Raw genomic sequence first — 67576 nt, 5'->3', positions numbered from 1 at the left:
AGAGAGTGATAGCGAGTGATAGAGAGTGTCAGAGTGTGTCAGAGTGTGTCAGAGAGTGTCAGAGTGTGTCAGAGTGTGTCAGAGTGTGTCAGAGAGTGTCAGAGTGTGTCAGAGAGTGTCAGAGAGTGGTAGAGAGTGTCAGAGAGTGTCAGAGAGTGATACGGAGTGATAGAGAGTGTCTGAGAGTGTCTGAGAGTGACAGAGAGTGATAGAGAGTGTCAGAGAGAGTCAGACAGTGTCAGACAGTGTCAGACAGAATCAGAGAGTGATTGAGAGTGTCAGAGAGTGATAGAGAATGATGGAGAGCCTCTGAGAGTGTCAGAGAGTGTCAGAGTGTGATAGAGAGTGTCAGAGAGTGTCAGAGTGTGTCAGAGTGTGTCAGAGAGTGTCAGAGATTGATACAGAGTGATACAGAGTGATTCAGAGTGTGATTGAGCGTGTTAGAGAGTGATAGAGAGTGATAGAGAGTGTCAGAGAGTGTCAGAGAGTGATAGAGTGTGATAGAGAGTGATAGAGAGTGTCAGAGAGTGTCAGAGAGTGGTAGAGAGTGATAGAGAGTGATAGAGAGTGATAGAGAGTGATAGAGAGTGATAGAGAGTGATAGAGAGTTTCAGATTGATAGAGAGTGATAGAGAGTGATAGAGAGTTTCAGATTGATAGAGAGTGATAGAGAGTGTCAGAGAGTGTCAGAGAGTGTCAGAGAGTGATACGGAGTGTGATAGAGAGTGTCAGAGAGTGTCATAGAGTGTCAGAGAGTGTCAGAGAGTGTCAGAGAGAGTCAGAGAGAGTCAGAGAGAGTCAGACAGTGTCAGACAGTGTCAGACAGAATCAGAGAGTGATTGAGAGTGTCAGAAAGTGATAGAGAGTTTAAGAGAGTTTAAGAGAGTGAAAGAGAGTGATAGAGAGTGATAGAGAGTGATAGAGAGGGTCTGAGAATGCCAGAGAGTGTCAGATTGTGTCAGAGTGTGATAGAGCGTGATAGAGTGTGTCAGAGAGTGTCAAAGAGTGATAGAGAGTGTCAGAGAGTGATAGAGAGTGATTTAGTGTGGCTGAGAGTGCCAGAGAGTGACAGAGAATGTCTGAGAGTGTCAGTGAGTGTCAGAGAGTGATAGAGAGTGTCTGAGCGTCTCAGAGAGTGTCACAGAGTGTCAGAGAGTGTCAGAGAGTGATCGAGAGCCTCTGAGATTGTCAGAGAGTGTCAGAGAGTGATCGAGAGTGATAGAGAGTGTCAGAGAGTGTCAGAGAGTGTCAGAGTGTGCCAGAGTGTGTCAGAGTGTGTCAGAGGGTGTCGGAGGGTGTCAGAGGGTGTCAGAGGGTGTCAGAGAGTGTCAGAGAGTGTCAGAGCGTGATAGAGAGTGTCAGAGAGTGTCAGAGAGTGCCATAGAGGGTCATAGAGTGATAGAGAGTGTCAGAGAGTGATACAGAGTGTCAGAGAGTGATAGAGAGTGTCTGAGAGTGTCAGAGTGTGTCAGAGTGTGCCAGAGAGTTTCAGAGAGCGAAAGAGAGTGTCAGAGAGAGATAGAGAGTGTCAGAGAGTGATAGAGAGTGTCTGAGAGTGACAGACAGCGTCAGAGAGTATCAGAGAGTGTCAGAGTGTGTCAGGGAGTGATAGAGAGTGATAGAGAGTGATAGAGAGTGATAGAGAGTGATAGAGAGTGATAGAGAGTGATAGAGGGTTTCAGAGTGTCTCATTGAGTGATTGAGAGTGTCAGAGAGTGTCAGAGAGTGTCAGAGAGTGTCAGAGTGTGTCAGAGTGTGTCAGAGTGTGTCAGAGTGTGATATAGAGTGATAGAGAGTGATAGAGAGTGATAGAGAGTGTCAGAGAGTGTCAGAGAGTGATAGAGCGCGTCAGAGAGCAATAGAGAGTGATAGAGAGTGTCAGAGAGTGTCAGAGAGTTTCAGAGAGTGATAGAGAGTGATAGAGAGTGATAGAGAGTGATAGAGAGTGATAGAGAGTGTCTGAGAGTGTCAGAGAGTGTCAGAGAGTGATAGAGAGTGTCAGAGAGTGACAGAGCTTGTCAGAGAGTAATAGAGAGTGATAGAGAGTGTCAGAGAGTGTCAGAGAGTGTTAGAGAGTGTTAGAGAGTGATAGCGAGTAACAGAGAGTGAAAGAGAGTGAAAGAGAGTGTCTGAGAGTTTCAGAGAGTGTCAGTGAGTGTCAGAGAGTGATAGAGAGTGTCAGAGAGTGACAGAGCTTGTCAGAGAGTAATAGAGAGTGATAGAGAGTGTCAGAGAGTGTCAGAGAGTGTTAGAGAGTGTTAGAGAGTGTTAGAGAGTGATAGCGAGTAACAGAGAGTGAAAGAGAGTGTCTGAGAATGTCAGTGAGTGTCAGAGAGTGTCATAGAGTGATAGAGAGTGTCAGAGAGTGACTGAGCGTGTCAGAGAGTAATAGAAAGTGATAGAGAGAGTCAGAGAGTGATAGAGAGTGATAGAGAGAGTCAGAGAGTGATAGAGAGTGATAGAGAGCCTCTGAGATTGTCAGAGAGTGTCAGAGAGTGATAGAGAGTGATGGAGAGTGTCAGAGAGTGTCAGAGAGTGATAGAGAGTGTCAGAGAGTGATAGAGATTGTCTGAGAGTTTCAGAGAGTGAGAGAGAGATTCTGAGAGTGTCAGAGAGTGATAGCGAGTGATAGAGAGTGTCTGAGAGTGTCAGAGTGTGTCAGAGTGTGTCAGAGTGTGTCAGAGTGTGTCAGAGAGTTTCAGAGAGCGAAAGAGAGTGTCAGAGAGTGATAGAGAGTGTCAGAGAGTATCAGAGAGTGTCTGAGAGTGTCTGAGAGTGTCAGAGTGTGTCAGAGTGTGTCAGAGAGTGATATAGAGTGATAGAGAGTGTCAGAGAGTGTCATAGAATGATAGAGAGTGTCAGAGAGTGATAGAGCGCGTCAGAGAGCAATAGAGTGTGATAGAGAGTGTCAGAGAGTGTCAGAGAGTGTCAGAGAGTGTCAGAGAGTGTCAGAGAGTGTCAGAGAGTGATAGAGAGTGATAGAGAGTGATAGAGAGTGATAGAGAGTGATAGAGAGTGTCAGAGAGTGTCAGAGAGTGATAGAGAGTGTCAGAGAGTGATAGAGAGTGTCAGAGAGTGATAGAGAGTGTCAGAGAGTGTCAGAGAGTGAAACGGAGTGTGATAGAGTGTGTCTGAGAGAGTCAGAGTGTGTCAGAGAGTTTCAGAGAGTGATAGAGTGTGATAGAGATTGTCAGAGAGTGTCAGAGAGTGTCAGAGTGTGTCAGAGTGTGTCAGAGAGTGATAGAGAGTGATAGAGAGTGATAGAGTGTGATAGAGAGTGTCTGAGAGTGTCTGAGAGTGTCTGAGAGTGTCTGAGAGTAACAGAGAGTAACAGAGAGTGAAAGAGAGTGAAAGAGAGTGTCTGAGAGTGTCAGTGAGTGTCAGAGAGTGATATAGAGTGATAGAGAGTGATAGAGAGTGTCATGGAGTGATAGAGAGTGTCAGAGAGTGACAGAGCTTGTCAGAGAGTAATAGAGAGCGATAGAGAGTGTCAGAGAGTTGTAGAGAGTGATAGAGAGTGTCAGAGAGTGTCAGAGAGTGTCAGAGAGTGTCAGAGAGTGTCAGAGAGTGATAGCGAGTAACAGAGAGTGAAAGAGAGTGTCTGAGAGTGTCAGTGAGTGTCAGAGAGTGTCATAGAGTGATAGAGAGTGTCAGAGAGTGATAGAGCGTGTCAGAGAGTAATAGAGAGTGATAGAGAGTGTCAGAGAGTGTCAGAGAGTGATAGAGAGTGATAGAGAGTGATAGAGAGTGATAGAGAGTGTCTGAGTGTGTCAGAGAGTGTCAGAGAGTGTCAGAGAGTGTCAGAGAGTGTCAGAGAGTGATAGAGAGAGTCAGAGAGTGATAGAGAGTGATAGAGAGCCTCTGAGATTGTCAGAGAGTGTCAGAGAGTGTCAGAGAGTGATGGAGAGTGTCAGAGAGTGTCAGAGAGTGTCAGAGAGTGTCAGAGTGTGTCAGAGGGTGTCAGAGAGTGTCAGAGAGTGTCAGAGAGCGATAGAGAGTGATAGACAGTGATAGAGAGTGTCTGAGAGTGACAGAGAGTGACAGAGAGTGACAGAGAATATCTGAGAGTGTCAGAGAGTGGTAGAGAGTGTCTGAGCGTGTCAGAGAGTGATAGAGAGTGACAGAGAGCCTCTGAGAGTGTCAGAGTGTGTCAGAGTGTGTCAGAGAGTGTCATAGAGTGATCCAGAGTGATAGAGAGTGTCAGAGAGTGATGGAGCGTTTCAGAGAGTAATAGAGAGTGATAGAGAGTGTCAGAGTGTGTCAGAGTGTGTCAGAGTGTGATAGAGCGTGATAGAGTGTGTCAGAGAGTGTCAAAGAGTGATAGAGAGTGTCAGAGAGTGATAGAGAGTGATTTAGTGTGGCTGAGAGTGCCAGAGAGTGACAGAGAATGTCTGAGAGTGTCAGTGAGTGTCAGAGAGTGATAGAGAGTGTCTGAGCGTCTCAGAGAGTGTCACAGAGTGTCAGAGAGTGTCAGAGAGTGATCGAGAGCCTCTGAGATTGTCAGAGAGTGTCAGAGAGTGATCGAGAGTGATAGAGAGTGTCAGAGAGTGTCAGAGAGTGTCAGAGTGTGCCAGAGTGTGTCAGAGGGTGTCAGAGGGTGTCAGAGGGTGTCAGAGGGTGTCAGAGGGTGTCAGAGAGTGTCAGAGCGTGATAGAGAGTGTCAGAGAGTGTCAGAGAGTGCCATAGAGGGTCATAGAGTGATAGAGAGTGTCAGAGAGTGATACAGAGTGTCAGAGAGTGATAGAGAGTGTCTGAGAGTGTCAGAGTGTGTCAGAGTGTGTCAGAGAGTTTCAGAGAGCGAAAGAGAGTGTCAGAGAGAGATAGAGAGTGTCAGAGAGTGATAGAGAGTGTCTGAGAGTGACAGACAGCGTCAGAGAGTATCAGAGAGTGTCAGAGTGTGTCAGGGAGTGATAGAGAGTGATAGAGAGTGATAGAGAGTGATAGAGAGTGATAGAGGGTTTCAGAGTGTCTCATTGAGTGATTGAGAGTGTCAGAGAGTGTCAGAGAGTGTCAGAGTGTGTCAGAGTGTGTCAGAGTGTGTCAGAGTGTGTCAGAGTGTGTCAGAGTGTGTCAGAGTGTGTCAGAGTGTGTCAGAGTGTGATATAGAGTGATAGAGAGTGATAGAGAGTGATAGAGAGTGTCAGAGAGTGATAGAGCGCGTCAGAGAGCAATAGAGAGTGATAGAGAGTGTCAGAGAGTGTCAGAGAGTGTCAGAGAGTGTCAGAGAGTGATAGAGAGTGATAGAGAGTGTCAGAGAGTGAAACGGAGTGTGATAGAGTGTGTCTGAGAGAGTCAGAGTGTGTCAGAGAGTTTCAGAGAGTGATAGAGAGTGATAGAGAGTGATAGAGAGTGATAGAGAGTGATAGAGAGTGATAGAGAGTGATAGAGAGTGTCTGAGAGTGTCAGAGAGTGTCAGAGAGTGATAGAGAGTGTCAGAGAGTGACAGAGCTTGTCAGAGAGTAATAGAGAGTGATAGAGAGTGTCAGAGAGTGTCAGAGAGTGTTAGAGAGTGTTAGAGAGTGATAGCGAGTAACAGAGAGTGAAAGAGAGTGAAAGAGAGTGTCTGAGAGTTTCAGAGAGTGTCAGTGAGTGTCAGAGAGTGATAGAGAGTGTCAGAGAGTGACAGAGAGTGACAGAGCTTGTCAGAGAGTAATAGAGAGTGATAGAGAGTGTCAGAGAGTGTCAGAGAGTGTTAGAGAGTGTTAGAGAGTGTTAGAGAGTGTTAGAGAGTGATAGCGAGTAACAGAGAGTGAAAGAGAGTGTCTGAGAGTGTCAGTGAGTGTCAGAGAGTGTCATAGAGTGATAGAGAGTGTCAGAGAGTGACTGAGCGTGTCAGAGAGTAATAGAGAGTGATAGAGAGAGTCAGAGAGTGATAGAGAGTGATAGAGAGAGTCAGAGAGTGATAGAGAGTGATAGAGAGCCTCTGAGATTGTCAGAGAGTGTCAGAGAGTGATAGAGAGTGATGGAGAGTGTCAGAGAGTGTCAGAGAGTGATAGAGAGTGTCAGAGAGTGATAGAGATTGTCTGAGAGTTTCAGAGAGTGAGAGAGAGATTCTGAGAGTGTCAGAGAGTGATAGCGAGTGATAGAGAGTGTCTGAGAGTGTCTGAGAGTGTCTGAGAGTGTCAGAGTGTGTCAGAGTGTGTCAGAGTGTGTCAGAGTGTGTCAGAGTGTGTCAGAGAGTGATATAGAGTGTCAGAGAGTGTCATAGAATGATAGAGAGTGTCAGAGAGTGATAGAGCGCGTCAGAGAGCAATAGAGTGTGATAGAGAGTGTCAGAGAGTGTCAGAGAGTGTCAGAGAGTGTCAGAGAGTGTCAGAGAGTGTCAGAGAGTGTCAGAGAGTGATAGAGAGTGATAGAGAGTGATAGAGAGTGTCAGAGAGTGATAGAGAGTGTCAGAGAGTGATAGAGAGTGTCAGAGAGTGTCAGAGAGTGAAACGGAGTGTGATAGAGTGTGTCTGAGAGAGTCAGAGTGTGTCAGAGAGTTTCAGAGAGTGATAGAGTGTGATAGAGAGTGTCAGAGAGTGTCAGAGAGTGTCAGAGAGTGTCAGAGTGTGTCAGAGTGTGTCAGAGAGTGATAGAGAGTGATAGAGAGTGTCTGAGAGTGTCTGAGAGTGTCTGAGAGTGTCTGAGAGTGTCTGAGAGTAACAGAGAGTAACAGAGAGTGAAAGAGAGTGAAAGAGAGTGTCTGAGAGTGTCAGTGAGTGTCAGAGAGTGATATAGAGTGATAGAGAGTGATAGAGAGTGTCATGGAGTGATAGAGAGTGTCAGAGAGTGACAGAGCTTGTCAGAGAGTAATAGAGAGCGATAGAGAGTGTCAGAGAGTTGTAGAGAGTGATAGAGAGTGTCAGAGAGTGTCAGAGAGTGTCAGAGAGTGATAGCGAGTAACAGAGAGTGAAAGAGAGTGTCTGAGAGTGTCAGTGAGTGTCAGAGAGTGTCATAGAGTGATAGAGAGTGTCAGAGAGTGATAGAGCGTGTCAGAGAGTGATAGCGAGTAACAGAGAGTGAAAGAGAGTGTCTGAGAGTGTCAGTGAGTGTCAGAGAGTGTCATAGAGTGATAGAGAGTGTCAGAGAGTGATAGAGCGTGTCAGAGAGTAATAGAGAGTGATAGAGAGTGTCAGAGAGTGTCAGAGAGTGATAGAGAGTGATAGAGAGTGATAGAGAGTGATAGAGAGTGATAGAGAGTGTCTGAGTGTGTCAGAGAGTGTCAGAGAGTGATAGAGAGAGTCAGAGAGTGATAGAGAGAGTCAGAGAGTGATAGAGAGCCTCTGAGATTGTCAGAGAGTGTCAGAGAGTGTCAGAGAGTGATAGAGAGTGTCAGAGAGTGTCAGAGAGTGTCAGAGTGTGTCAGAGGGTGTCAGAGAGTGTCAGAGAGTGTCAGAGAGCGATAGAGAGTGATAGAGAGTGTCTGAGAGTGTCTGAGAGTGACAGAGAGTGACAGAGAGTGACAGAGAATATCTGAGAGTGTCAGAGAGTGGTAGAGAGTGTCTGAGCGTGTCAGAGAGTGATAGAGAGTGACAGAGAGTGTCAGAGAGTGTCAGAGAGTGATACGGAGTGTGATAGAGAGTGTCAGAGAGTGTCATAGAGTGTCAGAGAGTGTCAGAGAGTGTCAGAGAGAGTCAGAGAGAGTCAGAGAGAGTCAGAGAGAGTCAGACAGTGTCAGACAGTGTCAGACAGAATCAGAGAGTGATTGAGAGTGTCAGAAAGTGATAGAGAGTTTAAGAGAGTTTAAGAGAGTGAAAGAGAGTGATAGAGAGTGATAGAGAGTGATAGAGAGGGTCTGAGAATGCCAGAGAGTGTCAGATTGTGTCAGAGTGTGATAGAGCGTGATAGAGTGTGTCAGAGAGTGTCAAAGAGTGATAGAGAGTGTCAGAGAGTGATAGAGAGTGATTTAGTGTGGCTGAGAGTGCCAGAGAGTGACAGAGAATGTCTGAGAGTGTCAGTGAGTGTCAGAGAGTGATAGAGAGTGTCTGAGCGTCTCAGAGAGTGTCAGAGAGTGATAGAGAGAGTCAGAGAGTGATAGAGAGTGATAGAGAGTGTCAGAGAGTGTCAGAGAGTGTCAGAGTGTGCCAGAGTGTGTCAGAGTGTGTCAGAGGGTGTCGGAGGGTGTCAGAGGGTGTCAGAGGGTGTCAGAGAGTGTCAGAGAGTGTCAGAGCGTGATAGAGAGTGTCAGAGAGTGTCAGAGAGTGCCATAGAGGGTCATAGAGTGATAGAGAGTGTCAGAGAGTGATACAGAGTGTCAGAGAGTGATAGAGAGTGTCTGAGAGTGTCAGAGTGTGTCAGAGTGTGTCAGAGAGTTTCAGAGAGCGAAAGAGAGTGTCAGAGAGAGATAGAGAGTGTCAGAGAGTGATAGAGAGTGTCTGAGAGTGACAGACAGCGTCAGAGAGTATCAGAGAGTGTCAGAGTGTGTCAGGGAGTGATAGAGAGTGATAGAGAGTGATAGAGAGTGATAGAGAGTGATAGAGAGTGATAGAGAGTGATAGAGGGTTTCAGAGTGTCTCATTGAGTGATTGAGAGTGTCAGAGAGTGTCAGAGAGTGTCAGAGAGTGTCAGAGTGTGTCAGAGTGTGTCAGAGTGTGTCAGAGTGTGATATAGAGTGATAGAGAGTGATAGAGAGTGATAGAGAGTGTCAGAGAGTGTCAGAGAGTGATAGAGCGCGTCAGAGAGCAATAGAGAGTGATAGAGAGTGTCAGAGAGTGTCAGAGAGTGTCAGAGAGTGTCAGAGAGTGATAGAGAGTGATAGAGAGTGTCAGAGAGTGAAACGGAGTGTGATAGAGTGTGTCTGAGAGAGTCAGAGTGTGTCAGAGAGTTTCAGAGAGTGATAGAGAGTGATAGAGAGTGATAGAGAGTGATAGAGAGTGATAGAGAGTGTCTGAGAGTGTCAGAGAGTTTCAGAGAGTGATAGAGAGTGTCAGAGAGTGACAGAGCTTGTCAGAGAGTGACAGAGCTTGTCAGAGAGTAATAGAGAGTGATAGAGAGTGTCAGAGAGTGTCAGAGAGTGTTAGAGAGTGTTAGAGAGTGTTAGAGAGTGATAGCGAGTAACAGAGAGTGAAAGAGAGTGTCTGAGAATGTCAGTGAGTGTCAGAGAGTGTCATAGAGTGATAGAGAGTGTCAGAGAGTGACTGAGCGTGTCAGAGAGTAATAGAAAGTGATAGAGAGAGTCAGAGAGTGATAGAGAGTGATAGAGAGAGTCAGAGAGTGATAGAGAGTGATAGAGAGCCTCTGAGATTGTCAGAGAGTGTCAGAGAGTGATAGAGAGTGATGGAGAGTGTCAGAGAGTGTCAGAGAGTGATAGAGAGTGTCAGAGAGTGATAGAGATTGTCTGAGAGTTTCAGAGAGTGAGAGAGAGATTCTGAGAGTGTCAGAGAGTGATAGCGAGTGATAGAGAGTGTCTGAGAGTGTCAGAGTGTGTCAGAGTGTGTCAGAGTGTGTCAGAGTGTGTCAGAGAGTTTCAGAGAGCGAAAGAGAGTGTCAGAGAGTGATAGAGAGTGTCAGAGAGTATCAGAGAGTGTCTGAGAGTGTCTGAGAGTGTCAGAGTGTGTCAGAGTGTGTCAGAGAGTGATATAGAGTGATAGAGAGTGTCAGAGAGTGTCATAGAATGATAGAGAGTGTCAGAGAGTGATAGAGCGCGTCAGAGAGCAATAGAGTGTGATAGAGAGTGTCAGAGAGTGTCAGAGAGTGTCAGAGAGTGTCAGAGAGTGTCAGAGAGTGATAGAGAGTGATAGAGAGTGTCAGAGAGTGTCAGAGAGTGATAGAGAGTGTCAGAGAGTGATAGAGAGTGTCAGAGAGTGATAGAGAGTGTCAGAGAGTGTCAGAGAGTGAAACGGAGTGTGATAGAGTGTGTCTGAGAGAGTCAGAGTGTGTCAGAGAGTTTCAGAGAGTGATAGAGTGTGATAGAGATTGTCAGAGAGTGTCAGAGAGTGTCAGAGTGTGTCAGAGTGTGTCAGAGAGTGATAGAGAGTGATAGAGAGTGATAGAGAGTGATAGAGAGTGATAGAGAGTGTCTGAGAGTGTCTGAGAGTGTCTGAGAGTGTCTGAGAGTAACAGAGAGTAACAGAGAGTGAAAGAGAGTGAAAGAGAGTGTCTGAGAGTGTCAGTGAGTGTCAGAGAGTGATATAGAGTGATAGAGAGTGATAGAGAGTGTCATGGAGTGATAGAGAGTGTCAGAGAGTGACAGAGCTTGTCAGAGAGTAATAGAGAGCGATAGAGAGTGTCAGAGAGTTGTAGAGAGTGATAGAGAGTGTCAGAGAGTGTCAGAGAGTGTCAGAGAGTGTCAGAGAGTGTCAGAGAGTGATAGCGAGTAACAGAGAGTGAAAGAGAGTGTCTGAGAGTGTCAGTGAGTGTCAGAGAGTGTCATAGAGTGATAGAGAGTGTCAGAGAGTGATAGAGCGTGTCAGAGAGTAATAGAGAGTGATAGAGAGTGTCAGAGAGTGTCAGAGAGTGATAGAGAGTGATAGAGAGTGATAGAGAGTGATAGAGAGTGTCTGAGTGTGTCAGAGAGTGTCAGAGAGTGTCAGAGAGTGTCAGAGAGTGTCAGTGAGTGTCAGAGAGTGATAGAGAGAGTCAGAGAGTGATAGAGAGTGATAGAGAGCCTCTGAGATTGTCAGAGAGTGTCAGAGAGTGTCAGAGAGTGATAGAGAGTGTCAGAGAGTGTCAGAGAGTGTCAGAGTGTGTCAGAGGGTGTCAGAGAGTGTCAGAGAGTGTCAGAGAGCGATAGAGAGTGATAGACAGTGATAGAGAGTGTCTGAGAGTGACAGAGAGTGACAGAGAGTGACAGAGAATATCTGAGAGTGTCAGAGTGTGTCAGAGAGTGTCATAGAGTGATCCAGAGTGATAGAGAGTGTCAGAGAGTGATGGAGCGTTTCAGAGAGTAATAGAGAGTGATAGAGAGTGTCAGAGTGTGTCAGAGTGTGTCAGAGTGTGATAGAGCGTGATAGAGTGTGTCAGAGAGTGTCAAAGAGTGATAGAGAGTGTCAGAGAGTGATAGAGAGTGATTTAGTGTGGCTGAGAGTGCCAGAGAGTGTCAGAGAGTGTCAGAGTGTGCCAGAGTGTGTCAGAGGGTGTCAGAGGGTGTCAGAGGGTGTCAGAGGGTGTCAGAGAGTGTCAGAGAGTGTCAGAGCGTGATAGAGAGTGTCAGAGAGTGTCAGAGAGTGCCATAGAGGGTCATAGAGTGATAGAGAGTGTCAGAGAGTGATACAGAGTGTCAGAGAGTGATAGAGAGTGTCTGAGAGTGTCAGAGTGTGTCAGAGTGTGTCAGAGAGTTTCAGAGAGCGAAAGAGAGTGTCAGAGAGAGATAGAGAGTGTCAGAGAGTGATAGAGAGTGTCTGAGAGTGACAGACAGCGTCAGAGAGTATCAGAGAGTGTCAGAGTGTGTCAGGGAGTGATAGAGAGTGATAGAGAGTGATAGAGAGTGATAGAGAGTGATAGAGGGTTTCAGAGTGTCTCATTGAGTGATTGAGAGTGTCAGAGAGTGTCAGAGTGTGTCAGAGTGTGTCAGAGTGTGTCAGAGTGTGTCAGAGTGTGATATAGAGTGATAGAGAGTGATAGAGAGTGATAGAGAGTGTCAGAGAGTGATAGAGCGCGTCAGAGAGCAATAGAGAGTGATAGAGAGTGTCAGAGAGTGTCAGAGAGTGTCAGAGAGTGATAGAGAGTGATAGAGAGTGTCAGAGAGTGAAACGGAGTGTGATAGAGTGTGTCTGAGAGAGTCAGAGTGTGTCAGAGAGTTTCAGAGAGTGATAGAGAGTGATAGAGAGTGATAGAGAGTGATAGAGAGTGATAGAGAGTGATAGAGAGTGTCTGAGAGTGTCAGAGAGTGTCAGAGAGTGATAGAGAGTGTCAGAGAGTGACAGAGCTTGTCAGAGAGTAATAGAGAGTGATAGAGAGTGTCAGAGAGTGTCAGAGAGTGTTAGAGAGTGTTAGAGAGTGATAGCGAGTAACAGAGAGTGAAAGAGAGTGAAAGAGAGTGTCTGAGAGTTTCAGAGAGTGTCAGTGAGTGTCAGAGAGTGATAGAGAGTGTCAGAGAGTGACAGAGAGTGACAGAGCTTGTCAGAGAGTAATAGAGAGTGATAGAGAGTGTCAGAGAGTGTCAGAGAGTGTTAGAGAGTGTTAGAGAGTGTTAGAGAGTGATAGCGAGTAACAGAGAGTGAAAGAGAGTGTCTGAGAGTGTCAGTGAGTGTCAGAGAGTGTCATAGAGTGACTGAGCGTGTCAGAGAGTAATAGAGAGTGATAGAGAGAGTCAGAGAGTGATAGAGAGTGATAGAGAGAGTCAGAGAGTGATAGAGAGTGATAGAGAGCCTCTGAGATTGTCAGAGAGTGTCAGAGAGTGATAGAGAGTGATGGAGAGTGTCAGAGAGTGTCAGAGAGTGATAGAGAGTGTCAGAGAGTGATAGAGATTGTCTGAGAGTTTCAGAGAGTGAGAGAGAGATTCTGAGAGTGTCAGAGAGTGATAGCGAGTGATAGAGAGTGTCTGAGAGTGTCTGAGAGTGTCTGAGAGTGTCAGAGTGTGTCAGAGTGTGTCAGAGTGTGTCAGAGTGTGTCAGAGTGTGTCAGAGAGTGATATAGAGTGTCAGAGAGTGTCATAGAATGATAGAGAGTGTCAGAGAGTGATAGAGCGCGTCAGAGAGCAATAGAGTGTGATAGAGAGTGTCAGAGAGTGTCAGAGAGTGTCAGAGAGTGTCAGAGAGTGTCAGAGAGTGTCAGAGAGTGATAGAGAGTGATAGAGAGTGATAGAGAGTGATAGAGAGTGTCAGAGAGTGATAGAGAGTGTCAGAGAGTGTCAGAGAGTGTCAGAGAGTGAAACGGAGTGTGATAGAGTGTGTCTGAGAGAGTCAGAGTGTGTCAGAGAGTTTCAGAGAGTGATAGAGTGTGATAGAGAGTGTCAGAGAGTGTCAGAGAGTGTCAGAGAGTGTCAGAGTGTGTCAGAGTGTGTCAGAGAGTGATAGAGAGTGATAGAGAGTGTCTGAGAGTGTCTGAGAGTGTCTGAGAGTGTCTGAGAGTGTCTGAGAGTAACAGAGAGTAACAGAGAGTGAAAGAGAGTGAAAGAGAGTGTCTGAGAGTGTCAGTGAGTGTCAGAGAGTGATATAGAGTGATAGAGAGTGATAGAGAGTGTCATGGAGTGATAGAGAGTGTCAGAGAGTGACAGAGCTTGTCAGAGAGTAATAGAGAGCGATAGAGAGTGTCAGAGAGTTGTAGAGAGTGATAGAGAGTGTCAGAGAGTGTCAGAGAGTGTCAGAGAGTGTCAGAGAGTGTCAGAGAGTGTCAGAGAGTGATAGCGAGTAACAGAGAGTGAAAGAGAGTGTCTGAGAGTGTCAGTGAGTGTCAGAGAGTGTCATAGAGTGATAGAGAGTGTCAGAGAGTGATAGAGCGTGTCAGAGAGTGATAGCGAGTAACAGAGAGTGAAAGAGAGTGTCTGAGAGTGTCAGTGAGTGTCAGAGAGTGTCATAGAGTGATAGAGAGTGTCAGAGAGTGATAGAGCGTGTCAGAGAGTAATAGAGAGTGATAGAGAGTGTCAGAGAGTGTCAGAGAGTGATAGAGAGTGATAGAGAGTGATAGAGAGTGATAGAGAGTGATAGAGAGTGATAGAGAGTGTCTGAGTGTGTCAGAGAGTGTCAGAGAGTGATAGAGAGAGTCAGAGAGTGATAGAGAGAGTCAGAGAGTGATAGAGAGCCTCTGAGATTGTCAGAGAGTGTCAGAGAGTGTCAGAGAGTGATAGAGAGTGTCAGAGAGTGTCAGAGAGTGTCAGAGTGTGTCAGAGGGTGTCAGAGAGTGTCAGAGAGTGTCAGAGAGCGATAGAGAGTGATAGAGAGTGTCTGAGAGTGTCTGAGAGTGACAGAGAGTGACAGAGAGTGACAGAGAATATCTGAGAGTGTCAGAGAGTGGTAGAGAGTGTCTGAGCGTGTCAGAGAGTGATAGAGAGTGACAGAGAGCCTCTGAGAGTGTCAGAGTGTGTCAGAGTGTGTCAGAGAGTGTCATAGAGTGATCCAGAGTGATAGAGAGTGTCAGAGAGTGATGGAGCGTTTCAGAGAGTAATAGAGAGTGATAGAGTGTGTCAGAGTGTGTCAGAGTGTGCCAGAGTGTGTCAGAGTGTGCCAGAGTGTGCCAGAGTGTGCCAGAGTGTGCCAGAGTGTGTCAGAGGGTGTCAGAGCGTGATAGAGAGTGATCGAGAGTGTCAGAGAGTGTCAGAGAGTGTCAGAGAGTGATAGAGAGTGATAGAGAGTGATAGAGAGTGATAGAGAGTGATTGAGTGTGTCAGAGAGTGTCAGAGAGCGATAGAGAGTGTCAGAGAGTGTCAGAGAGTGTCAGAGAGTGACAGAGAATGTCTGAGAGTGTCAGAGAGTGATAGACAGTGATAGAGAGCCTCTGAGAGTGCCAGAGAGTGTCGGAGAGTGATAGAGAGTGTCAGAGAGTGTCAGAGAGGGTCAGAGTGTGTCAGAGAGTGATACAGAGTGACAGAGTGCCTCTGAGATTGTCAGAGGGTGTCAGAGAGTGAAAGAGAGTGATAGAGAGTGAAAGAGAGTGATAGAGAGTGTCAGAGAGTGTCAGAGAGTGTCAGAGAGTGTCAGAGTGTGCCAGAGTGTGCCAGAGTGTGCCAGAGTGTTTCAGAGTGTGTCAGAGTGTGTCAGAGAGTGTCAGAGAGTGATAGAGAGGGTCAGAGAGTGTCATAGAGTGATAGAGAGTGTCAGAGTGTGTCACAGAGTGTCTGAGTGTGTCAGAGAGTGTCAGAGAGTGTCAGAGAGTGATGGAGAGTGATAGAGAGTGGCAGAGAGTGATAGAGAGCCTCTGAGATTGTCAGAGAGTGTCAGAGAGTGATAGAGAGTGATAGAGAGTGATAGAGAGTGATAGAGAGTGATAGAGAGTGATAGAGAGTGATAGAGAGTGATAGAGAGTGTCAGAGTGTGTCACAGAGTGTCTGAGTGTGTCAGAGAGTGTCAGAGAGTGTCAGAGAGTGATGGAGAGTGATAGAGAGTGTCAGAGAGTGATAGAGAGTGATAGAGAGTGTCTGAGAGTGACAGACAGCGTCAGAGAGTATCAGAGAGTGTCAGAGTGTGTCAGAGAGTGATATAGAGTGATAGAGAGTGTTAGAGGGTTTCAGAGTGTCTCATTGAGTGATAGAGAGTGTCAGAGAGTGTCAGAGAGTGATAGAGAGTGTCTGAGAGTGTCATAGAGTGATAGAGAGTGATAGAGAGTGATAGAGAGTGTCAGAGAGCGATAGAGAGCGATAGAGAGTGATAGAGAGTGACAGAGAGTGACAGAGAGTGACAGAGAGTGACAGAGAGTGACAGAGAGTGACAGAGAGAGTCAGAGAGTGGTAGAGAGTGTCTGAGCGTGTCAGAGTGTGATAGAGAGAGACAGAGAGCCTCTGAGAGTGTCAGAGAGTGTCAGAGAGTGTCAGAGAGTGTCAGAGAGTGTCAGAGAGTGTCAGAGAGTGATCCAGGGTGATAGAGAGTGTCAGAGAGTGATAGAGCGTGTCAGAGAGTAATAGAGAGTGATAGAGATTGTCAGAGAGTGTCAGAGAGTGATAGAGAGTGTCAGAGTGTGTCAGAGAGTGATAGAGAGAGACAGAGAGCCTCTGAGAGTGTCTGAGAGTAACAGAGAGTGAAAGAGAGTGTCTGAGAGTGTCAGTGAGTGTCAGAGTGATAGAGAGCCTCTGAGAGTGTCTGAGAGTGTCAGTGAGTGTCAGAGTGATAGAGAGCCTCTGAGAGTGTCAGAGAGTGTCAGAGAGTGATAGAGAGTGATAGAGAGTGTCAGAGAGTGTCAGAGAGTGATTGAGAGTGTCAGAGAGTGTCAGAGAGTGTCAGAGTGTGTCAGAGTGTGTCAGAGTGTGTCAGAGGGTGTCAGAGGGTGTCAGAGTGTGTCAGAGGGTGTCAGAGGGTGTCAGAGCATGACAGAGAGTGAAAGAGAGTGTCAGAGAGAGTCAGAAAGTGTCATAGAGTGATACAGAGTGTCAGAGAGTGTCAGAGAGTGATAGAGAGTGTCAGAGAGTGACAGAGAGCATCTGAGAGTGTCAGTGAGTGTCAGAGAGTGATATAGAGTGTCAGAGTGTGATAGAGAGTGTCTGAGAATGTCAGAGAGTGATCGAGAGTGTCAGAGAGTAAGAGAGAGATTCTGAGAGTGTCAGAAAGTGTCAGAAAGTGTCAGAGAGTGATAGAGTGTGTCAGAGAGTGTCAGAGAGTGATAGAGAGTGTCAGAGAGTGATAGAGAGTGTCTGAGAGTGTCTGAGAGTGACAGACAGCGTCAGAGAGTATCAGAGAGTGTCAGAGTGTGTCAGAGAGTGATATAGAGTGATAGAGAGTGTTAGAGGGTTTCAGAGTGTCTCATTGAGTGATAGAGAGTGTCAGAGAGTGTCAGAGAGTGATAGAGAGTGTCTGAGAGTGTCAGAGAGTGTCAGAGAGTGTCAGAGTGTGTCAGAGAGTGTCAGAGTGTGTCAGAGTGTGTCAGAGTGTGTCAGAGAGTGTCAGAGAGTGTCAGAGAGTGTCAGAGTGTGTCAGAGTGTGTCAGAGTGTGTCAGAGAGTGTCATAGAATGATAGAGAGTGTCAGAGAGTGATAGAGCGCGTCAGAGAGCAATAGAGAGTGATAGAGAGTGTCAGAGAGTGTCATCGAATGATAGAGAGTGTCAGAGAGTGATAGAGCGCGTCAGAGAGCAATAGAGAGTGATAGAGAGTGTCAGAGAGTGTCAGAGAGTGAAACGGAGTGTGATAGAGTGTGTCTGAGAGAGTCAGAGTGTGTCAGAGAGTTTCAGAGAGTGATAGAGAGTGATAGAGAGTGATAGAGAGTGTCAGAGAGTGTCAGAGAGTGTCAGAGAGTGTCAGAGAGTGTCAGAGAGTGATAGAGAGCGATAGAGATTGATAGAGAGTGTCAGAGAGTGTCAGAGAGTGTCAGAGAGTGATAGAGAGTGATAGAGAGTGATAGAGAGTGATAGAGAGTGATAGAGAGTGTCAGAGAGTGTCAGAGAGTGTCAGAGAGTGTCAGAGAGTGATAGAGTGTCAGAGAGTGATAGAGAGTGTCAGACAGTGATAGAGAATGTCTGAGAGTGTCTGAGAGTAACAGAGAGTGAAAGAGAGTCTCTGAGAGTGCCAGTAAGTGTCATAGAGTGATAGAGAGTGTCTGAGAGTGTCAGTGAGTGAAAGAGAGTGATGGAGAGTGTCAGAAAGTGTCAGAGAGTGTCAGAGAGTGTCAGAGAGTGATAGAGAGTGATAGAGAGTGATAGAGAGTGTCAGAGAATGTCAGAGAGTGATAGAGAGTGTCAGAGAATGATAGAGATTGTCTGAGAGTTTCAGAGAGTGAGAGAGAGATTCTGAGAGTGTCAGAGAGTGATAGTGAGTGATAGAGAGTGTCTGAGAGTGTCAGAGTGTGTCAGAGTGTGTCAGAGTGTGTCAGAGTGTGTCGGAGTGTGTCAGAGTGTGTCGGAGAGTGTCGGAGAGTGTCAGAGAGCAAAGAGAGTGTCAGAGAGTGATATAGAGTGACAGAGTGTCTGAGAGTGTCTGAGAGTGACAGCGAGTGATAGAGAGTGATAGAGAGTGATAGAGACTGATAGAGACTGATAGAGACTGATAGAGAGTGATAGAGACAGATAGAGACTGATAGAGACAGATAGAGACTGATAGAGACTGATAGAGACTGATAGAGACTGATAGAGACTGATAGAGACTGATAGAGACTGATAGAGGGTTTCAGAGTGTGTCATTGAGTGATAGAGAGTGTCAGACAGTGTCAGAGTGTGATAGAGAGTGTCAGAGAGTGTCAGAGAGTGATAGAGAGTGTCAGAGAGTGTCAGAGAGTGATAGAGAGTGTCAGAGAGTGATGGAGAGTGTGAGAGAGTGACAGAGAGTGTCTGAGAGTGTCAGAGAGTGTCAGAGAGTGTCAGAGAGTGTCAGAGAGTGTCAGAATGAGTCAGAGAGTGATAGAGAGTGATAGAGAGTGTCAGAAAGTGTCATAGAGTGATAGAGAGTGTCAGAGTGTGTCAGAGAGTGATAGAGAGATATTGAGTGTGTCAGAGAGTGTCAGAGAGCGATAGAGATTGTCAGAGAGTGTCAGAGAGTGATAGAGAGTGATAGAGAGAGATAGAGAGTGACAGAGAGTGGTAGAGTGTGTCAGAGAGTGTCAGAGAGCGAAAGGGAGCGTCAGAGAGTGATAGAGAGTGTCAGAGAGTGTCAGAGAGTGTCAGAGAGTGTCATAGAGTGATAGAGAGTGTCATAGAGTGATAGAGAGTGTCAGAATGTGTCAGAGAGTGATAGAGAGATATTGAGTGTGTCAGAGAGTGTCAGAGAGTGTCAGAGAGCGAAAGAGAGCGAAAGAGAGCGAAAGAGAGTGTCAGAGAGTGTCAGAGAGTGATAGAGAGTGATAGAGAGTGTCTGAGAGTGTCAGAGAGTGTCAGAGAGTGAAAGAGAGTGTCAGAGAGCGAAAGAGAGTGTCAGAGAGTGTCAGAGAGTGATAGAGAGTGATAGAGAGTGTCTGAGAGTGTCAGAGAGTGTCAGAGAGCGAAAGAGAGTGTCAGAGAGCGAAAGAGAGTGTCAGAGAGTGATAGAGAGTGTCAGAGAGTGATAGAGAGTGTCTGAGAGTGACAGAGAGTGACAGAGAGTGACAGAGAGTGACAGAGAGTGACAGAGAGTGACAGAGAGTGTCTGAGAGTGACAGCGAGTGTCGTAGAGTGTCACTGAGTGTCAGAGAGTGATAGAGAGTGTCAGAGAGTGATAGAGAGTGATAGAGAGTGATAGAGAGTTTCAGAGTGTGTCATTGAGTGATAGGGAATGTCAGACAGTGTCAGAGTGTGATAGAGAGTGTTAGAGAGTGTCAGAGAGTGATAGAGAGTGTAAGAGAGTGTAAGAGAGTGTCAGAGAGTGATAGAGAGTGTCAGAGAGTGATAGAGAGTGTCAGAGAGTGTCATTGTGATAGAGAGTGTCAGAGTGTGTCAGAGAGTGATAGAGTGATTGAGTGTGTCAGAGAGTGTCAGAGAGTGATAGAGAGTGTCAGAGAGAGTTATAGAGTGTCAGAGAGTGATAGAGAGTGTCAGAGAGTGACAGAGAGTGAAATAGAGTGTCAGTGTGTGTCAGTGAGTGTCAGAGAGTGTCAGAGAGTGTCAGAGAGTGATAGAAAGTGTCTGAGGGTGTCAGTGAGTGATAGAGAGTGATAGAGAGCCTCTGAGAGTGTCAGAGAGTGTCAGAGAGTGTCAGAGAGTGATAGAGAGTGTCAGAGAGTGATAGAGAGTGTCAGAGAGAGTTATAGATGTCAGAGAGTGATAGAGAGTGTCAGAGAGTGACAGAGAGTGAAAGAGAGTGTCTGAGAGTGTCAGTGAGTGTCAGAGAGTGATAGAGAGTGATAGAGAGTGTCTGAGGGTGTCAGTGAGTGATAGAGAGTGATAGAGAGCCTCTGAGAGTGTCAGAGAGTGTCAGAGAGTGATAGAGAGTGTCAGAGAGTGATTGAGAGTGAAAGAGAGTGTCAGAGAGTGATAGAGAGTGTCAGAGAGTGATAGAGAGTGTCAGAGAGTGATAGAGAGTGTCACAGAGTGTCAGAGAGTGATAGAGAGTGTCAGAGAGTGATAGAGAGTGATAGAGAGTGATAGAGAGTGATAGAGAGTGTCAGAGAGTGTCAGAGAGTGTCAGAGAGAGACAGAGAGTGAAAGAGAGTGTCAGAGAGTGTCTGAGAGTGATCGAGAGTGATAGAGAGCCTCTGAGAGTGTCAGAGTGTGTCAGAGTGTGTCTGAGAGTGTCAGAGAGTGTCAGAGAGTGTCAGAGAGTGTCAGAGAGTGTCAGAGAGTGATAGAGAGTGTCAGAGAGTGTCAGAGAGTGTCAGAGAGTGTCAGAGAGTGTCAGAGAGTGATAGAGAGTGATAGAGAGTGATAGAGAGTGATAGAGAGTGACAGAGAGTGACAGAGAGTGTCTGAGAGTGTCTGAGAGTGTCAGAGAGTGTCAGAATGTGTCAGAATGTGTCAGAGAGTGATCGAGAGTGACAGAGAGTGGTAGTGTGTGTCAGAGAGTGTCAGAGAGCGAAAGAGAGTGTCAGAGAGTGTCAGAGAGTGATAGAGAGTGTCAGAGAGTGACAGAGAGTGTCTGAGAGAGTCAGAGAGTGTCAGAATGTGTCAGAATGTGTCAGAATGTGTCAGAGAGTGATAGAGAGTGATAGAGAGTGTCAGAGAGTGTCATAGAGTGATAGAGAGTGATAGAGAGTGTCAGAGTGTGTCAGAGAGTGATAGAGAGATATTGAGTGTGTCAGAGAGTGTCAGAGAGTGATAGAGAGTGTCAGAGAGTGACAGAGAGTGTCTGAGAGTGTCTGAGAGTGTCAGAGAGTGTCAGAGAGCGAAAGAGAGTGATAGAGAGTGTCAGAGAGTGTCAGAGAGTGTCATTGAGTGATAGGGAGTGTCAGACAGTGTCAGAGTGTGATAGAGAGTGTTAGAGAGTGTCAGATAGTGATAGAGAGTGTAAGAGAGTGTCAGAGAGTGATAGAGAGTGACACAGAGTGACACAGAGTGTCAGAGAGTGTCAGAGTGTGTCAGAGAGTGATAGAGAGTGATAGAGAGTGATAGAGAGTGTCAGAGAGTGTCAGAGAGTGTCAGAGAGTGTCATAGTGATAGAGAGTGTCAGAGTGTGTCAGAGAGTGATAGAGTGATTGAGTGTGTCAGAGAGTGTCAGAGAGTGATAGAGAGTGTCAGAGAGAGTTATAGAGTGTCAGCGAGTGATAGAGAGTGTCAGAGAGTGACAGAGAGTGATAGAGAGTGTCAGAGAGAGTTATAGAGTGTCAGAGAGTGATAGAGAGTGTCTGAGAGTGTCTGAGAGTGTCGGAGAGTGTCGGAGAGTGTCAGAGAGTGTCAGAGAGTGTCAGAGAGTGTCAGAGAGTGTCAGAGAGTGTCTGAGGGTGTCAGTGAGTGATAGAGTGTGATAGAGAGCCTCTGAGAGTGTCAGAGAGTGTCAGAGAGTGTCAGAGAGAGTTATAGAGTGTCAGAGAGTGTCTGGGAGTGTCAGAGAGTGATAGAGAGTGAAAGAGAGTGTCAGAGAGTGATAGAGAGTGTCAGAGAGTGATAGAGAGTGTTAGAGTGTGTCTGAGAGTGACAGAGAGTGTCTGAGAATGTCTGAGAGTGACAGAGTGTGAAAGAGAGTGTCTGAGAGTGTCAGTGAGTGATCGAGAGTGATAGATAGCCTCTGAGAGTGTCAGAGTGTGTCAGAGTGTGTCAGAGAGTGTCAGAGAGTGTCAGAGAGTGTCAGAGAGTGTCAGATAGTGTCACAGCGTGATAGAGAGTGATAGAGAGTGTCAGAGATTGTCAGAGATTGTCAGAGAGCGTCAGAGAGTGTCATAGAGTGACAGAGAGTGTCAGAGTCTGTCAGAGTGTCTGAGTGTGTCAGAGAGTGTCAGAGAGTGATAGAGATTGATAGAGAGTGTCACGGAGTGTCATTGAGTGATAGAGAGTGTCAGAGAGTGTCAGAGAGTGATAGAGAGTGTCAGAGAGTGATAGAGAGTGTCAGAGAGTGATAGAGAGTGTCTGAGAGTGACAGAGAGCATCTGAGAGTGTCGGTGAGTGTCAGAGAGTGTCAGAGAGTGTCAGAGAGTGTCAGAGAGTGTCAGAGAGTGTCAAAGAGTGATAGAGTGTGTCAGAGAGTGATAGAGAGTGTCAGAGAGTGATAGAGAGTGTCTGAGAATGTCAGAGAGTGATAGAGAGTGTCAGAGAGTGATAGAGAGTTTCTGAGAGTGACAGAGAGTGAGAGAGAGATTCTGAGAGTGTCAGAGAGTTTCAGAGAGTGATAGAGAATGATAGAGAGTGTCTGAGAGTGTCTGAGAGTGTCAGAGAGTGTCAGAGAGTGACAGAGAGTGACAGAGAGTGACAGAGAGTGTCAGAGAGTGTCAGAGAGTGTGAGAGAGTGTGAGAGAGTGTCAGAGAGTGATAGAGAGTGTCTGAGAATGCCAGAGAGTGATAGAGAGTGTCAGAGACTGATAGAGAGTGTCAGAGACTGATAGAGAGTGTCTGAGAGTTTCAGAGAGTGAGAGAGAGATTCTGAGAGTGTCAGAGACTGTCAGAGAGTGTCAGAGATTCATAGAGAGTGATAGAGAGTGTCTGAGAGTGTCAGAGAGTGTCAGAGAGCGAAAGAGAGTGTCACAGAGTGAGCGAGAGTGTCAGAGAGTGATAGAGAGTGTCTGAGAGTGACAGCGAGTGTCTGAGAGTGACAGCGAGTGTCTGAGAGTTTCAGTGAGTGTCAGTGAGTGTCAGTGAGTGTCAGTGAGTGTCAGTGAGTGTCAGAGAGTGATAGAGAGTGATAGAGAGTGATAGAGAGTGATGGAGAGTGATGGAGAGTGATGGAGAGTGATGGAGAGTGATGGAGAGTGATGGAGAGTGATGGAGAGTGATGAAGAGTTTCAGAGTGTGTCATTGCATGATAGAGAGTGTCAGACAGTGTCAGAGTGTGATAGAGAGTGTCAGAGAGTGATAGAGAGTGATAGAGAGTGATAGAGAGTGATAGAGAGTGACAGAGAGTGATAGAGAGTGATAGAGAGTGATAGAGAGTGATAGAGTGATAGTGAGTGACAGAGAGTGTCAGAGAGTGTCAGAGAGTGTCAGTGTGTCAGAGTGTGTCAGAGTGTGTCAGAGAGTGATAGAGAGTGATAGAGAGTGATAGAGAGTGATAGAGAGTGATAGAGAGTGTCATAGAGTGATAGGGAGTGTCAGAGTGTGTCAGAGAGTGATAGAGAGCGATTGAGTGTGTCAGAGTGTGTCAGAGAGTGATAGAGAGTGTCAGATAGAGATAGAGAGTGTCAGAGAGTGATAGAGAGCGCCTGAGAGTGTCAGTGAGTGATAGAGAGTGATAGAGAGCCTCTGAGAGTGTCAGAGAGTGTCAGAGAGTGACAGAGAGTGACAGAGTGTGACAGAGTGTGACAGAGTGTGACAGAGTGTGACAGAGAGTGTCTGAGAGTCACAGAGTGATAGAGAGTGTCTGAGAGTGTCAGAGAGTGATATATTGTGTCAGAGAGAGTGTCAGAGATTGTCAGACAGTGTCAATGAGTGATAGCAAGTGTCAGAGAGTGTCAGATAGTGATAGAGAGTGTTCGAGAGTCTCAGAGTGTGTCAGAGAGTGTCAGAGAGTGATAGTGATAGAGAGTGTCAGAGAGTGTCACAGAGTGATAGAGAGTGTCAGAGTGTGTCATAGAGTGATAGAGAGTGTCAGAGTGTGTCATAGAATGTCAGAGAGTGTCAGAGAGTGATAGAGAGTGTCAGAGAGTGTCAGAGAGTGTCAGAGAGTGTCGGAGAGTGATGGAGAGTGATGGAGAGTGATGGAGAGTGATGGAGAGTGATGGAGAGTGATGGAGAGTGATGGAGAGTGATGGAGAGTGATGGAGAGTAATAGAGAGTGATAGAGAGTGATAGAGAGTGATAGAGAGTGATAGAGAGTGTCAGAGATTGTCAGAGAGTGATAGAGAGTGATAGAGAGTGTCAGAGAGTGATAGAGAGTGATAGAGAGTGATAGAGAGTGATAGAGAGTGATAGAGAGTGTCAGAGAGTGTCAGAGAGTGATAGAGAGTGATAGAGAGTGATAGAGAGTGATAGAGAGTGATAGAGAGTGATATAGATTGTCAGAGAGTGATAGAGAGTGATATAGATTGTCAGAGAGTGATAGAGAGTGTCATTGGATGTCAGAGAGTGATACGGAGTGTGATAGAGTTTGTCTGACAGTGTCAGAGAGTGTCAGAGAGTGATAGAGAGTGACAGAGAGTGACAGAGAGTGACAGAGAGTGATAGAGAGTGATAGAGAGCGTCAGAGAGTGTCATAGAGTGATAGAGAGATTCAGAGTGAGTCACAGATTGTCTAAGTGTGTCAGAGAGTGTCAGAGAATGATAGAGCGTGATAGAGATTGGCAGAGAGTGTCAGAGAGTGATAGAGAGTGATAGAGAGTGATAGAGAGTGATAGAGAGTGATAGAGAATGTCAGAGAGTGTCAGAGTGTGATCGAGAGTGATAGAGAGTGTCAGACCTTGATAGAGAGTGTCAGAGAGTGTCAGAGAGTGATAAAGAGTGATAGAGAGTGTCTGAGAGTGTCAGAGTGTGTCAGAGAGTGTCAGAGAGTGTCAGACTGTGTCAGAGTGTGTCAGAGTGTGTCAGAGTGTGTCAGAGTGTGTCAGACTGTGTCAGACTGTGTCAGAGAGTGTCAGAGAGTGTCAGACTGTGTCAGAGAGTGTCAGAGAGTGATAGAGTGATAGAGATTTTCAGAGAGTGTCATTGAGTGTCAGAGAGTGTCTGAGAGTGTCAGAGAGTGATAGAGAGTGATTGAGAGTGTCTGAGAGTGTCATAGAATGTCAGAGAGTGTCAGAGAGTGATAGAGAGTGTCAGAGAGTGTCAGAGAGTGATAGAGAGTGATAGAGAGTGATAGAGAGTGATAGAGAGTGATAGAGAGTGATAGAGAGTGATAGAGAGTGATAGAGAGTGTCAGAGATTGTCAGAGATTGTCAGAGAGTGATAGAGAGTGTCAGAGAGTGATAGAGAGTGATAGAGAGTGATAGAGAGTGATAGAGAGTGATAGAGAGTGTCAGAGATTGTCAGAGAGTGATAGAGAGTGTCAGAGAGTGTCAGAGAGTGATAGAGAGTGATAGAGAGTGATAGAGAGTGATAGAGAGTGATAGAGAGTGATAGAGAGTGATATAGATTGTCAGAGAGTGATAGAGAGTGTCATTGGATGTCAGAGAGTGATACGGAGTGTGATAGAGTTTGTCTGACAGTGTCAGAGAGTGTCAGAGAGTGATAGAGAGTGTCAGAGAGTGTCAGAGAGTGTCAGAGAGTGTCAGAGAGTGACAGAGAGTGATAGTGATAGAGAGTGTCAGAGAGTGTCACAGAGTGATAGAGAGTGTCAGAGTGTGTCATAGAATGTCAGAGAGTGTCAGAGAGTGATAGAGAGTGTCAGAGAGTGTCAGAGAGTGATAGAGAGTGATAGAGAGTGATAGAGAGTGATAGAGAGTGATAGAGAGTGTCAGAGATTGTCAGAGAGTGATAGAGAGTGATAGAGAGTGTCAGAGAGTGATAGAGAGTGATAGAGAGTGATAGAGAGTGTCAGAGAGTGTCAGAGAGTGATAGAGAGTGATAGAGAGTGATAGAGAGTGATAGAGAGTGATAGAGAGTGATATAGATTGTCAGAGAGTGATAGAGAGTGTCATTGGATGTCAGAGAGTGATACGGAGTGTGATAGAGTTTGTCTGACAGTGTCAGAGAGTGTCAGAGAGTGATAGAGAGTGTCAGAGAGTGTCAGAGAGTGTCAGAGAGTGACAGAGAGTGACAGAGTGATAGAGAGTGATAGAGAGTGATAGAGAGTGTCAGAGATTGTCAGAGAGTGATAGAGAGTGATAGAGAGTGACAGAGAGTGACAGAGTGATAGAGAGTGATAGAGAGTGTCAGAGAGTGTCAGAGAATGATAGAGCGTGATAGAGATTGGCAGAGAGTGTCAGAGAGTGATCGAGAGTGATAGTGAGTGATAGAGAGTGATAGAGAATGTCAGAGAGTGTCAGAGTGTGATCGAGAGTGATAGAGAGTGTCAGACCTTGATAGAGAGTGTCAGAGAGTGTCAGAGAGTGATAAAGAGTGATAGAGAGTGTCTGAGAGTGTCAGAGTGTGTCAGAGTGTGTCAGAGTGTGTCAGAGAGTGTCAGAGAGTGTCAGACTGTGTCAGAGTGTGTCAGAGTGTGTCAGAGTGTGTCAGAGAGTGTCAGAGAGTGTCAGAGAGTGTCAGACTGTGTCAGACTGTGTCAGACTGTGTCAGACTGTGTCAGAGAGTGTCAGAGAGTGATAGAGTGATAGAGATTTTCAGAGAGTGTCATTGAGTGTCAGAGAGTGTCTGAGAGTGTCAGAGAGTGATAGAGAGTGATTGAGAGTGTCTGAGAGTGTCTGAGAGTGTCAGAGAGTGTCAGAGAGTGTCAGAGTGTGTCAGAGTGTGTCAGAGTGTGTCACATAGTGATGGAGAGTGTGAGAGAGTGTCAGAGAGTGATAGAGAGTGTCTGAGAGTGTCTGAGAGCGTCAAAGAGTGTCAGAGAGTGTCTGGGAGCGTCAGAGAGCGTCAGAGAGCGTCAGAGAGCGTCAGAGAGTGTCAGAGAGTGTCTGAGAGCCTCAGAGATTGTCTGAGAGCCTCAGAGATTGTCTGAGAGCGTCAAAGAGCGTTAGAGTGTGATAGAGAGTGATAGAGAGTGTCTGAGAGTGTCTGAGAGTGTCTGAGAGTCTCTGAGAGTGTCTGAGAGTGTCTGAGAGTGTCTGAGAGTGTCAGTGAGTGTCTGAGAGTGTCTGAGAGTGTGATAGAGAGTTTCAGAGAGTGTCAGAGAGTGATAGAGAGTGTCAGAGAGTGATATAGAGTGTCTGAGAATGTCAGAGAGTGATAGAGAGTTTCTGAGAGTGATAGAGAGTTTCTGAGAGTGATAGAGAGTTTCTGAGAGTGTCAGAGAGTGATAGAGAGTGATAGAGAGTAAGAGAGAGTGGCTGAGAGTGTCAGAGAGTGTCAGAGTGTTTGAGAGTGACAGAGAGCGATAGAGAGTTTCAGAGAGTGATAGAGAGTGATTGAGTGTGTCTGACTGTGTCAGAGTGTGTCTGATAGTGACAGAGAGTGTCTGAGAGTGTCTGAGATGATAGAGAGTGACACAGAGTGTTAGAGAGTGTCTGACTGTGTCAGAGTGTGTCAGAGAGTGTCAGAGAGTGTCAGAGAGTGTCAGAGAGTGTCAGAGAGTGTCAGAGTGTGTCAGAGTGTGTCAGAGTGTGTCAGAGTGTGTGAGAGTGACAGAGAGTGTCAGAGTGTGTCAGAGAGTGATAGAGAGTGATAGAGAGTGTCTGAGAGTGTCAGAGAGTGTCAGAGAGTGTCAGAGTGTGTCAGAGAGTGATATAGAGTGTCAGAGTGTGTGAGAGTGACAGAGAGTGACAGAGAGTGTCTGAGAGTGATAGAGAGTGATAGAGAGTGATAGAGAGTGATAGAGAGTGATAGAGAGTGATAGAGAGTGATAGAGAGTGTCTGAGAGTATCTGAGAGTGATAGAGAGTGTCTGAGAGTGATAGAGAGTGATAGAGAGTGATAGAGAGTGATAGAGAGTGTCAGAAGTGTCAGAGAGTGTCAGAGCGTGATAGAGAGTGACAGAGAGTGACAGAGAGTGTCAGAGATTATCAGAGAGTGTCAGTGAGTGTCAGTGAGTGTCAGTGAGTGTCAGTGAGTGTCAGAGAGTGTCAGAGAGTGTCAGAGAGTGATGGAGAGTGATGGAGAGTGATGGAGAGTGATGGAGAGTGATGGAGAGTGATGGAGAGTGATAGAGAGTTTCAGAGTGTGTCATTGCATAATAGAGAGTGTCAGACAGTGTCAGAGTGTGATAGAGAGTGTCAGAGAGTGTCAGAGAGTGTCAGAGAGTATCAGAGAGTGTCAGAGAGTGTCAGAGAGTGAAAGAGAGTGTAAGAGAGTTTAAGAGAGTGTCAGAGAGTGTCAGAGAGTGTCAGAGAGTGTCAGAGAGTGTCAGAGAGTGATAGAGAGTGATAGAGTGATCGTGAGTGTCAGAGAGTATCAGAGAGTGTCAGAGAGTGTCAGAGAGTGAAAGAGAGTGTAAGAGAGTTTAAGAGAGTGTCAGAGAGTGTCAGAGAGTGTCAGAGTGTGTCAGAGAGTGATAGAGAGTGATATAGAGTGTTAGAGAGTGTCATAGAGTGATAGGGAGTGTCAGAGTGTGTCAGAGAGTGATAGAGAGCGATTGAGTGTGTCAGACAGTGTCAGAGAGCGATAGAGAGTGTCAGATAGAGATAGAGAGTGTCAGAGAGTGATAGAGAGCGCCTGAGAGTGATAGAGAGCGCCTGAGAGTGACAGAGAGTGAAAGAGAGTGTCTGAGCGTGTCAGTGAGTGTCAGAGAGTGATAGAGAGTGTCTGAGAGTGTCAGTGAGTGATAGAGATTGATAGAGAGCCTCTGAGAGTGTCAGAGAGGGTCAGAGAGTGTCTGAGAGTGTCAGTGAGTGATAGAGATTGATAGAGAGCCTCTGAGAGTGTCAGAGAGTGTCAGAGAGTGTCAGAGAGTGTCAGAGAGTGTCAGAGAGTGTCAGAGAGTGATAGAGAGTGATAGAGAGTGATAGAGAGTGATAGAGAGTGTCAGTGAGAGTCACAGAGTGATAGAGAGTGTCTGAGAATGTCAGAGAGTGATAGAGAGTGATATATTGTGTCAGAGAGTGTCAGAGATTGTCAGAGAGTGTCAGAGAGTGATAGAGAGTGTCAGAGAGTGTCAGAGAGTGTCATCGAGTGATAGCAAGTGTCAGAGAGTGTCAGAGAGTGATAGAGAGTGTTAGCGAGTCTCAGAGTGTGTCAGAGAGTGTCAGAGAGTGATAGTGATAGAGAGTGATAGAGAGTGTCAGAGTGTGTCATAGAGTGATAGAGAGTGTCAGAGTGTGTCATAGAATGTCTGAGAGTGTCAGAGAGTGTCAGAGAGTGTCAGAGAGTGTCAGAGAGTGATAGAGAGTGATAGAGAGTGATAGAGAGTGATAGAGAGTGATAGAAAGTGTCAGAGAGTGATAGAGAGTGACACAGAGTGTCAGAGAGTGCCAGAGTGTGTCAGAGAGTGATAAAGAGTGATAGAGAGTGTCAGAGAGTGTCATAGAGCGTCATAGTGATAGAGAGTGTCAGAGTGTGTGAGAGTGACAGAGAGTGACAGAGAGTGTCTGAGAGTGTCTGAGAGTGTCTGAGAGTGTCTGAGAGTGTCTGAGAGTGTCTGAGAGTGACAGAGTGTGAAAGAGAGTGTCTGAGAGTGTCAGTGAGTGATAGAGAGTGATAGAGAGCCTCTGAGAGTGTCAGAGGGTGTCAGAGAGTGTCAGAAGTGTCAGAGAGTATCAGAGAGTGTCAGAGAGCAATAGAGAGTGATAGAGAGCGTCAGAGAGTGTCATAGAGTGACAGAGTCTGTCACAGAGTGTCTGAGTGTGTCAGAGAGTGTCAGAGAGTGATAGAGATTGACAGAGAGTGTCACAGCGTGTCATTGAGTGATAGAGAGTGATAGAGAGTGTCAGAGAGTGTTAGAGAGTGATAGAGAGTGATAGAGAGTGACAGAGAGCGTCTGAGAGTGACAGAGAGCGTCTGAGTGTGTCAGTGAGTGTCAGAGAGTGATAGAGAGTTTCAGAGAGTGTCAGATAGTGATAGAGAATGTCAGAGAGTGATAGAGAGTTTCTGAGAGTGACAGAGAGTGAGAGAGATTCTGAGAGTGTCACAGATTTTCAGAGAGTGATAGAGAATGATGGAGAGTGTCTGAGAGTGTCAGAGAGTGTCAGAGAGTGTCAGAGAGTGTCAGAGAGTGTCAGAGAGTGTCAGAGAGAGTCAGAGAGAGTCAGTGAGAGTCACAGAGTGATAGAGAGTGTCTGAGAGTGTCAGAGAGTGATAGAGAGTGATAGAGAGCCTCTGAGAGTGTCAGAGGGTGTCAGAGAGTGTCAGAAGTGTCAGAGAGTGTCAGAGAGTGTCAGAGCGTGATAGAGAGTGATAAAGAGTGTCAGAGATTGTCAGAGAGTGTCAGAGAGTGTCAGAGAGTGTCAGAGAGTGTCAGAGAGTGTCAGAGAGCGATAGAGAGTGTCAGAAAGAGTTATAGAGTGTCAGAGAGTGATAGAGAGTGTCTGAGAGTGACAGAGAGTGATAGAGAGTGATAGAGAGTGACAGAGAGCGTCTGAGAGTGACAGAGAGCGTCTGAGTGTGTCAGTGAGTGTCAGAGAGTGATAGAGAGTTTCAGAGAGTGTCAGATAGTGATAGAAAGTGTCAGAGAGTGATAGAGAGTTTCTGAGAGTGACAGAGAGTGAGAGAGAGATTCTGAGAGTGTCACAGATTTTCAGAGAGTGATAGAGAATGATGGAGAGTGTCTGAGAGTGTCAGAGAGTGTCTGAGAGTGTCAGAGAGTGTCAGAGAGTGTCAGAGAGTGTCAGAGAGTGTCAGAGAGTGATAGAGAGTGTCAGAGAGTGATAGAGAGTGTCAGAGAGTGATAGAGAGTGTCAGAGAGTGTCAGAGAGTGATAGAGATTGTCAGAGAGTGTCAGAGAGTGTCAGAGAGTGTCAGAGAGTGATAGAGAGTGATAGAGAGTGATAGAGAGTGTCAGTGAGTGATAGAGAGTGTCAGAAGTGTCAGAGAGTGTCAGAGCGTGATAGAGAGTGATAAAGAGTGTCAGAGATTGTCAGAGAGTGATAGAGAGTGATAGAGAGTGCCAGAGTATGTCAGAGAGTGTCAGAGAGCAATAGAGAGTGATAGAGAGCGTCAGAGAGTGTCATAGAGTGACAGAGAGTGTCAGAGTCTGTCACAGAGTGTCTGAGTGTGTCAGAGAGTGTCAGAGAGTGATAGAGATTGACAGAGAGCGTCACAGCGTGTCATTGAGTGATAGAGAGTGATAGAGAGTGTCAGAGAGTGTTAGAGAGTGATAGAGAGTGACAGAGAGCGTCTGAGAGTGACAGAGAGCGTCTGAGTGTGTCAGTGAGTGTCAGAGAGTGATAGAGAGTTTCAGAGAGTGTCAGAGAGTGATAGAGAGTGTCAGAGAGTGATAGAGAGTTTCTGAGAGTGACAGAGAGTGAGAGAGAGATTCTGAGAGTGTCAGAGAGTGTCAGAGAGTGATAGAGAGTGATAGAGAGTGATAGAGAGTGTCAGAGAGCGATAGAGAGCGATAGAGAGTGACACAGAGTGTCAGAGAGTGTCAGAGTGTGTCAGAGAGTGATAGAGAGTGATAGAGAGTGATTGAGTGTGTCAGAGAGTGTCAGAGAGCGATAGAGAGTGTCAGAAAGAGTTATAGAGTGTCAGAGAGTGATAGAGAGTGTCAGAGAGTGTCTGAGAGTGACAGAGAGTGATAGAGAGTGTCTGAGGGTGTCTGAGGGTGTCAGTGAGTGATAGAGAGTGATAGAGAGCCTCTGAGAGTGTCAGAGAGTGTCAGAGAGTGATAGAGAGTTTCAGAGAGTGATAGAGAGTGATAGAGAGTGACAGAGAGTGATAGAGAGTGATAGAGAGTGATAGAGAGTGATAGAGAGTGATAGAGAGTGTCAGAGAGTGATAGAGAGTGATAGAGAGTGATAGAGATTGATAGAGAGTGATAGAGAGTGATAGAGAGTGATAGAGAGTGATAGAGAGTGATAGAGAGTGATAGAGAGTGACAGAGAGTGTCTGAGAGTGTCTGAGAGTGTCAGAGAGTGTCAGAGTTTGTCTGAGAGTGTCAGAGTGTGAAAGAGAGTGTCTGAGAGTGTCAGTGAGTGATAGAAAGTGATAGAGAGCCTCTGAGAGTGTCAGAGTGTGTCAGAGTGTTTCAGAGAGTGTCAGAGAGTGTCAGAGAGTGTCAGAGAGTGATCGAGAGTGATAGAGAGTGTCAGAGAGTGTCAGAGAGTGTCAGAGAGTGTCAGAGAGTGTCAGAGAGTGATAGAGAGTGCCAGAGTATGTCAGAGAGTGTCAGAGAGCAAAAGAAAGTGAGAGAGAGCGTCAGAGAGTGTCATAGAGTGACAGAGAGTGTCAGAGTCTGTCACAGAGTGTCTGAGTGTGTCAGAGAGTGTCAGAGAGTGATAGAGATTGATAGAGAGTGTCACAGCGTGTCATTGAGTGACAGAGAGCGTCTGAGAGTGGCAGTGAGTGTCAGTGAGTGTCAGTGAGTGTCAGAGAGTGATAGAGAGTGTCAGAGATGTGTCAGAGAGTGTCAGAGAGTGATAGAGAGTGTCAGAGAATGTCTGAGAGTGACAGAGAGCGTCTGAGAGTGACAGTGAGTGTCAGAGAGTGATAGAGAGTGTCAGAGTGTCAGAGAGTGATAGAGAGTGATAGAGAGTGATAGAGAGTGATAGAGAGTGATAGAGAGTGATAGAGAGTGATAGAGAGTGTCTGAGAATGTCAGAGAGTGATAGAGAGTGTCAGAGAGTGATAGAGAGTTTCTGAGAGTGACAGAGAGTGAGAGAGAGATTCTGAGAGTGTCAGAGAGTTTCAGAGAGTGATCGAGAGTGATAGAGAGTGTCAGAGAGTGTCAGAGAGTGTCAGAGAGTGATAGAGAGTGTCAGAGAGTGATAGAGAGTGTCAGAGAGTGATAGAGAGTGTCAGAGACTGATAGAGAGTGTCTGAGAGTTTCAGAGAGTGAGAGAGAGATTCTGAGAGTGTCAGAGAGTGTCAGAGAGTGTCAGAGAGTGTCAGAGAGTGTCAGAGAGTGTCAGAGAGTGTCAGAGAGTGATAGAGAGTGATAGAGAGTGATAGAGAGTGTCAGAGAGTGTCAGAGTTTGTCAGAGAGTGTCAGAGAGCGAAAGAGAGTGTCAGAGAGTGAGAGAGATTGTCAGAGAGTGATAGAGAGTTTCTTAGAGTGTCTGAGAGTGACAGAGAATGTCTGAGAGTGACAGCGAGTGTCTGAGAGTGACAGCGAGCGTCTGAGAGTGACAGCGAGCGTCTGAGAGTGACAGCGAGCGTCTGAGAGTGTCAGTGAGTGTCAGTGAGTGTCAGAGAGTGATAGAGAGTGATAGAGAGTGATAGAGAGTGATAGAGAGTGATAGAGAGTGTCAGTGAGTGTCAGAGAGTGATAGAGAGTGATAGAGAGTGATAGAGAGTGATAGAGAGTGATAGAGAGTGTCAGAGAGTGATAGAGAGTGATAGAGAGTGATGGAGAGTGATGGAGAGTGATGGAGAGTGATAGAGAGTGATAGAGAGTGATAGAGAATGATAGAGAGTGTCAGAGAGTGTCAGAGTGTGATAGAGAGTGTCAGAGAGTGTCAGAGAGTGATAGAGAGTGTAAGAGAGTTTAAGAGAGTGATAGAGAGTGATAGAGAGTGATAGAGAGTGATAGAGAGTGATAGAGAGTGATAGAGAGTGTCAGAGTGTGTCAGAGAGTGATAGAGAGTGATAGAGAGTGATAGAGTGATAGTGAGTGACAGAGAGTGTCTGAGAGTGTCAGAGTGTGTCAGAGAGTGATAGAGAGTGATAGAGAGTGATAGAGAGTGTCATAGAGTGATAGGGAGTGTCAGAGTGTGTCAGAGAGTGATAGAGAGCGATTGAGTGTGTCAGAGAGTGTCAGAGAGCGATAGAGTGTGTCAGATAGAGATAGAGAGTGTCAGAGAGTGATAGAGAGCGCCTGAGAGTGTCTGAGAGTGACAGAGAGTGAAAGAGAGTGTCTGAGCGTGTCAGTGAGTGTCAGAGAGTGATAGAGAGTGTCTGAGAGTGTCAGTGAGTGATAGAGAGCCTCAGAGTGTCAGAGAGTGTCAGAGAGTGTCGGAGAGTGTCGGAGAGTGTCGGAGAGTGTCGGAGAGTGTCAGTGAGAGTCACAGAGTGATAGAGAGTGTCTGAGAGTGTCAGAGAGTGATAGAGAGTGTCTGAGAATGTCAGAGAGTGTCAGAGAGTGATAGAGAGTGATATATTGTGTCAGTGAGTGTCAGAGATTGTCAGAGTGTGTCATTGAGTGATAGAGAGTGTCAGAGTGTGTCATAGAATGTCTGAGAGTGTCAGAGAGTGTCAGAGAGTGTCAGAGAGTGTCAGAGAGTGTCAGAGAGTGTCAGAGAGTGATAGAGAGTGATAGAGAGTGATAGAGAGTGATAGAGAGTGATAGTGAGTGATAGTGAGTGATAGAGAGTGTCAGAGAGTGTCAGAGAGTGATAGAGAGTGTCAGAGAGTGTCAGAGAGTGATAGAGTGTGATAGAGAGTGTCAGAGAGTGTCAGAGAGTGTCAGAGAGTGTCAGAGAGTGTCAGAGAGTGATAGAGAGATTCAGAGAGTGTCAGTGAGTGATAGAGAGTGTCTGAGAATGTCAGAGAGTGTCCGAGAGTGATAGAGAGTGATATATTGTGTCAGTGAGTGTCAGAGATTGTCAGAGTGTGTCATTGAGTGATAGAGTGTGTCATAGAGTGTCTGAGAGTGTCAGAGAGTGTCAGAGAGTGTCAGAGAGTGTCAGAGAGTGTCAGAGAGTGTCAGAGAGTGTCAGAGAGTGTCAGAGAGTGATAGAGAGTGATAGTGAGTGATAGTGAGTGATAGAGAGTGTCAGAGAGTGTCAGAGAGTGTCAGAGAGTGATAGAGAGTGTCAGAGAGTGTCAGAGAGTGATAGAGTGTGATAGAGTGTGATAGAGAGTGTCAGAGTGTGTCAGAGAGTGTCAGAGAGTGTCAGAGAGTGATAGAGAGTGATAGTGAGTGATAGTGAGTGATAGAGAGTGTCAGAGAGTGTCAGAGAGTGTCAGAGAGTGATAGAGAGTGTCAGAGAGTGTCAGAGAGTGATAGAGTGTGATAGAGTGTGATAGAGAGTGTCAGAGAGTGTCAGAGAGTGATAGAGAGTGATATAGAGTGTCAGAGAGTGTCAGAGAGTGATAGAGAGTGATAGTGAGTGATAGTGAGTGATAGAGAGTGTCAGAGAGTGTCAGAGAGTGTCAGAGAGTGATAGAGAGTGTCAGAGAGTGTCAGAGAGTGTCAGAGAGTGATAGAGAGTGATATAGTGTGTCAGAGAGTGATAGAGAGTGTCATTGGATGTCAGAGAGTGATACGGAGTGTGATAGAGTGTGTCTGACAGTGTCAGAGAGTGTCAGAGAGTGATGGAGAGTGATAGAGAGTGTCATTGAGTGACATAGAGTGTCAGAGAGTGTCAGAGAGTGATAGAGAGTGATAGAGAGTGATAGGGAGTGTCAGAGAGTGTCAGAGAGTGTCAGAGAGTGATAGAGAGCGTCAGAGAGTGTCATAGAGTGATAGAGAGATTCAGAGTGAGTCACAGAGTGTCTAAGTGTGTCAGAGAGTGTTAGAGAATGATAGAGCGTGATAGAGATTGGCAGAGAGTGTCAGAGAGTGATAGAGAGTGATAGAGAGTGAGAGAGAATGTCAGAGAGTGTCAGAGTGTGATCGAGAGTGATCGAGAGTGATAGAGAGTGATAGAGAGTGTCTGAGAGTGTCTGAGAGTGTCTGAGAGTGTCTGAGAGTGTCTGAGAGTGTCTGAGAGTGTCTGAGAGTGGCTGAGAGTGTCCGAGAGTGTCCGAGAGTGTCAGAGTGTGTCAGAGGGTGTCAGAGGGTGTCAGAGGGTGTCAGAGGGTGTCAGAGAGTGTCAGAAGTGTCAGAGAGTGTCAGAGCGTGATAGAGAGTGATAGAGAGTGTAAGAGATTGTCAGAGAGTGTCAGAGAGTGATAGAGAGTGATAGAGAGTGTAAGAGATTGTCAGAGAGTGTCAGAGAGTGTCAGAGAGTGTCAGAGAGTGTCAGAGAGTGTCAGAGAGTGATAGAGATTGATAGAGAGTGTCACAGAGTGTCATTGAGTGATAGAGAGTGTCAGAGAGTGATAGAGAGTGTCTGAGAGTGACAGAGAGCGTCTGAGAGTGTCAGTGAGTGTCAGAGAGTGATAGAGAGTTTCAGAGAGTGTCAGATAGTGATAGAGAGTGTCTGAGAATGTCAGAGAGTGATAGAGAGTGTCAGAGAGTGATAGAGAGTTTCTGAGAGTGACAGAGAGTGAGAGAGAGAGATTCTGAGAGTGTCACAGAGTTTCAGAGAGTTTCAGAGAGTGATAGAGAATGATGGAGAGTGTCAGAGAGTGTCAGAGAGTGTCAGAGAGTGTCAGAGAGTGTCAGAGAGTGATAGAGAGTGATAGAGAGTGATAGAGAGTGATAGAGAGTGTCAGAGAGTGTCAGAGAGTGTCAGAGAGTGATAGAGAGTGATAGAGAGTGTCAGAGAGTGTCAGAGAGTGTCAGAGAGTGTCAGAGAGTGATAGAGAGTGTCAGAGAGCGATAGAGAGCGATAGAGAGTGACACAGAGTGTCAGAGAGTGTCAGAGTGTGTCAGAGAGTGATGGAGAGTGTCAGAGTGTTTCAGAGAGTGAAAGAGAGTGAAAGAGAGTGTCTGTGAGTGTCAGAGAGTGATAGAGAGTGATAGAGAGCCTCTGAGAGTGTCAGAGAGTGTCAGAGAGTGATAGAGAGTTTCAGAGAGTGATAGAGAGTGATAGAGAGTGACAGAGAGTGTCAGAGAGTGATAGAGAGTGATAGAGAGTGACAGAGAGTGTCTGAGAGTGTCAGAGAGTGTCAGAGTTTGTCTGAGAGTGTCAGAGTGTGTCAGAGTGTGTCAGAGGGTTTCAGAGAGTGTCAGAGAGTGATAGAGCGTGATCGAGAGTGATAGAGAGTGTCAGAGAGTGTCAGAGAGTGTCAGAGAGTGTCAGAGAGTGATAGAGAGTGATAGAGAGTGCCAGAGTATGTCAGAGAGTGTCAGAGAGCAAAAGAGAGTGATAGAGAGCGTCAGAGAGTGTCATAGAGTGACAGAGAGTGTCAGAGTCTGTCACAGAGTGTCTGAGAGTGTCAGAGAGTGATAGAGATTGATAGAGAGTGTCACAGCGTGTCATTGAGTGACAGAGAGCGTCTGAGAGTGGCAGTGAGTGTCAGTGAGTGTCAGAGAGTGATAGAGAGTGATAGAGAGTGTCAGAGAGTGTCAGAGAGTGTCAGAGAGTGTCAGAGAGTGTCAGAGAGTGATAGAGAGTGTCAGAGAGTGATAGAGAGTGTCAGAGAATGTCAGAGAATGATAGAGAGTTTCTGAGAGTGACAGAGAGCGTCAGAGAGTGACAGTGAGAGTCAGAGAGTGACAGTGAGTGTCAGAGAGTGACAGTGAGTGTCAGAGAGTGACAGTGTGTGACAGTGAGTGTCAGAGAGTGATAGAGAGTGTCAGAGAGTGTCAGAGAGTGTCAGAGAGTGATAGAGAGTGATAGAGAGTGATAGAGAGTGATAGAGAGTGATAGAGAGTGATAGAGAGTGATAGAGAGTGTCTGAGAATGTCAGAGAGTGATAGAGAGTGTCAGAGAGTGATAGAGAGTTTCTGAGAGTGACAGAGAGTGAGAGAGAGATTCTGAGAGTGTCAGAGAGTTTCAGAGAGTGATCGAGAGTGATAGAGAGTGTCAGAGAGTGTCAGAGAGTGATAGAGAGTGATAGAGAGTGATAGAGAGTGTCAAAGAGTGATAGAGAGTGTCTGAGAATGCCAGAGAGTGTCAGAGACTGATAGAGAGTGTCTGAGAGTTTCAGAGAGTGAGAGAGAGATTCTGAGAGTGTCAGAGAGTGTCAGAGAGTGTCAGAGAGTGATAGAGAGTGATAGAGAGTGATAGAGAGTGATAGAGAGTGATAGAGAGTGTCAGAGAGTGTCAGAGAGTGTCAGAGAGCGAAAGAGAGTGTCACAGAGTGAGAGAGATTGTCAGAGAGTGATAGAGAGTTTCTTAGAGTGTCTGAGTGTGACAGAGAATGTCTGAGAGTGACAGCGAGTGTCTGAGAGTGACAGCGAGTGTCTGAGAGTGTCAGTGAGTGTCAGTGAGTGTCAGAGAGTGTCAGAGAGTGATAGAGAGTGATAGAGAGTGATGGAGAGTGATGGAGAGCGATAGAGACTTTCAGAGTATGTCATTGCATGATAGAGAGTGTCAGAGAGTGTCAGAGTGTGATAGAGAGTGTCAGAGAGTGTCAGAGAGTGATAGAGAGTGTAAGAGAGTTTAAGAGAGTGATAGAGAGTGATAGAGAGTGATAGAGAGTGTCAGAGTGTGTCAGAGAGTGATAGAGAGTGATAGAGAGTGATAGAGAGTGATAGAGTGATAGTGAGTGACAGAGAGTGTCTGAGAGTGTCTGAGAGTGTCAGAGTGTGTCAGAGAGTGATAGAGAGTGATAGAGAGTGATAGAGAGTGATAGAGAGTGTCATAGAGTGATAGGGAGTGTCAGGGTGTGTCAGAGAGTGATAGAGAGCGATTGAGAGTGTCAGAGAGTGTCAGAGAGTGAGAGAGAGTGAGAGAGAGTGAGAGAGAGTGAGAGAGAGTGAGAGAGAGTGAGAGAGAGTGAGAGAGAGTGTCAGAGAGTGTCAGAGAGTGTCAGAGTGTGTGAGAGTGACAGAGAGCGATAGAGAGTGTCTGAGAGTGTCTGAGAGTGTCTGAGAGTGTCTGAGAGTGTCTGAGAGTGACAGAGTGTGTCACAGTGTTTCAGAGGGTGGCAGAGGGTGGCAGAGGGTGTCAGAGGGTGTCAGAGGGTGTCAGAGGGTGTCAGAGGGTGTCAGAGGGTGTCAGAGGGTGTCAGAGAGTGTCAGAAGTGTCAGAGAGTGTCAGAGAGTGTCAGAGAGTGATAGAGAGTGATAGAGAGTGACACAGAGTGACACAGAGTGTCAGAGAGTGTCAGAATGTGTCAGAGAGTGATAGAGAGTGTCAGAGTGTGTGAGAGTGATAGAGAGTGTCTGAGAGTGTCTGAGAGTGTCTGAGAGTGTCTGAGAGTGTCTGAGAGTGTCTGAGAGTGACAGAGTGTGTCACAGTGTTTCAGAGGGTGGCAGAGGGTGGCAGAGGGTGGCAGAGGGTGTCAGAGGGTGTCAGAGGGTGTCAGAGGGTGTCAGAAGTGTCAGAGAGTGTCAGAGAGTGATAGAGAGTGACACAGAGTGACACAGAGTGACACAGAGTGTCAGAGAGTGTCAGAGTGTGTCAGAGAGTGATAGAGAGTGATAGAGAGTGTCAGAGTGTGTGAGAGTGATAGAGAGTGTCTGAGAGTGTCTGAGAGTGTCTGAGAGTGTCTGAGAGTGTCTGAGAGTGTCAGAGGGTGTCAGAGGGTGTCAGAGAGTGTCAGAGAGTGTCAGAGAGTGTCAGAGAGTGTCAGAGAGTGTCAGAGAGTGTCAGAGAGTGTCAGAGAGTGTCAGAGAGTGATAGAGAGTGATAGAGAGTGATAGAGAGTGATAGAGAGTGTCAGAGAGTGTCAGAGAGTGTCAGAGAGTGATAGAGAGTGATAGAGAGTTACTGAGAGTGTCAGAGAGCGATAGAGAGTGACACAGAGTGTCAGAGAGTGTCAGAGTGTGTCAGAGAGTGATAGAGAGTGATTGAGTGTGTCAGAGAGTGTCAGAGAGCGATAGAGAGTGTCAGAAAGAGTTATAGAGTGTCAGAGAGTGTCAGAGAGTGTCAGAGAGTGTCAGAGAGTGTCTGAGAGTGTCAGAGAGTGTCAGAGAGTGATAGAGAGTGATAGAGAGTGTCAGAGAGTGTCAGAGAGTGTCAGAGAGTGTCAGAGAGTGTCAGAGAGTGATAGAGAGTGATAGAGAGTTACTGAGAGTGTCAGAGAGCGATAGAGAGTGACACAGAGTGTCAGAGAGTGTCAGAGTGTGTCAGAGAGTGATAGAGAGTGATTGAGTGTGTCAGAGAGTGTCAGAGAGCGATAGAGAGTGTCAGAAAGAGTTATAGAGTGTCAGAGAGTGATAGAGAGTGTCAGAGAGTGTCTGAGAGTGACAGAGAGTGAAAGAGAGTGTCTGAGAGTGTCAGTGAGTGTCAGAGAGTGAAAGAGAGTGTCTGAGGGTGTCAGTGAGTGATAGAGAGTGATAGAGAGCCTCTGAGAGTGTCAGAGAGTGTCAGAGAGTGATAGAGAGTTTCAGAGAGTGATAGAGAGTGATAGAGAGTGACAGAGAGTGTCAGAGAGTGATAGAGAGTGATAGAGAGTGATAGAGAGTGACAGAGAGTGTCTGAGAGTGTCAGAGAGTGTCAGAGTTTGTCTGAGAGTGTCAGAGTGTGTCAGAGTGTGTCAGAGGGTTTCAGAGAGTGTCAGAAGTGTCAGAGAGTGTCAGAGCGTGATCGAGAGTGATAGAGAGTGTCAGAGAGTGTCAGAGAGTGTCAGAGAGTGTCAGAGAGTGTCAGAGTGATAGAGAGTGATAGAGAGTGATAGAGAGTGCCAGAGTATGTCAGAGAGTGTCAGAGAGCAAAAGAGAGTGATAGAGAGCGTCAGAGAGTGTCATAGAGTGACAGAGAGTGTCAGAGTCTGTCACAGAGTGACAGAGAGCGTCAGAGAGTGACAGTGAGAGTCAGAGAGTGACAGTGAGTGTCAGAGAGTGACAGTGTGTGACAGTGAGTGTCAGAGAGTGATAGAGAGTGTCAGAGAGTGTCAGAGAGTGATAGAGAGTGATAGAGAGTGATAGAGAGTGATAGAGAGTGATAGAGAGTGATAGAGAGTGTCTGAGAATGTCAGAGAGTGATAGAGAGTGTCAGAGAGTGATAGAGAGTTTCTGAGAGTGACAGAGAGTGAGAGAGAGATTCTGAGAGTGTCAGAGAGTTTCAGAGAGTGATCGAGAGTGATCGGGAGTGATAGAGAGTGTCAGAGAGTGATAGAGAGTGATAGAGAGTGATAGAGAGTGTCAAAGAGTGATAGAGAGTGTCTGAGAATGCCAGAGAGTGTCAGAGACTGATAGAGAGTGTCTGAGAGTTTCAGAGAGTGAGAGAGAGATTCTGAGAGTGTCAGAGAGTGTCAGAGAGTGTCAGAGAGTGTCAGAGAGTGTCAGAGAGTGATAGAGAGTGATAGAGAGTGTCAGAGAGTGTCAGAGAGTGTCAGAGAGTGTCAGAGAGCGAAAGAGAGTGTCACAGCGTGAGAGAGATTGTCAGAGAGTGATAGAGAGTTTCTTAGAGTGTCTGAGTGTGACAGAGAATGTCTGAGAGTGACAGCGAGTGTCTGAGAGTGACAGCGAGTGTCTGAGAGTGACAGCGAGTGTCTGAGAGTGTCAGTGAGTGTCAGTGAGTGTCAGAGAGTGATAGAGAGTGATAGAGAGTGATAGAGAGTGATAGAGAGTGATGGAGAGTGATAGAGACTTTCAGAGTATGTCATTGCATGATAGAGAGTGTCAGAGAGTGTCAGAGTGTGATAGAGAGTGTCAGAGAGTGTCAGAGAGTGATAGAGAGTGTAAGAGAGTTTAAGAGAGTGATAGAGAGTTTAAGAGAGTGATAGAGAGTGATAGAGAGTGTCAGAGTGTGTCAGAGAGTGATAGAGAGTGATAGAGAGTGATAGAGAGTGATAGAGAGTGATAGTGAGTGACAGAGAGTGTCTGAGAGTGTCTGAGAGTGTCTGAGAGTGTCTGAGTGTGTCAGAGAGTGATAGAGAGTGATAGAGAGTGATAGAGAGTGATAGAGAGTGATAGAGAGTGATAGAGAGTGTCATAGAGTGATAGGGAGTGTCAGGGTGTGTCAGAGAGTGATAGAGAGCGATTGAGTGTGTCAGAGAGTGTCAGAGAGTGAGAGAGAGTGAGAGAGAGTGAGAGAGAGTGAGAGAGAGTGAGAGAGAGTGAGAGAGAGTGTCAGAGAGTGTCAGAGAGTGTCTGAGAGTGACAGAGGGTGTCAGAGGGTGTCAGAGGGTGTCAGAGGGTGTCAGAGGGTGTCAGAAGTGTCAGAGAGTGTCAGAGAGTGATAGAGAGTGATAGAGAGTGATAGAGAGTGTCAGAGATTGTCAGAGAGTGTCAGAGAGTGTCAGAGAGTGTCAGAGAGTGATAGAGAGTGCCAGAGTATGTCAGAGAGTGTCAGAGAGTGTCAGAGAGCAATAGAGAGTGATAGAGAGTGTCAGAGAGTGTCATAGAGTGAATGAGTGTGTCAGAGAGTGTCAGAGAGTGATAGAGAGTGTCAGAGAGTGTCAGAGAGTGTCAGAGATTGTCAGAGAGTGTCAGAGAGTGTCAGAGAGTGTCAGAGAGTGATAGAGAGTGCCAGAGTATGTCAGAGAGTGTCAGAGAGTGTCAGAGAGTGATAGAGATTGATAGAGAGTGTCAGAGAGTGTCATAGAGTGAATGAGTGTGTCAGAGAGTGTCAGAGAGTGATAGAGAGTGTCAGAGAGTGTCTGAGAATGTCAGAGAGTGATAGAGAGTGTCAGAGAGTGATAGAGAGTGTCAGAGAGTGTCTGAGAATGTCAGAGAGTGATAGAGAATGTCAGAGAGTGATAGAGAGTGTCAGAGAGTGATAGAGAGTGTCAGAGAGTGTCTGAGAATGTCAGAGAGTGATAGAGAGTGTCAGAGAGTGATAGAGAGTGTCAGAGAGTGTCAGAGAGTGTCAGAGAGTGTCAGAGAGTGTCAGAGAGTGTCAGAGAGTGATAGAGAGTGATAGAGAGTGACACAGAGTGTCAGAGAGTGATGGAGAGTGTCAGAGAGTGTCAGAGAGTGTCATAGTGTGTCATAGTGTGTCATAGTGATAGAGAGTGTCAGATTGTTTCAGAGAGTGATAGAGAGTGATTGAGTGTGTCAGAGAGTGTCAGAGAGCGATAGAGAGTGTCAGAGAGAGTTATAGAGTGTCAGAGAATGATAGAGAGTGTCAGAGAGTGTCTGAGAGTGACAGAGAGTGACAGAGAGTGAAAGAGAGTGTCTGAGAGTGTCAGTGAGTGTCAGAGAGTGATAGAGAGTGTCTGAGGGTGTCAGTGAGTGATAGAGAGTGATAGAGAGCCTCTGAGAGTGTCAGAGAGTGTCAGAGAGTGATAGAGAGTGTCAGAGAGTGTTAGAGAGTGATAGAGAGTGATAGAGAGTGTCTGAGAGTGACAGAGAGCGTCTGAGTGTGTCAGTGAGTGTCAGAGAGTGATAGAGAGTTTCAGAGAGTGTCAGATAGTGATAGAGAGTGTCAGAGAGTGATAGAGAGTTTCTGAGAGTGACAGAGAGTGAGAGAGAGATTCTGAGAGTGTCACAGATTTTCAGAGAGTGATAGAGAATGATGGAGAGTGTCTGAGAGTGTCTGAGAGTGTCTGAGAGTGTCTGAGAGTGTCTGAGAGTGTCTGAGAGTGTCAGAGAGTGTCAGAGAGTGTCAGAGAGTGATAGAGAGTGATAGAGAGTGTCAGAGAGTGTCAGAGAGTGATAGAGAGTGTCAGAGAGTGTCAGAGAGTGTCAGAGAGTGTCAGAGAGTGATAGAGAGTGATAGAGAGTGATAGAGAGTTACTGAGAGTGTCAGAGAGCGATAGAGAGTGACACAGAGTGTCAGAGAGTGTCAGAGTGTGTCAGAGAGTGATAGAGAGTGATAGAGAGTGATTGAGTGTGTCAGAGAGTGTCAGAGAGCGATAGAGAGTGTCAGAAAGAGTTATAGAGTGTCAGAGAGTGTCAGAGAGTGTCTGAGGGTGTCAGTGAGTGATAGAGAGTGATAGAGAGCCTCTGAGAGTGTCAGAGAGTGTCAGAGAGTGATAGAGAGTTTCAGAGAGTGATAGAGAGTGATAGAGAGTGACAGAGAGTGTCAGAGAGTGTCAGAGAGTGTCAGAGAGTGTCAGAGAGTGATAGAGAGTGATAGATAGTGACAGAGAGTGACAGAGAGTGACAGAGAGTGACAGAGAGTGACAGAGAGTGTCTGAGAGTGTCAGAGAGTGTCAGAGTTTGTCTGAGAGTGACAGAGTGTGAAAGAGAGTGTCTGAGAGTGTCAGTGAGTGATAGAAAGTGATAGAGAGCCTCTGAGAGTGTCAGAGTGTGTCAGAGGGTTTCAGAGAGTGTCAGAAGTGTCAGAGAGTGTCAGAGCGTGATCGAGAGTGTCAGAGAGTGTCAGAGAGTGTCAGAGAGTGTCAGAGAGTGTCAGAGAGTGATAGAGAGTGATAGAGAGCGATAGAGAGTGCCAGAGTATGTCAGAGAGTGTCAGAGAGCAAAAGAGAGTGATAGAGAGCGTCAGAGAGTGTCATAGAGTGACAGAGAGTGTCAGAGTCTGTCACAGAGTGTCTGAGTGTGTCAGAGAGTGTCAGAGAGTGATAGAGATTGATAGAGATTGATAGAGAGTGACAGAGAGCGTCTGAGAGTGGCAGTGAGTGTCAGTGAGTGTCAGTGAGTGATAGAGAGTGTCAGAGAGTGATAGAGAGTGTCAGAGAGTGACAGAGAGTGTCTGAGAATGTCAGAGAGTGATAGAGAGTGTCTGAGAGTGATAGAGAGTGTCAGAGAGTGATAGAGAGTGTCAGAGAGTGTCAGAGAGTGTCAGAGAGTGATAGAGAGTGATAGAGAGTGATAGAGAGTGATAGAGAGTGATAGAGAGTGATAGAGAGTTTCTGAGAGTGTCAGAGAGTTTCAGAGAGTGTCAGAGAGTGTCAGAGAGTGTCAGAGAGTGTCAGAGAGTGTCAGAGAGTGATAGAGAGTGATAGAGAGTGATAGAGAGTGATAGAGAGTGATAGAGAGTGTCAGAGAGTGTCAGAGAGTGTCAGAGTTTGTCAGAGAGTGTCAGAGAGTGTCAGAGAGCGAAAGAGAGTGTCACAGAGTGAGAGAGATTGTCAGAGAGTGATAGAGAGTTTCTTAGAGTGTCTGAGAGTGACAGAGAATGTCTGAGAGTGACAGCGAGTGTCTGAGAGTGACAGCGAGTGTCTGAGAGTGACAGCGAGTGTCTGAGAGTGTCAGTGAGTGTCAGAGAGTGATAGAGAGTGATAGAGAGTGATAGAGAGTGATAGAGAGTGATAGAGACTTTCAGAGTATGTCATTGCATGATAGAGAGTGTCAGAGAGTGTCAGAGTGTGATAGAGAGTGTAAGAGAGTTTAAGAGAGTGATAGAGAGTGATAGAGAGTGATAGAGAGTGATAGAGAGTGATAGAGTGTGATAGAGTGTGTCAGAGTGTGTCAGAGTGTGTCAGAGTGTGTCAGAGTGTGTCAGAGAGTGATAGAGAGCGATTGAGTGTGTCAGAGAGTGTCAGAGAGCGATAGAGAGTGTCAGATAGAGATAGAGAGTACAGAGAGTGAAAGAGAGTGTCTGAGCGTGTCAGTGAGTGTCAGAGAGTGATAGAGAGTGTCTGAGAGTGTCAGTGAGTGATAGAGAGCCTCTGAGAGCCTCTGAGAGTGTCTGAGAGTGTCTGAGAGTGTCAGACTGTGTCAGACTGTGTCAGACTGTGTCAGAATGTGTCAGAGAGTGATAGAGTGATAGAGATTTTCAGAGAGTGTCATTGAGTGATAGAGAGTGTCAGAGAGTGTCAGAGAGTGTCAGAGAGTGTCAGAGAGTGTCTGAGAGTGTCTGAGAGTGTCTGAGAGTGTCTGAGAGTGTCAGAGAGTGTCAGAGAGTGTCAGAGAGTGATAGAGAGTGATAGAGAGTGATAGAGAGTGTCAGAGAGTGATAGAGAGTGTCAGAGAGTGTCTGAGAATGTCAGAGAGTGATAGAGAGTGTCTGAGAGTGTCTGAGAGTGACGGAGAGCGTCAGAGAGTGACAGTGAGTGTCAGAGAGTGATAGAGAGTGTCAGAGAGTGATAGAGAGTGTCAGAGAGTGTCAGAGAGTGATAGAGAGTGATAGAGAGTGATAGAGAGTGATAGAGTGTGATAGAGAGTGATAGAGAGTGTCTGAGAATGTCAGAGAGTGATAGAGAGTGTCAGAGAGTGATAGAGAGTTTCTGAGAGTGACAGAGAGTGAGAGAGAGATTCTGAGAGTGTCAGAGAGTTTCAGAGAGTGATCGAGAGTGATAGAGAGTGTCAGAGAGTGTCAGAGAGTGATAGAGAGTGATAGAGAGTGTCTGAGAATGCCAGTGAGTGTCAGAGACTGATAGAGAGTGTCTGAGAGTTTCAGAGAGTGAGAGAGAGATTCTGAGAGTGTCAGAGAGTGTCAGAGAGTTTCAGAGAGTTTCAGAGAGTTTCAGAGAGTTTCAGAGAGTTTCAGAGAGTGATCGAGAGTGATAGAGAGTGTCAGAGAGTGTCAGAGAGTGTCAGAGAGTGTCAGAGAGTGATAGAGAGTGATAGAGAGTGTCTGAGAATGCCAGTGAGTGTCAGAGACTGATAGAGAGTGTCTGAGAGTTTCAGAGAGTGATCGAGAGAGATTCTGAGAGTGTCAGAGAGTGTCAGAGAGTGATAGAGAGTGTCTGAGAATGCCAGAGAGTGTCAGAGACTGATAGAGAGTGTCTGAGAGTTTCAGAGAGTGAGAGAGAGATTCTGACAGTGTCAGAGAGTGTCAGAGAGTTTCAGAGAGTTTCAGAGAGTTTCAGAGAGTGATCGAGAGTGATAGAGAGTGTCAGAGAGTGTCAGAGAGTGATAGAGAGTGTCAGAGAGTGATAGAGAGTGTCTGAGAATGCCAGAGAGTGTCAGAGACTGATAGAGAGTGTCTGAGAGTTTCAGAGAGTGAGAGAGAGATTCTGAGAGTGTCAGAGAGTGTCAGAGAGTGTCAGAGAGTGTCAGAGAGTGTCAGAGAGTGTCAGAGTTTGTCAGAGAGATTCTGAGAGTGTCAGAGAGTGTCAGAGAGTGTCAGAGAGTGTCAGAGAGTGTCAGAGAGTGTCAGAGTTTGTCAGAGAGTGTCAGAGAGTGTCAGAGAGTGTCAGAGAGTGTCACAGAGTGAGAGAGATTGTCAGAGAGTGATAGAGAGTTTCTTAGAGTGTCTGAGAGTGACAGAGAATGTCTGAGAGTGACAGCGAGTGTCTGAGAGTGACAGCGAGTGTCTGAGAGTGACAGCGAGTGTCTGAGAGTGACAGCGAGTGTCTGAGAGTGTCAGTGAGTGTCTGAGAGTGTCAGTGAGTGTCAGTGAGTGTCAGAGAGTGATAGAGAGTGATAGAGAGTGATAGAGAGTGATAGAGACTTTCAGAGTATGTCATTGCAAGATAGAGAGTGTAAGAGAGTTTAAGAGAGTGATAGAGAGTGATAGAGAGTGATAGAGAGTGATAGAGAGTGTCAGAGTGTGTCAGAGAGTGATAGAGAGTGATAGAGAGTGATAGTGAGTGTCTGAGAGTGTCTGAGAGTGTCTGAGAGTGTCAGAGTGTGTCAGAGTGTGTCAGAGTGTGTCAGAGTGTGTCAGAGTGTGTCAGAGAGTGATAGAGAGCGATTGAGTGTGTCAGAGAGTGTCAGAGAGCGATAGAGAGTGTCAGATAGAGATAGAGAGTGACAGAGAGTGAAAGAGAGTGTCTGAGCGTGTCAGTGAGTGTCAGAGAGTGATAGAGAGTGTCTGAGAGTGTCAGTGAGTGATAGAGAGCCTCTGAGAGTGTCTGAGAGTGTCAGACTGTGTCAGACTGTGTCAGACTGTGTCAGACTGTGTCAGACTGTGTCAGAGAGTGATAGAGTGATAGAGATTTTCAGAGAGTGTCATTGAGTGATAGAGAGTGTCAGAGAGTGTCAGAGAGTGTCAGAGAGTGTCAGAGAGTGTCAGAGAGTGATAGAGAGTGTCTGAGAGTGTCTGAGAGTGTCTGAGAGTGTCAGAGAGTGTCAGAGAGTGTCAGAGAGTGATAGAGAGTGTCAGAGAGTGTCAGAGAGTGTCAGAGAGTGTCAGAGAGTGTCAGAGAGTGATAGAGAGTGATAGAGAGTGTCTGAGAGTGTCAGAGAGTGATAGAGAGTGACACAGAGTGTCAGAGTGTGTCTGAGAGTGATAGAGAGTGATAGAGAGTGATAGAGAGTGATAGAGAGTGATAGAGAGTGATAGAGAGTGATAGAGAGTGTCAGAGAGTGTCAGAGAGTGTCAGAGAGTGTCAGAGAGTGACAGAGAGTGATAGAGAGTGATAGAGAGTGATAGAGAGTGATAGAGAGTGATTGAGAGTGTCTGAGAGTGTCTGAGAGTGTCTGAGAGTGTCTGAGAGTGTCAGAGTGTGTCAGAGTGTGTCACATAGTGATAGAGTGTGAGAGAGTGTCAGAGAGTGTCTGAGAATGTCAGAGAGTGATAGAGAGTGTCTGAGATTGTCTGAGAGTGTCAATGAGTGACAGAGAGCGTCAGAGAGTGACAGTGAGTGTCAGAGAGTGATAGAGAGTGTCAGAGAGTGATAGAGAGTGTCAGAGAGTGATAGAGAGTGTCAGAGAGTGTCAGAGAGTGACAGAGAGTGACAGAGAGCGTCAGAGAGTGACAGTGAGTGTCAGAGAGTGATAGAGAGTGTCAGAGAGTGTCAGAGAGTGTCAGAGAGTGTCAGAGAGTGATAGAGAGTGATAGAGAGTGATAGAGAGTGATAGAGAGTGATAGAGAGTGATAGAGAGTGATAGAGAGTGTCTGAGAGTGTCTGAGTGTGTCTGAGTGTGTCTGAGTGTGTCTGAGTGTGTCTGAGTGTGTCTGAGTGTGTCTGAGTGTGTCAGAGATTGTTAGAGAGTGTCTGAGAGCGTCAAAGAGTGTCAGAGAGTGTCAGAGAGTGTCTGAGAGTGTCCGAGAGTGTCCGAGAGTGTCAGAGTGTGTCAGAGTGTGTCACATAGTGATAGAGAGTGTGAGAGAGTGTCAGAGAGTGTCAGAGAGTGATAGACAGTTTCTGAGAGTGTCAGAGAGTGTCAGAGAGTGTCAGAGAGTGTCAGAGAGTGTCAGAGCGTGTCAGAGCGTGAGAGAGAGTGAGAGAGAGTGAGAGAGAGTGAGAGAGAGTGGCTGAGAGTGTCAGAGAGTGTCAGAGTGTGTGAGAGTGACAGAGAGCGATAGAGAGTTTCAGAGAGTGATAGAGAGTGTCTGAGAGTGATAGAGAGTGTCTGAGAGTGTCAGAGAGTGATAGAGAGTGACACAGAGTGTCAGAGTGTGTCAGAGAGTGATAGAGAGTGTCAGAGTGTGTGAGAGTGACAGAGAGTGATAGAGAGTGTCTGAGAGTGTCTGAGAGTGTCTGAGAGTGTCTGAGAGTGTCTGAGAGTGACAGAGGGTGTCAGAGGGTGTCAGAGGGTGTCAGAGGGTGTCAGAGGGTGTCAGAAGTGTCAGAGAGTGTCAGAGTGTGATAGAGTGTGATAGAGAGTGATAGAGAGTGTCAGATAGTGTCAGAGAGTGTCAGAGAGTGATAGAGAGTGATAGAGAGTGCCAGAGTATGTCAGAGAGTGTCAGAGAGCAATAGAGAGTGATAGAGAGCGTCAGAGAGTGTCTGAGTGTGTCAGAGAGTGTCAGAGAGTGTCAGAGAGTGATAGAGAGTGTCACAGAGTGTCATTGAGTGATAGAGAGTGTCAGAGCGTGTCAGAGAGTGATAGAGAGTGATAGAGAGTGATAGAGAGTGATAGAGAGTGATAGAGAGTGTCTGAGAGTGACAGAGAGCGTCTGAGAGTGTCAGTGAGTGTCAGAGAGTGATAGAGAGATTCAGAGAGTGTCAGATAGTGATAGAGAGTGTCAGAGAGTGATAGAGAGTGTCTGAGAATGTCAGAGAGTGATAGAGAGTGTCAGAGAGTGTCAGAGAGTGTCAGAGAGTGATAGAGAGTGATAGAGAGTGATAGAGAGTGATAGAGAGTGATAGAGAGTGATAGAGAGTGATAGAGAGTTTCTGAGAGTGACAGAGAGTGATAGAGAGTGATAGAGAGTGATAGTCAGTCTCTGAGAGTTTCAGAGAGTGTCAGAGAGTTTCAGAGAGTGTCAGAGAGTGTCAGAGAGTGTCAGAGAGTGTCAGAGAGTGATAGAGAGTGATAGAGAGTGATAGAGAGTGATAGAGAGTGATAGAGAGTGTCAGAGAGTGTCAGAGAGTGTCAGAGTTTGTCAGAGAGTGTCAGAGAGTGTCAGAGAGCGAAAGAGAGTGTCACAGAGTGAGAGAGATTGTCAGAGAGTGATAGAGAGTTTCTTAGAGTGTCTGAGAGTGACAGAGAATGTCTGAGAGTGACAGCGAGTGTCTGAGAGTGACAGCGAGTGTCTGAGAGTGACAGCGAGTGTCTGAGAGTGTCAGTGAGTGTCAGAGAGTGATAGAGAGTGATAGAGAGTGATAGAGAGTGATAGAGAGTGATAGAGACTTTCAGAGTATGTCATTGCATGATAGAGAGTGTCAGAGAGTGTCAGAGTGTGATAGAGAGTGTAAGAGAGTTTAAGAGAGTGATAGAGAGTGATAGAGAGTGATAGAGAGTGATAGAGAGTGATAGAGAGTGATAGAGAGTGATAGAGTGTGATAGAGTGTGTCAGAGTGTGTCAGAGTGTGTCAGAGTGTGTCAGAGTGTGTCAGAGAGTGATAGAGAGCGATTGAGTGTGTCAGAGAGTGTCAGAGAGCGATAGAGAGTGTCAGATAGAGATAGAGAGTACAGAGAGTGAAAGAGAGTGTCTGAGCGTGTCAGTGAGTGTCAGAGAGTGATAGAGAGTGTCTGAGAGTGTCAGTGAGTGATAGAGAGCCTCTGAGAGCCTCTGAGAGTGTCTGAGAGTGTCTGAGAGTGTCAGACTGTGTCAGACTGTGTCAGACTGTGTCAGAATGTGTCAGAGAGTGATAGAGTGATAGAGATTTTCAGAGAGTGTCATTGAGTGATAGAGAGTGTCAGAGAGTGTCAGAGAGTGTCAGAGAGTGTCAGAGAGTGTCAGAGAGTGTCTGAGAGTGTCTGAGAGTGTCTGAGAGTGTCTGAGAGTGTCTGAGAGTGTCTGAGAGTGTCAGAGAGTGATAGAGAGTGATAGAGAGTGATAGAGAGTGTCAGAGAGTGATAGAGAGTGTCAGAGAGTGTCTGAGAATGTCAGAGAGTGATAGAGAGTGTCTGAGAGTGTCTGAGAGTGACGGAGAGCGTCAGAGAGTGACAGTGAGTGTCAGAGAGTGATAGAGAGTGTCAGAGAGTGATAGAGAGTGTCAGAGAGTGTCAGAGAGTGATAGAGAGTGATAGAGAGTGATAGAGAGTGATAGAGTGTGATAGAGAGTGATAGAGCATGTCTGAGAATGTCAGAGAGTGATAGAGAGTGTCAGAGAGTGATAGAGAGTTTCTGAGAGTGACAGAGAGTGAGAGAGAGATTCTGAGAGTGTCAGAGAGTTTCAGAGAGTGATCGAGAGTGATAGAGAGTGTCAGAGAGTGTCAGAGAGTGATAGAGAGTGATAGAGAGTGTCTGAGAATGCCAGTGAGTGTCAGAGACTGATAGAGAGTGTCTGAGAGTTTCAGAGAGTGAGAGAGAGATTCTGAGAGTGTCAGAGAGTGTCAGAGAGTTTCAGAGAGTTTCAGAGAGTTTCAGAGAGTTTCAGAGAGTTTCAGAGAGTGATCGAGAGTGATAGAGAGTGTCAGAGAGTGTCAGAGAGTGTCAGAGAGTGTCAGAGAGTGTCAGAGAGTGATAGAGAGTGATAGAGAGTGTCTGAGAATGCCAGTGAGTGTCAGAGACTGATAGAGAGTGTCTGAGAGTTTCAGAGAGTGATCGAGAGAGATTCTGAGAGTGTCAGAGAGTGTCAGAGAGTGATAGAGAGTGTCTGAGAATGCCAGAGAGTGTCAGAGACTGATAGAGAGTGTCTGAGAGTTTCAGAGAGTGAGAGAGAGATTCTGACAGTGTCAGAGAGTGTCAGAGAGTTTCAGAGAGTTTCAGAGAGTTTCAGAGAGTGATCGAGAGTGATAGAGAGTGTCAGAGAGTGTCAGAGAGTGATAGAGAGTGTCAGAGAGTGATAGAGAGTGTCTGAGAATGCCAGAGAGTGTCAGAGACTGATAGAGAGTGTCTGAGAGTTTCAGAGAGTGAGAGAGAGATTCTGAGAGTGTCAGAGAGTGTCAGAGAGTGTCAGAGAGTGTCAGAGAGTGTCAGAGAGTGTCAGAGAGTGTCAGAGAGATTCTGAGAGTGTCAGAGAGTGTCAGAGAGTGTCAGAGAGTGTCAGAGAGTGTCAGAGAGTGTCAGAGAGTGTCAGAGTTTGTCAGAGAGTGTCAGAGAGTGTCAGAGAGTGTCAGAGAGTGTCACAGAGTGAGAGAGATTGTCAGAGAGTGATAGAGAGTTTCTTAGAGTGTCTGAGAGTGACAGAGAATGTCTGAGAGTGACAGCGAGTGTCTGAGAGTGACAGCGAGTGTCTGAGAGTGACAGCGAGTGTCTGAGAGTGACAGCGAGTGTCTGAGAGTGTCAGTGAGTGTCTGAGAGTGTCAGTGAGTGTCAGTGAGTGTCAGAGAGTGATAGAGAGTGATAGAGAGTGATAGAGAGTGATAGAGACTTTCAGAGTATGTCATTGCAAGATAGAGAGTGTAAGAGAGTTTAAGAGAGTGATAGAGAGTGATAGAGAGTGATAGAGAGTGATAGAGAGTGTCAGAGTGTGTCAGAGAGTGATAGAGAGTGATAGAGAGTGATAGTGAGTGTCTGAGAGTGTCTGAGAGTGTCTGAGAGTGTCAGAGTGTGTCAGAGTGTGTCAGAGTGTGTCAGAGTGTGTCAGAGTGTGTCAGAGAGTGATAGAGAGCGATTGAGTGTGTCAGAGAGTGTCAGAGAGCGATAGAGAGTGTCAGATAGAGATAGAGAGTGACAGAGAGTGAAAGAGAGTGTCTGAGCGTGTCAGTGAGTGTCAGAGAGTGATAGAGAGTGTCTGAGAGTGTCAGTGAGTGATAGAGAGCCTCTGAGAGTGTCTGAGAGTGTCAGACTGTGTCAGACTGTGTCAGACTGTGTCAGACTGTGTCAGACTGTGTCAGAGAGTGATAGAGTGATAGAGATTTTCAGAGAGTGTCATTGAGTGATAGAGAGTGTCAGAGAGTGTCAGAGAGTGTCAGAGAGTGTCAGAGAGTGTCAGAGAGTGATAGAGAGTGTCTGAGAGTGTCTGAGAGTGTCTGAGAGTGTCAGAGAGTGTCAGAGAGTGTCAGAGAGTGTCAGAGAGTGATAGAGAGTGTCAGAGAGTGTCAGAGAGTGTCAGAGAGTGTCAGAGAGTGATAGAGAGTGATAGAGAGTGTCTGAGAGTGTCAGAGAGTGATAGAGAGTGACACAGAGTGTCAGAGTGTGTCTGAGAGTGATAGAGAGTGATAGAGAGTGATAGAGAGTGATAGAGAGTGATAGAGAGTGATAGAGAGTGTCAGAGAGTGTCAGAGAGTGTCAGAGAGTGTCAGAGAGTGACAGAGAGTGATAGAGAGTGATAGAGAGTGATAGAGAGTGATAGAGAGTGATTGAGAGTGTCTGAGAGTGTCTGAGAGTGTCTGAGAGTGTCTGAGAGTGTCAGAGTGTGTCAGAGTGTGTCACATAGTGATAGAGTGTGAGAGAGTGTCAGAGAGTGTCTGAGAATGTCAGAGAGTGATAGAGAGTGTCTGAGATTGTCTGAGAGTGTCAATGAGTGACAGAGAGCGTCAGAGAGTGACAGTGAGTGTCAGAGAGTGATAGAGAGTGTCAGAGAGTGATAGAGAGTGTCAGAGAGTGATAGAGAGTGTCAGAGAGTGTCAGAGAGTGACAGAGAGCGTCAGAGAGTGACAGTGAGTGTCAGAGAGTGATAGAGAGTGTCAGAGAGTGTCAGAGAGTGTCAGAGAGTGTCAGAGAGTGATAGAGAGTGATAGAGAGTGATAGAGAGTGATAGAGAGTGATAGAGAGTGTCTGAGAGTGTCTGAGTGTGTCTGAGTGTGTCTGAGTGTGTCTGAGTGTGTCTGAGTGTGTCTGAGTGTGTCAGAGATTGTTAGAGAGTGTCTGAGAGCGTCAAAGAGTGTCAGAGAGTGTCAGAGAGTGTCTGAGAGTGTCCGAGAGTGTCCGAGAGTGTCAGAGTGTGTCAGAGTGTGTCACATAGTGATAGAGAGTGTGAGAGAGTGTCAGAGAGTGTCAGAGAGTGATAGACAGTTTCTGAGAGTGTCAGAGAGTGTCAGAGAGTGTCAGAGAGTGTCAGAGAGTGTCAGAGAGTGTCAGAGCGTGTCAGAGCGTGAGAGAGAGTGAGAGAGAGTGAGAGAGAGTGAGAGAGAGTGGCTGAGAGTGTCAGAGAGTGTCAGAGTGTGTGAGAGTGACAGAGAGCGATAGAGAGTTTCAGAGAGTGATAGAGAGTGTCTGAGAGTGATAGAGAGTGTCTGAGAGTGTCAGAGAGTGATAGAGAGTGACACAGAGTGTCAGAGTGTGTCAGAGAGTGATAGAGAGTGTCAGAGTGTGTGAGAGTGACAGAGAGTGATAGAGAGTGTCTGAGAGTGTCTGAGAGTGTCTGAGAGTGTCTGAGAGTGACAGAGGGTGTCAGAGGGTGTCAGAGGGTGTCAGAGGGTGTCAGAGGGTGTCAGAGGGTGTCAGAAGTGTCAGAGAGTGTCAGAGTGTGATAGAGTGTGATAGAGAGTGATAGAGAGTGTCAGATAGTGTCAGAGAGTGTCAGAGAGTGATAGAGAGTGATAGAGAGTGCCAGAGTATGTCAGAGAGTGTCAGAGAGCAATAGAGAGTGATAGAGAGCGTCAGAGAGTGTCATTGAGTGATAGAGAGTGTCACAGAGTGTCATTGAGTGATAGAGAGTGTCAGAGCGTGTCAGAGAGTGATAGAGAGTGATAGAGAGTGATAGAGAGTGATAGAGAGTGATAGAGAGTGTCTGAGAGTGACAGAGAGCGTCTGAGAGTGTCAGTGAGTGTCAGAGAGTGAGAGAGAGATTCTGAGAGTGTCAGAGAGTGTCAGAGAGTGTCAGAGTGTGTCAGAGAGTGTCAGAGAGTGTCAGAGAGTGATAGAGAGTGTCACAGAGTGTCATTGAGTGATAGAGAGTGTCAGAGCGTGTCAGAGAGTGATAGAGAGTGATAGAGAGTGATAGAGAGTGATAGAGAGTGATAGAGAGTGTCTGAGAGTGACAGAGAGCGTCTGAGAGTGTCAGTGAGTGTCAGAGAGTGATAGAGAGATTCAGAGAGTGTCAGATAGTGATAGAGAGTGTCAGAGAGTGATAGAGAGTGTCTGAGAATGTCAGAGAGTGATAGAGAGTGTCAGAGAGTGATAGAGAGTTTCTGAGAGTGACAGAGAGTGAGAGAGAGAGAGATTCTGAGAGTGTCACAGAGTTTCAGAGAGTTTCAGAGAGTGATAGAGAATGATGGAGAGTGTCTGAGAGTGTCTGAGAGTGTCAGAGAGTGTCTGAGAGTGTCAGTGAGTGTCAGAGAGTGATAGAGAGTGATAGAGAGTTTCAGAGAGTGTCAGATAGTGATAGAGAGTGTCAGAGAGTGATAGAGAGTGTCTGAGAATGTCAGAGAGTGATAGAGAGTGTCAGAGAGTGATAGAGAGTTTCTGAGAGTGACAGAGAGTGAGAGAGAGAGATTCTGAGAGTGTCACAGAGTTTCAGAGAGTGATAGAGAATGATGGAGAGTGTCAGAGAGTGTCAGAGAGTGTCAGAGAGTGTCAGAGAGTGTCAGAGAGTGTCAGAGAGTGATAGAGAGTGATAGAGAGTTTCTGAGAGTGACAGAGAGTGAGAGAGAGATTCTGAGAGTGTCACAGTGTTTCAGAGAGTTTCAGAGAGTGATAGAGAATGATGGAGAGTGTCTGAGAGTGTCTGAGAGTGTCTGAGAGTGTCTGAGAGTGTCAGAGCGTGTCTGAGAGTGACAGAGAGCGTCTGAGAGTGTCAGTGAGTGTCAGAGAGTGATGGAGAGATTCAGAGAGTGTCAGATAGTGATAGAGAGTGTCAGAGAGTGATAGAGAGTGTCTGAGAATGTCAGAGAGTGATAGAGAGTGATAGAGAGTTTCTGAGAGTGACAGAGAGTGAGAGAGAGTGTCAGAGAGTGTCAGAGAGTGTCAGAGAGTGTCAGAGAGTGATAGAGAGTGATAGAGAGTGATAGAGAGTGATAGAGAGTGATAGAGAATGTCAGAGAGTGATAGAGAGTGATAGAGAGTGATAGAGAGTGATAGAGAGTGTCAGAGAGTGATAGAGAGTGTCTGAGAGTGTCAGAGAGCGATAGAGAGTGACACAGAGTGTCAGAGTGTGTCAGAGAGTGTCAGAGAGTGTCAGAGAGTGTCAGAGAGTGTCAGAGAGTGTCATAGTGTGTCATAGTGTGTCATAATGATAGAGAGTGTCAGAGTGTTTCAGAGAGTGATAGAGAGTGTCAGAGAGTGTCTGAGAGTGACAGAGAGTGAAAGAGAGTGTCTGAGAGTGTCAGTGAGTGTCAGAGAGTGATAGAGAGTGATAGAGAGTGTCTGAGGGTGTCAGTGAGTGATAGAGAGTGATATAGAGTGATAGAGAGCCTCTGAGAGTGTCAGAGAGTGTCAGAGAGTGATAGAGAGTTTCAGAGAGTGATAGAGAGTGACAGAGAGTGTCAGAGAGTGTCAGAGAGTGAAAGAGAGTGTCAGAGAGTGTCAGTGAGTGAAAGAGAGTGAAAGAGAGTGTCTGAGGGTGTCAGTGATTGATAGAGAGTGATAGAGAGCCTCTGAGAGTGTCAGAGAGTGTCAGAGAGTGATAGAGAGTTTCAGAGAGTGATAGAGAGTGACAGAGAGTGACAGAGAGTGTCAGAGAGTGATAGAGAGTGTCAGAGAGTGATAGAGAGTGACAGAGAGTGTCTGAGAGTGTCAGAGAGTGTCAGAGTGTGTCTGAGAGTGACAGAGTGTGTCTGAGAGTGACAGAGTGTGAAAGAGAGTGTCTGAGAGTGTCAGTGAGTGATAGAAAGTGATAGAGAGCCTCTGAGAGTGTCAGAGTGTGTCAGAGTGTGTCAGAGTGTGTCAGAGTGTGTCAGAGGGTGTCAGAGGGTGTCAGAAGTGTCAGAAGTGTCAGAAGTGTCAGAGAGTGTCAGAGAGTGTCAGAGAGTGTCAGAGAGTGTCAGAGAGTGTCAGAGAGTGTCAGAGCGTGATAGAGAGTGATAGAGAGTGTCAGAGATTGTCAGAGAGTGTCAGAGAGTGATAGAGAGTGCCAGAGTATGTCAGAGAGTGTCAGAGAGCAAAAGAGAGTGATAGAGAGCGTCAGAGAGTGTCATAGAGTGACAGAGAGTGTCAGAGTCCGTCACAGAGTGTCTGAGTGTGTCAGAGAGTGTCAGAGAGTGATTGAGATTGATAGAGGGTGTCACAGCGTGTCATTGAGTGATAGAGAGTGCCTGAGAGTGACAGAGAGCGTCTGAGAGTGTCAGTGAGTGTCAGTGAGTGTCAGTGAGTGTCAGAGAGTGATAGAGAGTGACAGAGAGCGTCTGAGAGCGTCAGTGAGTGTCAGTGAGTGTCAGTGAGTGTCAGAGAGTGATAGAGAGTGTCAGAGAGTGTCAGAGAGTGATAGAGAGTGTCAAATTGTGTCAGAGAGTGATAGAGAGTGTCAGAGAGTGTCAGAGAGTGATAGAGAGTGTCAGAGAGTGTCAGAGAGTGATAGAGAGTGTCAGAGAGTGATAGAGAGTGTCAGAGAGTGATAGAGAGTGTCAGAGAGTGATAGAGAGTGTCTGAGAATGTCAGAGAGTGATAGAGAGTGTCAGAGAGCGAAAGAGAGTGTCAGAGAGCGAAAGAGAGTGTCAGAGAGCGAAAGAGAGTGTCAGAGAGCAATAGAGAGTGATAGAGAGCGTCAGAGAGTGTCATAGAGTGACAGAGAGTGTCAGAGTCTGTCACAGAGTGTCTGAGTGTGTCAGAGAGTGTCAGAGAGTGATAGAGATTAATAGAGAGTGTCACAGAGTGTCATTGAGTGATAGAGAGTGTCAGAGAGTGATAGAGAGTGATAGAGAGTGATAGAGAGTGTCTGAGAGTGTCTGAGAGTGTCTGAGAGTGTCTGAGAGTTTCAGAGAGTGTCACAGAGTGTCAGAGAGCGAAAGAGAGTGTCAGAGAGCGAAAGAGAGTGTCAGAGAGCAATAGAGAGTGATAGAGAGCGTCAGAGAGTGTCATAGAGTGTCAGAGTCTGTCACAGAGTGTCTGAGAGTGTCTGAGAGTGTCTGAGAGTGTCTGAGAGTGTCTGAGAGTGTCTGAGTGTGTCAGAGAGTGTCAGAGAGTGATAGAGATTAATAGAGAGTGTCACAGAGTGTCATTGAGTGATAGAGAGTGTCAGAGAGTGATAGAGAGTGACAGAGAGCGTCTGAGAGTGTCAGAGAGTGATAGAGATTGATAGAGAGTGTCACAGAGTGTCATTGAGTGATAGGGAGTGTCAGAGAGTGATAAAAAGTGATAGAGAGTGTCTGAGAGTGGCAGAGAGCGTCTGAGAGTGTCAGTGAGTGTCAGAGAGTGATATAGAGTGTCTGAGAATGTCAGAGAGTGATAGAGAGTGTCAGAGAGTGATAGAGAGTTTCTGAGAGTGACAGAGAGTGAGAGAGAGAGATTCTGAGAGTGTCACAGAGTTTCACAGAGTTTCAGAGAGTGATAGAGAATGATGGAGAGTGTCAGAGAGTGTCAGAGAGTGTCAGAGAGTGATAGAGAGTGATAGAGAGTGATAGAGAGTGATAGAGAGTGATAGAGAGTGTCAGAGAGTGTCAGAGAGTGTCAGAGAGTGTCAGAGAGTGATAGAGAGTGTCAGAGAGTGTCAGAGAGTGATAGAGAGTGTCTTAGAGTTTCAGAGAGTGTCAGAGAGTGTCAGAGAGTGTCAGAGAGTGTCAGAGAGTTTCAGAGAGTGATAGAGAGTTTCAGAGAGTGATAGAGAGTGACAGAGAGTGTCAGAGAGTGATAGAGAGTGTCAGAGAGTGATAGAGAGTGACAGAGAGTGTCTGTGAGTGACAGAGTGTGTCTGAGAGTGACAGAGTGTGTCTGAGAGTGACAGAGTGTGTCTGAGAGTGACAGAGTGTGTCTGAGAGTGTCTGAGAGTGTCAGTGAGTGATAGAAAGTGATAGAGAGCCTCTGAGAGTGTCAGAGTGTGTCAGAGGGTGTCAGAGGGTGTCAGAAGTGTCAGAAGTGTCAGAAGTGTCAGAGAGTGTCAGAGAGTGTCAGAGCGTGATAGAGAGTGATAGAGAGTGTCAGAGATTGTCAGAGAGTGTCAGAGAGTGATAGAGAGTGCCAGAGTATGTCAGAGAGTGTCAGAGAGCAAAAGAGAGTGATAGAGAGCGTCAGAGAGTGTCATAGAGTGACAGAGAGTGTCAGAGTCTGTCACAGAGTGTCTGAGTGTGTCAGAGAGTGTCAGAGAGTGTCAGAGAGTGATAGAGGGAGTCACAGCGTGTCATTGAGTGATAGAGAGTGTCTGAGAGTGACAGAGAGCGTCTGAGAGTGTCAGTGAGTGTCAGTGAGTGTCAGAGAGTGATAGAGAGTGATAGAGAGTGTCAGAGAGTGATAGAGAGTGATAGAGAGTGTCAGAGAGTGTCAGAGAGTGATAGAGAGTGATAGAGAGTGTCAGAGAGTGATAGAGAGTTTCTGAGAATGTCAGAGAGTGATAGAGAGTGTCAGAGAGTGATAGAGAGTTTCAGAATGTGATCGAGAGTGATAGAGAGTGTCAGAGAGTGTCAGAGAGTGTCAGAGACTGATAGAGAGTGTCTGAGAATGCCAGAGAGTGTCAGAGAATGCCAGAGAGTGTCAGAGAGTGATAGAGAGTGTCAGAGAGTGATAGAGAGTGTCAGAGAGTGATAGAGAGTGTCAGAGAGTGATAGAGAGTGTCAGAGAATGCCAGAGAGTGTCAGAGAGTGACAGAGAGTGTCTGAGAGTGACAGAGAGTGTCTGAGAGTGACAGAGAGTGTCTGAGAGTGTCAGCGAGTGTCTGAGAGTGATAGAGAGTGTCTGAGAGTGTCAGAGAGCGACACAGAGTGTCAGAGAGTGTCAGAGTGTGATAGAGAGTTTCTGAGAGTGACAGAGAGTGAGAGAGAGATTCTGAGAGTGTCACAGAGTTTCAGAGAGTTTCAGAGAGTGATAGAGAATGATGGAGAGTGTCAGAGAGTGTCGGAGAGTGTCAGAGAGTGTCAGAGAGTGTCAGAGAGTGTCAGAGAGTGTCAGAGAGTGATAGAGAGTGATAGAGAGTGTCAGAGAGAGTGTCAGAGAGTGATAGAGAGTTTCTGAGATTGATAGAGAGTGATAGAGAGTGATAGAGAGTGATAGAGAGTGATAGAGAGTGATAGAGAGTGATAGAGAGTGTCAGAGAGTGATAGAGAGTTTCTGAGAGTGACAGAGAGTGAGAGAGAGATTCTGAGAGTGTCACAGAGTTTCAGAGAGTTTCAGAGAGTGATAGAGAATGATGGAGAGTGTCAGAGAGTGTCAGAGAGTGATAGAGGGTGATAGAGGGTGATAGAGGGTGATAGAGGGTGATAGAGGGTGATAGAGAGTGATAGAGAGTGTCAGAGAGTGTCAGAGAGTGTCAGAGAGTGTCAGAGAGTGTCTGAGAGTGTCAGAGAGCGACACAGAGTGTCAGAGAGTGTCAGAGTGTGTCAGAGAGTGATAGAGAGTGATGGAGAGTGTCAGAGAGTGTCAGAGAGTGTCATAGTGTGTCATAGTGATAGAGAGTGTCAGAGTGTTTCAGAGATTGATAGAGAGTGATTGAGTGTGTCAGAGAGTGTCAGAGAGCGATAGAGAGTGTCAGAGAGAGTTATAGAGTGTCAGAGAGTGATAGAGAGTGTCAGAGAGTGATAGAGAGTGTCAGAGAGTGTCAGAGAGTGATAGAGAGTGTCTGAGGGTGTCAGTGAGTGATAGAGAGTGATAGAGAGCCTCTGAGAGTGTCAGAGAGTGTCAGTGAGTGTCAGTGAGTGTCAGAGAGTGTCAGAGAGTGTCAGAGAGTGTCAGAGAGTGTCAGAGAGTGTCAGAGAGTGATAGAGAGTGTCAGAGAGTGTCAGAGAGTGATAGAGAGTGTCAGAGAGTGATAGAGAGTGTCAGAGAGTGATAGAGAGTGTCAGAGAGTGTCAGAGAGTGTCAGAGAGTGTCAGAGTGTGAAAGAGAGTGTCTGAGAGTGTCAGTGAGTGATAGAAAGTGATAGAGAGCCTCTGAGAGTGTCAGAGTGTGTCAGAGGGTGTCAGAGAGTGTCAGAAGTGTCAGAAGTGTCAGAAGTGTCAGAAGTGTCAGAAGTGTCAGAAGTGTCAGAGAGTGTCAGAGAGTGATAGAGAGAGATAGAGAGTGATAGAGAGTGTCAGAGATTGTCAGAGAGTGTCAGAAAGTGTCAGAGAGTGTCAGAGAGTGATAGAGAGTGCCAGAGTATGTCAGAGAGTGTCAGAGAGCAAAAGAGAGTGATAGAGAGCGTCAGAGAGTGTCAGAGAGTGACAGAGAGTGTCTGAGAGTGATAGAGAGTGTCTGAGAATGTCAGAGAGTGATAGAGAGTGTCAGAGAGTGATAGAGAGTTTCTGAGAGTGACAGAGAGTGAGAGAGAGATTCTGAGAGTGTCAGAGAGTTTCAGAGAGTGATCGAGAGTGATAGAGAGTGTCAGAGAGTGTCAGAGAGTGATAGAGTGTGTCAGAGAGTGATAGAGAGTGATAGAGAGTGATAGAGAGTGTCAGAGAATGCCAGAGAGTGTCAGAGACTGATAGAGAGTGTCTGAGAGTTTCAGAGAGTGAGAGAGAGATTCTGAGAGTGTCAGAGAGTGTCAGAGAGTGTCAGAGAGTGTCAGAGAGTGTCAGAGAGTGTCAGAGAGTGTCATTGAGTGTCATTGAGTGATAGAGATTGATAGAGAGTGATAGAGAGTGATAGAGAGTGATAGAGAGTGATAGAGAGTGATAGAGAGTGATAGAGAGTGTCAGAGAGCGAAAGAGAGTGTCAGAGAGTGAGAGAGATTGTCAGAGAGTGATAGAGAGTTTCTTAGAGTGTCTGAGAGTGACAGAGAGTGACAGAGAGTGACAGAGAGTGACAGAGAGTGATAGAGAGTGTCTGAGAATGTCAGAGAGTGACAGAGAGTGTCTGAGAGTGTCTGAGAGTGACAGAGAGTGACAGAGAGTGACAGAGAGTGTCTGAGAGTGTCTGAGAGTGTCAGCGAGTGTCAGCGAGTGTCAGCGAGTGACAGCGAGTGTCAGCGAGAGACAGCGAGTGACAGCGAGTGACAGAGAGTGACAGAGAGTGACAGAGAGTGATAGAGAGTGATAGAGAGTGACAGAGAGTGATAGAGAGTGTCTGAGAATGTCAGAGAGTGATAGAGAGTTTCAGAGAGTGAGAGAGAGATTCTGAGAGTGTCAGAGAGTGTCAGAGAGTGTCAGAGAGTGTCAGAGAGCGAAAGAGAGCGAAAGAGAGTGACAGAGAGTGACAGAGAGTGACAGAGAGTGTCTGAGAGTGTCAGCGAGTGTCTGAGAGTGACAGCGAGCGTCTGAGAGTGACAGCGAGCGTCTGAGAGTGACAGCGAGTGTCTGAGAGTGTCAGTGAGTGTCAGTGAGTGTCAGTGAGTGTCAGTGAGTGTCAGAGAGTGATGGAGAGTGATGGAGAGTGATGGAGAGTGATGGAGAGTGATGGAGAGTGATGGAGAGTGATGGAGAGTGATGGAGAGTGATAGAGACTTTCAGAGTGTGTCATTGCATGATATAGAGTGTCAGACAGTGTCAGAGTGTGATGGAGAGTGTCAGAGAGTGTCAGAGAGTGATAGAGAGTGTAAGAGAGTTTAAGAGAGTGTAAGAGAGTTTAAGAGAGTGTAAGAGAGTGTAAGAGAGTTTAAGAGAGTTTAAGAGAGTGATAGAGAGTGATAGAGAGTGTCAGAGAGTGTCAGAGAGTGTCAGAGAGTGTCAGAGAGTGATAGAGAGTGATAGAGAGTGATATGGAGTGTTATAGAGTGTCATAGAGTGATAGGGAGTGTCAGAGTGTGTCAGAGAGTGATAGAGAGCGATTGAGTGTGTCAGAGAGCGATAAAGAGTGTCAGATAGAGATAGAGAGTGTCAGAGAGTGATAGAGAGCGCCTGAGAGTGTCTGAGAGTGACAGAGAGTGATAGAGAGTGTCTGAGAGTGTCTGAGAGTGTCAGTGAGTGATAGAGAGTGATAGAGAGTGATAGAGAGTGATAGAGAGTGATAGAGAGTGATAGAGAGCCTCTCAGAGTGTCAGAGAGTGTCAGAGTGTGATAGAGAGTGATAGAGTGTGTCAGAGAGTGACAGAGAGTGTCAGAGAGTGATAGAGAGTGTCAGAGAGTGATAGAGAGTGTCAGAGAGTAATAGAGAGTGTCAGAGAGTGATAGAGAGTGTCAGAGAGTGTTAGAGAGTGATAGAGAGTGTCAGAGAGTGATAGAGTGTGTCAGAGAGTGACAGAGAGTGTCAGAGAGTGATAGAGAGTGTCAGAGAGTGATAGAGTGTGTCAGAGAGTAATAGAGAGTGTCAGAGAGTGATAGAGAGTGTCAGAGAGTGATAGAGAGTTTCTGAGAGTGACAGAGAGTGAGAGAGAGATTCTGAGAGTCTCAGAGAGTTTCAGAGAGTGATAGAGAGTGTCAGAGAGTGTCAGAGAGTGTCAGAGAGTGACAGAGAGTGACAGAGAGTGACAGAGAGTGACAGAGAGTGACAGAGAGTGTCTGAGAGTGACAGAGAGTGTCAGAGAGTGTCAGAGAGTGTCAGAGAGTGTCAGAGAGTGTCAGTGAGTGTCAGTGAGTGTCAGTTAGTGTCAGTGAGTGTCAGTGAGTGTCAGTGAGTGATGGAGAGTGATAGAGACTTTCAGAGTGTGTCATTGCATGATAGAGAGTGTCAGACAGTGTCAGAGTGTGATAGAGAGTGTCAGAGAGTGTCAGAGAGTGATAGAGAGTGTAAGGGAGTTTAAGAGAGTGATAGAGAGTGATAGAGAGTGAGAGAGATTGTCAGAGAGTGATAGAGAGTTTCTTAGAGTGTCTGAGAGTGACAGAGAGTGACTGAGAGTGTCAGCGAGTGTCTGAGAGTGACAGCGAGTGTCTGAGAGTGACAGCGAGTGTCTGAGAGTGACAGCGAGTGTCTGAGAGTGTCAGTGAGTGTCTGAGAGTGTCTGAGAGTGTCTGAGAGTGTCAGTGAGTGTCAGTGAGTGTCAGAGGGTGATGGAGAGTGATGGAGAGTGATGGAGAGTGATGGAGAGTGATGGAGAGTGATAGAGAGTGATAGAGAGTGATGGAGAGTGATGGAGAGTGATGGAGATTGATAGAGACTTTCAGAGGGTGTCATTGCATGATAGAGAGTGTCAGACAGTGTCAGAGTGTGATGGAGAGTGTCAGAGAGTGTCAGAGAGTGATAGAGAGTGTAAGAGAGTTTAAGAGAGTGTAAGAGAGTTTAAGAGAGTGATAGAGAGTGATAGAGAGTGTCAGAGAGTGTCAGAGAGTGTCAGAGAGTGTCAGAGAGTGTCAGAGAGTGATAGAGTGATAGTGAGTGACAGAGAGTGTCTGAGAGTGTCAGAGAGTGTCAGAGAGTGTCATTGAGTGATAGAGAGTGATAGAGAGTGATAGAGAGTGATAGAGAGTGTCAGAGAGCGAAAGAGAGTGTCAGAGAGTGAGAGAGATTGTCAGAGAGTGATAGAGAGTTTCTTAGAGTGTCTGAGAGTGACAGAGAGTGACAGAGAGTGACTGAGAGTGACAGAGAGTGACAGAGAGTGTCAGCGAGTGACAGAGAGTGACAGAGAGTGACAGAGAGTGTCTGAGAGTGACAGAGAGTGTCAGCGAGTGACAGAGAGTGTCAGCGAGTGTCAGCGAGTGTCAGCGAGTGTCTGAGAGTGACAGCGAGTGACAGAGAGTGATAGAGAGTGTCAGAGAATGTCAGAGAGTGATAGAGTGTGTCAGAGAGTGATAGAGAGTTTCTGAGAGTGACAGAGAGTGAGAGAGAGATTCTGAGAGTGTCAGAGAGTTTCAGAGAGTGATCGAGAGTGATCGAGAGTGTCAGAGAGTGTCAGTGAGTGTCAGAGAGTGTCAGAGAGTGTCAGAGAGTGTCAGAGAGTGTCAGAGAGTGTCAGAGAGTGTCAGAGAGTGATGGAGAGTGATGGAGAGTGATGGAGAGTGATGGAGAGTGATAGAGAGTGATAGAGTGTGTCAGAGAGTGATAGAGAGTGTCAGAGAATGCCAGAGAGTGTCAGAGACTGATAGAGAGTGTCTGAGAGTTTCAGAGAGTGACAGAGAGAGAAAGAGAGTGTCAGAGAGCGAAAGAGAGTGTCAGAGAGCGAAAGAGAGTGTCAGAGAGCGAAAGAGAGTGTCAGAGAGTGAGAGAGATTGTCAGAGAGTGATAGAGAGTGTCTGAGAGTGACAGAGAGTGACAGAGAGTGTCTGAGAGTGTCAGCGAGTGACAGCGAGTGACAGCGAGTGACAGAGAGTGACAGAGAGTGACAGAGAGTGACAGAGAGTGACAGAGAGTGACAGAGAGTGTCAGCGAGTGTCAGCGAGTGTCAGCGAGTGTCAGAGAGTGTCAGCGAGTGTCAGCGAGTGTCTGAGAGTGACAGAGAGTGAGAGAGAGTGACAGCGAGTGTCTGAGAGTGACAGCGAGTGTCTGAGAGTGTCAGTGAGTGTCAGTGAGTGTCAGTGAGTGTCAGAGAGTGTCAGAGAGTGTCAGAGAGTGTCAGAGAGTGTCAGTGAGTGTCAGTGAGTGATGGAGAGTGATGGAGAGTGATGGAGAGTGATGGAGAGTGATGGAGAGTGATGGAGAGTGATGGAGAGTGATGGAGAGTGATGGAGAGTGATAGAGACTTTCAGAGTGTGTCATTGCATGATAGAGAGTGTCAGACAGTGTCAGAGTGTGATGGAGAGTGTCAGAGAGTGTCAGAGAGTGATAGAGAGTGTATGAGAGTGTAAGAGAGTGATAGAGAGTGATAGAGAGTGATAGAGAGTGATAGAGAGTGTCTGAGAGTGTCTGAGAGTGTCTGAGAGTGTCTGAGAGTGTCTGAGAGTGATAGAGAGTGATAGAGAGTGATAGAGAGTGATAGAGAGTGATAGAGAGTGTCATAGAGTGATAGGGAGTGTCAGAGTGAGTCAGAGAGTGATAGAGAGCGATTGAGTGTGTCAGAGAGCGATAAAGAGTGTCAGATAGAGATAGAGAATGATAGAGAGTGATAGAGAGCCTCTGAGAGTGTCAGAGAGTGTCAGAGAGTGTCAGAGAGTGTCAGAGAGTGATAGAGAGTGATAGAGAGTGATAGAGAGTGATAGAGAGTGATAGAGAGTGATAGAGAGTGATAGAGAGTGACAGAGAGTGTCAGAGAGTGATAGAGAGTGTCAGAGAGTGATAGAGAGTGTCGGAGAGTGATAGAGAGTGTCGGAGAGTGATAGAGAGTGATAGAGAGTGTCAGAGAGTGATAGAGAGTTTCTGAGAGTGATAGAGAGTTTCTGAGAGTGACAGAGAGTGAGAGAGAGATTCTGAGAGTGTCAGAGAGTGTCAGAGAGTGTCAGAGAGTGTCAGAGAGTGTCAGAGAGTGTCAGAGAGTGTCAGAGAGTGTCAGAGAGTGAGAGAGAGGGAGAGAGAGTGATAGAGAGTGTCTTAGAGTGTCTGAGAGTGACAGAGAGTGTCTGAGAGTGTCAGAGAGTGTCAGAGAGTGTCAGAGAGTGTCAGAGAGTGTCAGTGAGTGTCAGTGAGTGTCAGTGAGTGTCAGTGAGTGATGGAGAGTGATGGAGAGTGATAGAGACTTTCAGAGGGTGTCATTGCATGATAGAGAGTGTCAGACAGTGTCAGAGTGTGATGGAGAGTGTCAGAGAGTGTCAGAGAGTGATAGAGAGTGTTAGAGAGTGATAGAGAGTGTCAGAGAGTGTCACAGAGTGTCAGAGAGTGTCACAGAGTGTCAGAGAGTGTCAGAGAGTGATAGAGAGTGATAGAGAGTGATAGAGAGTGATAGAGAGTGATAGAGAGTGATAGAGAGTGATAGTGAATGACAGAGAGTGTCTGAAAGTGTCAGAGAGTGTCAGAGAGTGTCTGAGAGTGTCTGAGAGTGTCAGAGTGTGTCAGAGTGTGTCAGAGTGTGACAGAGAGTGATATAGAGTGTTATAGAGTGTCATAGAGTGTCATAGAGTGATAGGGAGTGTCAGAGTGTGTCAGAGAGTGATAGAGAGCGATTGAGTGTGTCAGAGAGTGTCAGAGAGCGATAAAGAGTGTCAGATAGAGATAGAGAGTGTCAGAGAGTGATAGAGAGCGCCTGAGAGTGTCTGAGAGTGACAGAGAGTGATAGAGAGTGTCTGAGAGTGTCAGTGAGTGATAGAGAGTGATAGAGAGTGATAGAGAGCCTCTGAGAGTGTCAGAGAGTGATAGAGAGTGTCTGAGAGTGATAGAGTGTGTCAGAGAGTGATAGAGAGTGATAGAGAGTGATAGAGAGTGATAGAGAGTGTCAGAGAGTGATAGAGTGTGATAGAGTGTGACAGAGAGTGATAGAGTGTGACAGAGAGTGATAGAGAGTGTCTGAGAGTGTCAGTGAGTGATAGAGAGTGATAGAGAGTGATAGAGAGCCTCTGAGAGTGTCAGAGAGTGATAGAGAGTGTCAGAGAGTGATAGAGTGTGTCAGAGAGTGATAGAGAGTGATAGAGAGTGATAGAGAGTGTCAGAGAGTGATAGAGTGTGTCAGAGAGTGATAGAGAGTGATAGAGAGTGATAGAGAGTGATAGAGAGTGACAGAGAGTGTCAGAGAGTGATAGAGAGTGATAGAGAGTGATAGAGAGTGTCAGAGAGTGATAGAGTGTGTCAGAGAGTGATAGAGAGTGATAGAGAGTGATAGAGAGTGTCAGAGAGTGATAGAGTGTGTCAGAGAGTGATAGAGAGTGATAGAGAGTGATAGAGAGTGATAGAGAGTGTCAGAGAGTGATAGAGAGTGTCAGAGAGTGTCAGAGAGTGATAGAGAGTTTCAGAGATTGTCAGAGAGTGTCAGAGAGTGATAGAGTGTGTCAGAGAGTGATAGAGAGTGATAGAGAGTGATAGAGAGTGTCAGAGAGTGATAGAGTGTGTCAGAGAGTGATAGAGAGTGATAGAGAGTGATAGAGAGTGATAGAGAGTGTCAGAGAGTGATAGAGAGTGTCAGAGAGTGATAGAGAGTTTCAGAGAGTGTCAGAGAGTGTCAGAGAGTGTCAGAGAGTGTCAGAGAGTGATAGAGAGTGATAGAGAGTGATAGAGAGTGATAGAGAGTGATAGAGAGTGATAGAGAGTGTCTGAGAATGCCAGAGAGTGATAGAGAGTGTCAGAGACTGATAGAGAGTGTCTGAGAGTTTCAGATAGTGAGTGAGAGATTCTGAGAGTGTCAGAGAGTGTCAGAGAGTGTCAGAGAGTGTCAGAGAGTGTCAGAGTGTGTCAGAGAGTGTCAGAGAGTGTCAGAGAGTGTCAGAGAGTGTCAGAGAGTGAGAGAGAGTGAGAGAGAGTGAGAGAGAGTGAGAGAGAGTGTCTGAGAGTGACATAGAGTGTCTGAGAGTGTCAGAGAGTGTCAGAGAGTGTCAGAGAGTGTCAGAGAGTGTCAGAGAGTGTCAGAGAGTGTCAGTGAGTGTCAGTGAGTGATGGAGAGTGATAGAGACTTTCAGAGTGTGTCATTGCATGATAGAGAGAGTCAGACAGTGTCAGAGTGTGATGGAGAGTGTCAGAGAGTGTCAGAGAGTGATAGAGAGTGTAAGGGAGTTTAAGAGAGTGATAGAGAGTGATAGAGAGTGAGAGAGATTGTCAGAGAGTGATAGAGAGTTTCTTAGAGTGTCTGAGAGTGTCAGCGAGTGTCTGAGAGTGACAGCGAGTGTCTGAGAGTGACAGCGAGTGTCTGAGAGTGACAGCGAGTGTCTGAGAGTGACAGAGGGTGATGGAGAGTGATGGAGAGTGATGGAGAGTGATGGAGAGTTTCAGAGGGTGTCATTGCATGATAGAGAGTGTCAGACAGTGTCAGAGTGTGATGGAGAGTGTC

Source organism: Heterodontus francisci, chromosome 25 (assembly GCF_036365525.1).
Source record: "Heterodontus francisci isolate sHetFra1 chromosome 25, sHetFra1.hap1, whole genome shotgun sequence".
Taxonomy (NCBI): domain Eukaryota; kingdom Metazoa; phylum Chordata; class Chondrichthyes; order Heterodontiformes; family Heterodontidae; genus Heterodontus; species Heterodontus francisci.
The sequence above is the reverse complement of the archived record's forward strand: the minus strand, read 5'-3'. Positions refer to the sequence as shown.